Source organism: Bufo gargarizans, chromosome 2, assembly GCF_014858855.1.
Source record: "Bufo gargarizans isolate SCDJY-AF-19 chromosome 2, ASM1485885v1, whole genome shotgun sequence".
NCBI lineage: Eukaryota > Metazoa > Chordata > Amphibia > Anura > Bufonidae > Bufo > Bufo gargarizans.
Genome location: NC_058081.1, coordinates 404,436,828 through 404,508,916, shown reverse-complemented (window position 1 = coordinate 404,508,916; position 72,089 = coordinate 404,436,828).

Sequence of the window (72,089 nt, the reverse complement as noted above, 5' to 3'; positions counted from 1 at the left end):
TCCGAACTTAGTAATTCTCTAAATTAGTGGTTTCTGCTGTATCAGGCCTACTTTAAATCTATCCATAAAAGGGTATTTTAGATTCAAGGTGCTAAAAGGGTCATTCTCAATAACTTCACACAGATGCTACAGTGCATTTCCAAGTCTAATTCTGTCCGTAAACGTATACCTGTCACCCAGCGCCTAAATAATAGGCCTCAAATTTATATTTAGCTAAATCTGTGGTTATTGCTGTAGCTGGTCAAGTTATTTTGTGTCCGTCAAAGCACAGTTTTTGTTCTGGGTTGAAATACAATTCCCAACTTAGCAATTTCCTAAAATAGTGGTTTCTGCTGTATCAGGCCTACTTTAAATCTATCCCTAAAAGGGTATTTTAGATTCAAGGTGCTGATAGGGTCATTCTCAATAACTTCACACGCACGCTACAGTGCATTTCCAAGTCTAATTCTGCCCGTAAACATATACCTGTCACTCAGCGCCTAAATAATAGGCCTCAAATTTATATTCAGCTAAATCTGTGGTTATTGCTGTAAATGGTCAAGTTATTTTGTGTCCGTCAAAGCACAGTTTTTGTTCTGGGTTGAAATACAATTCCCAACTTAGAAATTCTCTAAATTAGTGGTTTCTGCTGTATCAGTCCTACTTTAAATCTATCCCTAAAAGGGTATTTTAGATTCAAGGTGCTAAAAGGGTCATTCTCAATAACTTCACACAGACGCTACAGTGCATTTCCAAGTCTAATTCTGTCCGTAAACGTATACCTGTCACCCAGCGCCTAAATAATAGGCCTCAAATTTATATTCAGTTAAATCTGTGGTTATTCCTGTAGCTGGTCAAGTTATTTTGTGTCCGTCAAAGCACAGTTTTTGTTTTGGGTTGAAATACAATTCCCAACTTAGTAATTCTCTAAATTAGTGGTTTCTGCTGTATCAGGCCTACTTTAAATCTGTCCATAAAAGGGATTCAAGGTGCTGATAGGGTCATTCTCAATAACTTTACAATCACGCTACTGTGCATATCCAAGTCTAATTCTGTCCGTAAACGTATACCTGTCACCCAGCGGCTAAATAATAGGCCTCAAATTTATATTCAGCTAAATCTGTGGTTATTGCTGTAGCTGGTCAAGTTATATTGTGTCCGTCAAAGCACAGTTTTTGTTCTGGGTTGAAATACAATTCCCAACTTAGCAATTCTCTAAATTAGTGGTTTCTGCTGTATCAGGCCTACTTTAAATCTATCCATAAAATGGTATATTAGATTCAAGCTGCTGATAGGGTCATTCTCAATAACTTCACACACACGCTACTGTGCATATCCAAGTCTAATTCTGTCCGTAAACGTATACCTGTCACCCAGCGCCTAAGTAATAGGCCTCAAATTTATATTCAGCTAAATCTGTCATAACTGCTGTGCCTGTATTACTGTAATACGGTACCTAAATATATAGCCAGATAGTGTTAGGTGTCTGTAAAAAAAGGCCTGAATTTGAATTCAATACATTGGGCCAAATAATATTTTTGTTATTGTGGTGAACGGTAACAATGAGGAAAACATCTAGTAAGGGACGTGGACGCGGACATGGTTGTGGTGGTGTTAGTGGACCCTCTAGTGCTGGGAGAGGACGTGGCCGTTCTGCCACAGCCACATGTCCAAGTGTACCAACTACCTCAGGTCCCAGTAGCCGCCAGAATTTACAGCGATATTTGGTGGGGCCCAATGCCGTTCTAAGGATGGTATGGCCTGAGCAGGTACAGGCATTAGTCAATTGGGTGGCCGACAGTGGATCCAGCACGTTCACATTATCTCCCACCCAGTCTTCTGCAGAAAGCGCACAGATGGCGTCTGAAAACCAAGCCCATCAGTCTGTCACATCACCCCCATGCATACCAGGGAAACTGTCTGAGCCTCAAGTTATGCAGCAGTCTCTTATGCTGTTTGAAGACTCTGCTGGCAGGGTTTCCCAAGGGCATCCACCTAGCCCTTCCCCAGCGGTGGAAGACATAGAATGCACTGACGCACAACCACTTATGTTTCCTGATGATGAGGACATGGGAATACTACCTCAGCACGTCTCTCATGATGACGAAATACAGGTGCCAACTGCTGCGTCTTTCTGCAGTGTGCAGACTGAACAGGAGGTCAGGGATCAAGACTGGGTGGAAGACTATGCAGGGGACGATGAGGTCCTAGACCCCACATGGAATGAAGGTCGTGCCACTGACTTTCACAGTTCGGAGGGAGAGGCAGTCGTGAGACCGAGCCAACAGCATAGCAAAAGAGGGAGCAGTGGGCAAAAGCAGAACACCCGCTGCCAAGAGACTCCGCCTGCTACTGACCGCCGCCATCTGGGACCAAGCACCCCAAAGGCAGCTTCAAGGAGTTCCCTGGCATGGCACTTTTTCAAACAATGTGCTGATGACAAGACCCGAGTGGTTTGCACGCTGTGCCATCAGAGCCTGAAGCGAGGCTTTAACGTTCTGAACCTTAGCACAACCTGCATGACCAGGCACCTGTATGCAAAGCATGAACTGCAGTGGAGTAAACACCTTAAAAACAAGGAACTCACTCAGGCTCCCCCTGCTACCTCTTCTGCTGCTGCCGCCTCGGCCTCTTCTGCTGCTGCCACCTCGGCCTCTGCCTCCGCCTCTGGAGGAACGTTGGCACCTGCCGCCCAGCAAACAGTGGATGTACCACCAACACCACCACCTCCGTCACCAAGCACCTCAACCATGTCACACGCCAGTGTTCAGCTCTCCATCTCACAAACATTTGAGAGAAAGCGTAAATTCCCACCTAGCCACCCTCGATCCCTGGCCCTGAATGCCAACATTTCTAAACTACTGGCCTATGAAATGCTGTCATTTAGGCTGGTGGACACAGACAGCTTCAAACAGCTCATGTCGCTTGCTGTCCCACAGTATGTTGTTCCCAGCCGGCACTACTTCTCCAAGAGAGTCGTGCCTTCCCTGCACAACCAAGTATCCAATAAAATCAAGTGTGCACTGTGCAACGCCATCTGTGGCAAGGTCCACCTAACCACAGATACGTGGACCAGTAAGCACGGTCAGGGACGCTATATCTCCCTAACTGCACACTGGGTAAATGTAGTGGCGGCTGGGCCCCAGGCGGAGAGCTGTTTAGCGCACGTCCTTCCGCCGCCAAGGATCGCAGGGCAACATTCTTTACCTCCTGTTGCCACCTCCTCCTACTCAGCTTCCTCTTCCTCTTCTTTCACCTGCTCATCCAGTCAGCCACACACCTTCACCACCAACTTCAGCACAGCCCGGGGTAATCGTCAGCAGGCCATTCTGAAACTCATATGTTTGGGGGACAGGCCCCACACCGCACAGGAGTTGTGGCGGGGTATAGAACAACAGACCGACGAGTGGTTGCTGCCGGTGAGCCTCAAGCCCGGCCTGGTGGTGTGCGATAATGGGCGAAATCTCGTTGCAGCTCTGGGAATAGCCGGTTTGACGCACATCACTTGCCTGGCGCATGTGCTGAATTTGGTGGTGCAGAAGTTCATTCACAACTACACCGACATGTCAGAGCTGCTGCATAAAGTGCGGGCTGTCTGGTCGCGCTTCCACCATTCACATGCTGCCGCTGCTCGCCTGTTTGCGCTACAGCGTAACTTCGGCCTTCCCGCTCACTGCCTCATATGCGACGTGCCCACCATGTGGAACTCCACCTTGCACATGCTGGACAGACTGTGCGAGCAGCAGCAGGCTATACTGGAGTTTCAGCTGCAGCACGCACGGGTCAGTCGCACTGCGGAACAGCACCACTTCACCACCAATGACTGGGCCTCCATGCGAGACCTGTGTGCCCTGTTGCGCTGTTTCGAGTACTCCACCAACATGGCCAATGGCGATGATGATGTTATCAGCGTTACAATACCACTTTTATGTCTCCTTGAGAAAACACTTAGGGTGATGATGGAAGAGGAGGTGGCCCAGGAGGAGGTGGAGGAGTAGGAAGAGGGGTCATTTTTAGCACTTTCAGGCCAGTCTCTTAGAAGTGACTCAGAGGGAGGTTTTTTGCAACACCAGAGGCCAGGTACAAATGTGGCCAGCCAGGGCCCACTACTGGATGACGAGGAGGAGGAGGAGGTGGAGGAGGATGAGGATGAAGCATGGTCACTGCGGGGTGGCTCCCAACGCAGCTCGGGCCCATCACTGGTGCGTGGCTGGGTGGGGGGAAACGCAGGACGATGACGATACGCCTCCCACAGAGGACAGCTTGTCCTTACCTCTGGGCAGCCTGGCACACATGAGCGACTACATGCTGCAGTGCCTGCGCAACGACAGCAGAGTTGCCCACATTTTAACGTTTGCAGACTACTGGGTTGCCACCCTGCTGGATCCACGGTACAAAGACAATGTGCCCACCTTACTTCCTGCATTGGAGCGTGATAGGAAGATGCGCGAGTACAAGCGCACGTTGGTAGACGCGCTACTGAGAGCATTCCAAAATGTCACAGGGGAACATGTGGAAGCCCAAGGCCAAGGCAGAGGAGGAGCAAGAGGTCGCCAAGGCAGCTGTGTCCTGGCCAGCTCCTCTGAGGGAAGGGTTAGCATGGCAGAGATGTGGAAAAGTTTCGTCAACATGCCACAACTAACTGCACCACCACCTGATACGCAACATGTTAGCAGGAGGCAACATTTCACTAACATGGTGGGACAGTACGTGTGCACACCCCTCCACGTACTGACTGATGGTTCGGCCCCATTCAACTTCTGGGTCTCAAAATTGTCCACGTGGCCAGAGCTAGCCTTTTATGCCTTGGAGGTGCTGGCCTGCCCGGCGGCCAGCGTTTTGTCTGAACGTGTATTCAGCACGGCAGGGGGCGTCATTACAGACAAACGCAGCCGCCTGTCTACAGCCAATGTGGACAAGCTGACCTTCATAAAAATGAACCAGGCATGGATCCCACAGGACCTGTCCATCCCTTGTGCAGATTAGACCTTAACTACCTCCCCTTAACCATATATTATTGTACTCCAGGGCACTTCCTTATTCATAGTAGTAACATAGTACATAAGGTCGAAAAAAGACATTTGTCCATCCAGTTCAGCCTGTTATCCCGCAAGTTGATCCAGAGGAAGACCCCTCTCTAGTAGCTATAGCCTGTAATATTATTAAGCTCCAGAAATACGTCCATGGCCCTCTTGAATTCCTTTATTGTACTCACCATCACCACCTCCTCAGGCAGAGAGTTCCATATTCTCACTGCTCTTACCATAAAGAATCCTTTTCTATGTTTGTGTACAAACCTTCTTTCCTCCAGACGCAGAGGATGTTCCCTATTTTTATTTTCATTTTACCATTATATTGCGGGGCAACACAAAGTTGAATGAACCTCTCCTCTGTCTGGGTGCCGGGGCCTAAATATCTGACAATGGACTGTTCCAGTGTTGGGTGACGTGAAGCCTGATTCTCTGCTATGACATGCAGATTGATTCTCTGCTGACATGAAGCCATATTCTCTGTTACGGGACCTCTTTCCTCTGCCTGGGTGCCTGGGCCTAAATGCATTCATACATTAGTGATTGAATTGAGTTGCTAATCTTCGTTAGGCGATTTTATTAGCGCACATGCGAATATCTACACTTGTCCCCAGAACAGAGAAGGCAAAGGCCTGTGCATTCATATAGTATAGCACCATATTCGCGAATACTTAGATCTTCGTAAAATTCGATTTACGAATATTTGTATTTTTTATTTTACTTTCCACCTTACAGATTACATTGATCTGTACTCTGTCAACTACTGTCATCACCCCCCACTGTATCTCGATTGATTCCCAAAAGTCCAAAAGCTCAGATCTTACTCACATTGCCTAGAAAGTGATTAAGGCGCAAATCTTCGTAAGGCGATTATATTAGCGCACATGCGAATATCGGCACTTGTCCCAGAACAGAGGCAAAGGGCTTTGCATTCTTACATTAGTGATTGAATTGAGTTGCGAATCTTCGTAAGGCGATTTTATTAGCACACATGCGAATATCGGCACTTCGTGAGGACACTAATCCCTCCCTCATTTTAGATTGTGGGCCAATGAGAAGGAGTCCAACAGGTTAGCAACATCCCTAGCAACCAATCAGAAAGTTGCCCACCCCATTACTATATAATATTTTGTCACGGCAGCCATTTTGTGCAGTTTCATGTGGTGGTGATTGAGAGAGGATCTTGGAACTGTGCAGTGCTTTGCTTTTTTAAAAGCAAATTGTAAATCGAATTAATCTGATAGTTTTAGATAGGGTAGGTTAGTGTAGCTGATAGGATAAAGATTAGGGTACAGAGTTAGGAGAAAAATAATCATTTATTTAGGTTAGTGAATAGATTAGTGTAGCCGATAGTTTCTAGTGCAGGGTGCAGTGTAGGGCCTAGTTAGAGAAAAATAATCATTTATTTAGGTTAGGTAATAGTGTAGCTGATAGGATAAAGATTAGGGTACAGAGTTAGGAGAAAAATAATCATTTATTTAGGTTAGTGAATAGATTAGCTGATAGTTTTTAGTGCAGGGTGCAGTGTAGGGCATAGTTATGAGAAATATAATAATTTATTTAGGTTAGTGAATAGATTAGTTAGCTGATAGTTTCTAGTGAAGGGTGTAGGTTAGTTATAGTGTAGGCTTTAGTTTTTTTTTGATTTTTTTTAGTTTAGTATAGTGTTTGTAATAAAAGAAAATAAGTTTATTAGTTTTTGTTTATTACTGTTTAGTTTGTGTCGTGTCAGTGTCTACGTCCTTTGTTAGTTAAAAAAAGAAAAGACAAAAAAAAGTTCATTAGTTTTAGTGTTTTTCTTTTACTGGTTATTCCGTGTTTTTTGTCCACGTCAGTGTCTACGTCCTTTGTTAGATAAAAAAACAAAAAGACAAAAAAAAGTTTATTAGTTTTAGTGTTTTTCTTTTTCTGGTTATTCCGTGTTTTTTGTCCGCGTCAGTGTCTACGTGCTTTGTTAGATAAAAAAAAAAAAAAAAAAGTTTATTAGTTTTAGTGTTTTTCTTTTTCTGGTTATTCTGTGTTTTTTGTCCGCGTCAGTGTCTACGTCCTTTGTGAGATAAAAAAAAGACAAAAAAAAGTTTATTAGTTTTAGTGTTTTTCTTTTTCTGGTTATTCCGTGTTTTTTGTCCGCATCAGTGTCTACGTCCTTTGTGAGATTAAAAAAAAAAAAAAAAGACAAAAAAAAGTTTATTAGTTTTTGTGTTTTTCTTTTTCTGGTTATTCCGTGTTTTTTGTCTGCGCCAGTTTCTACGTCCTTTGTTAGTTAAAAAAAAAAGTTTATTAGTTTTAGTTTTTTTCTTTTACTGGTTATTCTCTGTATTGTCAGTGTCTACGTCCTTTGTTAGTTTAAAATAAAATATATATTTTCGTTGATTTACTATATATAAATTTGGTTTTCTTTATTGTGTGACAGTCCCCATCCCAATAAACTTTTTCCCTAAATCAAATCATATAATTTATTTTTTGCATAAATAAAAAAAATAAAAAAATGAGGTCTTCACGATCGAGCAGCAGGGGTAGGAGAGTAGTTGGTCCCAGTGCTGGACAGCTGCCAGCACGGGGCCGCTCCTCTACCCACCGAGGTGCGGACACAGGTGTCAGGGGCGTCCGCCTTATTCGTGATTTTTTTGCCACTGGCAGCAGGAGAATTTCCTCTCAGGATGCCGAGGAAGTTGTGTCTCTTGTGGCACAAGCCAGTGCCACAGAGTCCTCTGCCCCGGCTCCGAGCAGCAGCTGCACTTCGTCTCCTGTAGGACCAACCCCCAGCCCCCAAGAATCGTCCCTGCTCCTGTTTGACAGCGACAGTGAGAGGGACACCTTGGGGGAGGTAATGCAGGAGGCTGATTTGCACTTCAGTCCTGAGGGTCAGGACCTTATGGAAGGGATGGAGGAGGAGATGGAGGGGGTACCACCTGTATGTACCCCAGTGACATCCCTTCCAACAGGTGCGGGCGGTTTCAGCCAGCGAAACCCCACACCTAGTCAGACCCAGGCGTCAGTGAGGGGACAGAGGAGCCAGGTCAGGGGCCCCACTTCTGCTGTTCCCCTCAATCCACCACTGGTTGGCCCTGTGTCTGACATATCGGGGGACGAAGAGGAGGGTGACAGAGAATGGGTGCCACCTCCCTTGTCAGGAATCAGCAGCACTGGTGAGGAGGAAGGTAGGCACCAGAGGCAAATGGTGCGACAGGTTGCCAGTGAGCCCAGCGTCAGGGGCTCCACTGGTAATGGCAGTAGGAGGAGGCAGCAGCAGCCAGATCCACCTGTCCGCATCGAGCCCGAGCAGGCGCAAGTCAGCACCGCCCCATCTGACAGGAGGGTGGTACGTAAGTAGCCTGTTTGGGCTTACTTCACCCTGGCAGTAGATGATGTAATCTGTGCCATGCCAGGGTGAGGAGAGGGAGGTCTGCGGCTTGGCTGGGTACCACTGCCCTCACCCAGCACTTACGAGTCAACCACTGGCAGGAGTGGGAACAGATGCGGGGTGGTCATAGCAGTGGCGCCACCAGCAGTGTGCAGGGGACATCAGCTCCTGCCACTGTTCTGCAGCCACCCCAACCACTTCCAACAAGGCGTTCCCACTCCCCCGCTCCCTCTCCTAGAGGTACTGGTACCGGCAGCCAGACCTCTGCCTCCACCGCACCCTCCTCTATGTCCTCCACTGCCGTCCGGCGCCAGCCCACGGTTGCTGACCTTTTCGAACGCACTGCGCCCTATGCCCCCGGGGACCGACAAGTGCGTTCACTCAATGGGCTCCTTGCAAGGGTTATCGCCCAACATCTGCTGCCCTTCAATCTTGTGGACAGCAATCCATTCCGGCAGATATTGGAGCAGGCACAACCCAGATGGCAAGTCCCCAGCCGCCATTTCTTTGCCAGGACTGGCGTCCCTGCCCTACACCTGCACATTGTGCAGAAGGTATCCCTGTCGCTGGATCATGCTGTCAGTGACAGGGTGCATCTGACAATGGATGCTTGGACCAGCAGGCATGGGCAGGGATGTTATATCAGTTTTACTGCCCATTGGGTTTCCCTCCGAGGCGCCGGGGAGGGAACGGCGGCATCTGAGTTTGTGGTGCCGCCCCGGGGTGTCCAGGGGAGAACTGCTGCTCTCCCCCCACAAGCCACTGTCTCCACCGCTGCTGAGCCCCCCAGCAAGCGTCCCTGTAGCTTCGCGAGTGTGGTGCACGTCCGCTGCCAGGCCATGCTCCAGCTTGTGAGATTAGGGGAACGGAGACACACTGGACCTGACGTTCTGGCCGCACTACAGGATCAGGTCCAGAAGTGGCTGACACCCCGAAGGCTCCAGGCAGGTATGGTTGTCTGTGACAACGGCAGCAACCTCCTCGCCGCCCTCCAAGCTGGAAGTCTGACACACGTGCCCTGCATGGCACATGTCCTCAACCTAGTTGTGCAGAAATTCCTCCTAACATACAAAGGGTTGAGTGACATTGTGCCAAGGGTACGGAGGATTGCCAGCCACTTTAGATGCTCCCCAACTGCTGCCGCGTCCCTGTCCAAACTACAGCAGGACAACAGCCTGCCACCTCACAGGCTGATTGTGGACAGTGTGACGCGGTGGAACTCCACCCTCCACATGCTGGAGAGGTTGTGGGAGCAGCGAAGGGCGGTGAGGGAATACCTGCTGGACCAAGGCACTCCAGGGCCAGCACAACCACTCCCATACATCACTAATGCAGAGTGGGGGCAGATACAGAAGGTCTGCCACGTGTTGGCCCCATTCGAGCAGGCGACCAAGATGGTCAGCGGGGAGCATGTCACCCTCAACAACGTGCTCCCCTTAGTGTTCCTGCTGGACAGGACACTAGATCGCCTGCTCGAGGCTGGGGAGAGTGCCTTGTTGGAGCAAGAGGAGGCAGCAATGCTCCAACAAGACCAGGCCCAAGACGAGGAGGAGGAGGAAGAATTTGTAGACGTCCAGCAGTCTGGGCCTGGTCAGGAGGGAGAGACGGTGTTGGGGGCACCGTTAGTCCGGGGGTGGGGCAGCTCCGACCGGGAGCAGCAGCAACAGCAGCAGGAGGACCAAGAAGTCATGGTCCTGGGCAGCCATGAACAGTCACAGCAGGCTGTCCTCTTCCCTATGGCTGTCCACATGCTGCAATGCCTCCGGAGGGACCCCCGGATCAAGAGAATCAAGGAGAGGGAAGATTATTGGTTGGCCACCCTTTTAGACCCTCGCTGCAAGGGGAAACTGGAGCAGTTCATCCCAGCCAGCCATAGACAGGCCCGTATGGATCAACTGCGGGCCTGTCTGATCAAGCGTCTGGAGCAGGCCAACCCTCGGCCTCACGCTCTAGTTTTCCCCGCCCATCTCACCCAGCAAGTGGCTGGCCCCAGCAGCACCAGCCGAGCAGATGACCTTATGGGTGAGATGCGGTCGTTCTACCAGTCTGCGCGACCCAGTAGCAGCAGCAGCAGCAGTCACCACCACCAGCTGGCCCGCATGGTGGCAGACTACATGGGGTCCGTTGGTGCTTCTGACAGCATGAGCACAGACGACCCCATGGAGTACTGGGTTGCCAGGCTGGACACCTGCCGCGAGCTCGCTCAGTATGCGCTGGAGTTACTATCTTGCCCCCCCTCCAGCGTACTGTCTGAGCGGACATTTAGCGCGGCAGGTGGGGTGGTCACGGACAAGCGGACCCGTCTGTCCACAGACTCAGTGGACAGACTTACATTCATTAAAATGAACGAGTCCTGGATCGGCAGTGACTTCTTGGCCCCCGCTGTCGGTTCAGGCCGTTGAAGGGTCCCTTGTCCATCCCTCTCCTTGTCTCTCCCTCCAAAACTACGTTGTTTTTTTATTTTTTTCAAAATATTTATTTATATATTTACTTATTTATATATTATAAATTTTTATTTATGAAGCAAAATCTTAATATAATCAAAATAATCATTCTAGAATGCCAAATTTTTTAATTATCATGCATGTCATTAAATTTCCTAAGCACACTGAATACCTGCTGCTGTCAGAGTTGCATTTTTTTTAAGTTATGGGCTTACCATGGCCTGTTGGTTTCCCATTCAGCAGTACACATTGCTGCTGCCAACTTTGAACGTGCTGCTGACTGACATGTCATATTTCATTTATGGGCTTCCCATGGCCTGTTGGTTTGCCATTCGGCATTACACATTGCTGCTGCCAACTTTGAACGTGCTGCTGACTGACATGTCATATTTAATTTATGGGCTTCCCATGGCCTGTTGGTTTGCCATTCGGCATTACACATTGCTGCTGCCAACTTTGAATGTGCTGCTGACTGACATGTCATATTCAATTTATGGGCTTCCCATGGCCTGTTGGTTTCCCATTCAGCAGTACTCATTGCTGCTGCCAACTTTGAACGTGCTGCTGACTGTCCTGATATGTTATTCGGAGCTATGTTTAGGCCTTTTACTAGACATTTTCCATCTTCCATCCTGTTGATGCTGCTATTGAATTTGCTGATCAGGCTGATTTTTGTTTAGTCCTTACACTACATCATTATATTTAAATGTTGATTATGCATTTCCTACTGAGTTGTGCCAAGTTATGTGTAGACCTTATGCTCAAACATTTCAAAATTCAATCTAGTTGATGCTGCATCTGTCTGTCCTGAACATGTATTTCTAATTACTCTTTATTCTCCAATTTTAACATTAAATTATGATGCTGCCTATCCTGCAGGGTTAGGCGAACTTGGTGTAGACCCTTTACTATGGTGTTTACATTTACCTGCTTTTGTCTGCCCTGTTCCTGCAGAGTTTAGTTTAGCTATGTGTGGCCTTTAGATAACAGATTTTTCTGTTTTAATGGTAGTTTCAGTAGTTATCCTTAATTGTTTGGCCCTTTGATTTGTATGCCTTCTACTGTTGCGTTACTATTTTACTGCTACTGTCTCGCCTAATGCTGCCAAGTAATGTGTCTGAAATATACTAAATTATAAAAATCTAACTGTGGAATTTTTTTTTTTCAAGATCATGCAAAGGAGAACCAGCATGGACCACTTATTAGCCCTTGTAATATGACAAGTATTGAGTATTATTATTTTCATAAAATGGTGTTCATGTTTAATATTTGCGAATGTGCACTATTCATCGTATATTGTCAAGAATTTGATTGGAATATAGATAGAATAAAAATGTTTTCAATTAATACATTCATGTGGTTTTACGCTTCATTCACCAAAATAATTTGTTTTGTTTTATTTTATTTTAAAAATTTTAATTTTGCTTTAATTGGGTTGTTGGCGTCCATGTTGTGGTTCTTACTTTAGGAAGGTGGGGACCGCATGTGGCCTTCCATTTTCAAAAGGTTTTGTGCACTTTACATTGTACAAGACTGATTGATAAACCTAATGAAAGTTTTTGTTTTATTTATTATTTTAATACGGACTTAGGTTCTAACATGGTGTTGTCGGTTGTCCTGGAAAGGATGCCTGGCTTCCGTGTTGACCTCTCTACATGGTTGGGTGTTACTGGCGTTATACTCATCCGTGTGGTAATCCAGTTTTGGTAATGGAGCGTTATTGCCACATGTATATATAGATATATACATTTAAATGTAATCTTACTTCTTGACAATTATATAATGATTATTTTCACATGCTAGTGTAATATAATAATAGACTTTAATCTTTCAAAATTACCTGCTGACAGAATAATAATCTTGAAGCCATGTCACCATTTTGTGAGTGATTCTACTCATTGCATCACATGTTGATGTCTTTTTTGAGGAAGCTATGCTCCAACATGTCCAGTTTAACAAACGGACACTATATCAGAATCATGCTATTTATTTCTTTGCTGACTCATCAATTGTTTTTTTTTTTTTTTTTTCAGACACATTTGATGTTTCAAATTTTTTTAAATAATGGAACTAATATAACTGAAGACAATTTTACTATGCAATATTGTATTATTGAGGTTGAAATTTGGATCACAGTATGGATAATTTGATACTTTTTTTAATATAAAGATACTTTTTCAAAAGTATAAATTTATTTTTTGTTAAAATTTGGTTGATACTCTATATATATATTTATTATACATTTTGAATGTAGATTTGTATTTTGTAATCTAAAGTTTTGTTCAATAATACATTTGAAAGGTAATAGTGTGTTCACACAAAGGTTAATTAATGTGCGTTAAACAATAATTTTCTATTATAAATTACGGTCTTTTTTTTTTTCAACGTAAAGAAAACTTTAATTTAGTGCTCTAAAGTTTTCAGAGCAGCCATTTACAATGAACCAAAATAAGTAAATTTCCTAACGGCAAATTACTACCTTAAATACTGGAGTGCGATAAACAAAATTCTCATTTTTACAAACATACAACATATTGTTTCATGTAAAACTGAATCTGTAAGAATGTCTCATCTGCTTAACCACGTCCGACTAGCCCCAATCTTCGCCCTCCTCCGCTGCCGCCCGCACTGCAGGTTGTGAAATGCCAGCATTGCTGTAACCGTTGTCCTCCTGGAAGTCACCTCTGATCCTGCTATCCACTGAAGCAAATTTGCTTGGCTGTGAACTAAAGGTTGGCATGCCATGGGCACTGAACACCATCTCTTCAAGCCAAGCAGGTACTGTCACGAACTATGGATCCGATTGCTCCGGATCCCAGAGCTGTGACCTAGTGGTCTGTGACGGAGTCTGCGCACACACAGAGACCTCACGTGACCGGGGTATATCTTAAAGGACAGGATGAGCTGGGCCTGGTATAGCCTTTATGACCTTTTATAGCCGGCATCACAGAGTAGTGGTAATAAAAGTGTCCATCTATATCATAGGTGACCCAGGCTTCAGGCTTCAGGAAGATGAGAGTTCACAGTTTTTTTACATATGCCAGAAGCATATAAGATGGCTACCCAGAGGAATTATGTATGTATGCCGGCACAAGGTACCTCCTGGTGAGCATCGGTTAAAACTTTCACTAGTCCACGGACAATTTTTTGCTCGTTATCACCAATCTTATTAAAAAAAGAAATGGCTTTTCCAGTGTTGCCGCAGCGTCCGGTTCGGCCGATCCTGTGAACATATTCGTCAACATCGCCAGGGATGTCAAAATTTATCACATGAAGGACGTTCTCGATATCTAATCCTCTGGCAGCAACAGACGGGGCAACAATCACAGGACACTGTCCAGAGCGGAAGTCGCCCAGAGCTTTCTCCCGCTCTCTTTGCTCTCTGTCCCCGTGAATTCTTGTGCATTTTTGGGGATTTTTTCTTGACAAAGAAATGTTGCAATTAAATCCGCCATCTTTTTGGTTTTCACAAAAACCATCGTGCGCTCATGGCCTATGAGTTGTAAAAGTTCCAGCAGTTTAGCCTGTGACGAACTGCGACCGCCGCGGCCACAATACGTCACGAAACCGTAATAGATTCTAGGTCTTGGTTATACGCAGAGGGTAAATTCACAATGCACTCAGAAACAGGTTGTACCTTTCCTCAGAAATAGCATACACTGTTCTTTCTAGAACTCCTGTCTGGCTTTCTATCCCAAGGCCCGGATGCCAAAATGGTGGCTTAAATCCTTGGTAAAATATATCTTCCTCAGGTATTAGATTCTTGCTTTATTTTCTAATGCATCTGCCCATCAGGGTTACTTATCTTTCCCTGGGATTTCCTTACTTGTCTGTTGAAGGACTGTGGGTTTCTCCCAGGAGGTTCTGTCCTGCTACTGGGGTGACTTCAGAGCATTCCTTGACTTGACAACAATTTTCTTACATCTTCCATAAAACCCATGTACAGCATACGATCAGCTTCATACAGAACAAGGTATTTCACTTGGCTCAACCTAATCTTCTCCTTGTTAATAACGTCCAGTAACCTCCCAGGTGTCGCACAAAGGATGTTGCAGCCTTGAAATATCTGGCGCAGTGAATTAGACGTTTGTGTTTCTCCATAGATTACAACTGGACGAACGACAGTTCCGTATGCAAATTTCCGAGCATCTAGGTAAATCTGATTGATCAGCTCTCTGGTAGGAGCAACAATTATGGCTTCTGGTTCCTGAAGATCTTTAAACTGACTCTGTTGGAATATTTATGCTGTCTCCGATTGACAGTCTATGCCTTCTTATAAAAATACCCCTCAATTATATTTAAAATCAATTTAGTACTTGATTTCTCTCAGCCGACAAATGTTTGTTTAAACCCAAATCTGGTTTATCTTTTATCTATATAAAGATATATATATTATCAACCATACTGGTCTAGAACTGAATTCAGTTCCTTGGAGATAATACCGTGTTTTCACTAGTATATTTTCAATATCCCTGTATTGGATTAATTTTCAGGATGATGCTGCAGGTACACCCCAATATTATTCCAAAACAGATACTATACACAAAGTATGGTTAATTGAATAAATATATATATATATATATATATATATATATATATATTATATTAATTAATTATCCTATAAAATATAGGTAAGGTTATACTATACCAAAATATCAGCTAGCAGAAATCAGTTTCAATGGTTCTAAGATGGCTGCCTCCAATGACTGAAAAGGTGGTGATGTTCAGAGAGAGAGCTAGGGAGCGCTAGAGATCGATCCTTTCTGTCAGCCCATACCATCTTTTTATCCTATCTTAGAAAGGGCTTGGCCAAGTTTTATCATTAACTAGTGACCTCACTTTATAATCAATATAACCTCCCTCTAGTATTTTACCCTAACACTAGATGGCACTAGTATTCCATACAAAAATCGAACCACTCACTTCTTTCTCTTATCTAATATACTAGCAATAAATGTTATCTAAGGTTTCAGACAAAACCTTGAGAAGATCTTGAATAGACAATGGCTTTTATACTTCGTCAACCACCTTGTTTATCCTTAAATCTTTTGACCAGACCTAATTAAATCAAGATAAACAGGGCTATCTCAATTCATTGTTTTTGAAAGCGACAGGGTTTGTTCATGATCACCTGTGTCCACATTTCTCCATTCAAGAAAACCTCAAGGAAAGAAATAATTAATTTGTGTGTTACACTGAGAGAGATTCTAAAAATGACAGAGGAATATGTACCTCGTTTCTACTCTTAATACTGAATATAGCTATAAGGACCATACTCTTATATATATATATACTATATATTCAGCACACCTATTAAAGTTGATAATATAAAATCAATCTACTCATACATTGATTCATATAAAACCACAAAGAAAGATTAGAGTCTTTCTATTCACTAAAAATCATCAGAACTCAAATACATTGTCTTATCTAGGCAATTACATTTCATTAGACCTTGGGACATCTCCTTCTCACAAAAACAGACTTATGTAAACACTTTGGTACATATCGTAAACCATAGGTTAGCAATTTCAGAGTAAAAAAAAATTCACTCTGCCTTTTAAAATAAGACCAAAATGGTTGTCCCTTAGACTCATGTCCATGCTCTTATAATTATGGACTTTATTCATACCCAATAGTTCTGACAACTCGCTGCAACCCCACTTTTCATCATACGAGCCAAGATGGGCAACGGTCTTTTTTTTTTTTGATAAATGATTTATTGTACAATGTTATATTGGCCTTTTCAATAAAATATAATAATGAACTGTTATAATTTTTTGATCTAGATAGTTTATTTTATTAGGACAACATTGTATATGTAAGCGATGAATACACATGCTGTACTTGGGGGTTCAATCTGTTTTTTTATACTTTTATAATCGGTCTTCCACATCCCCATCTGTTAAAAAAATTTGTCTGCTGAAATATAATAACTTGACACTCTCTAGTACTGCTTAGTTATGTCAAACTTTGTGTAGTAATTAGAATACTACTTTAACTTACCTACTGCATGCTGATCTTGGCTTGATACTTCAGAATTCTGTGTAGTCATTATACTCCACCGTTAGCATTGACTTCTTCTATTGTCCTGATCATTGAGAGTTATGTGTAGGCCGTATAATCCACTGTTAATATCTAGCTACTGTGGATTCTGCTGCTGTCTGTTCTGATCATGGCGAGTTAGCATTCAGCCTTTTGAGAATACACATTACCCGCTGCAGCATGTCCTGCTGAGTTAGGATGAGATTATACTCGACCGTTAATATCTACCAGCTGCAGATGCTGTCTGTCATGATCATACAGAGTTATGTCAAGCTAGTTGTTTGTCCTTTGTAGCTATGTGAAGTCCTGATACAACACCATCAGCTGTCCTGATAAAGTTGATTTTTCAATTTACAAATCAACCTACAATGTTAACTTTACCAACGGCTGCTGTCCAGATGAAGCTGACTTGTATGCCTCAGAATATAACGTTAGCTATAACTGCTGCTGCTGTCCTGATCAAGTTGATTTGTTATGTATATACCTCATAATAAAACACTATAAATACCTGCTGCTCCTGCTGCTGTACATTTAAAGGTGACTTGTAGCCCTCAGAATACTATAGCTCTACCTGCTGCTGCTGCTGCTGTCTTGATCAAGTTGATTTGTTATGTATATGCCTCATAATACAACACTACCTGCTGCTGCTGTCATGAAAAAACGTATTTATGTGTAGGCCTTATACTACACTATTAAGATGTACCTACTGCTGTTGTCTGTCCGAACCCTGCTGACTTTCAACGTGTAATAAAGGCTCCTTTACTGATAAGTCTGCAGTTAAAATTATACAAAAACATAACCTTATAGAAAAAAAAAGTATGGAATCAATATAACTTAAGAAAACTTTTTTAATAACAAAAAAATTAGAATAAAATTAAGGGAACTTTTGCAGTTCTTCCTGCAGGCTTGCGAGCTCCTTCAGGTCCTCCCCATATTGGCATTCAAATTCCTGCAGCATTCTTTGGGATTTTTGAATGAGGGCTCTTAATTGCCTGATTTTCCCATGCCTCTTTTGCATTAGAGCAATTTTAGCAGAAATGTTCTTGATTACTGTTATGAAAACACAAGAGATAAATATATCAATTAACAATAAGTCATTTATTGAATTTTGTGTAGTATGTAGTTAAGTGCAGATAATTTGAGTGTCATTTTTAAAGTATACCATAATAAATGTAGTTATATATTAGATTATTTAGTGACATTTTAGTAGTTTTTTTTATTATTTTTTTAATATATTTTATTAATTTATAATGCAAAAATTCATATCCATATTACAATTATAATATTATAAAATCCTTCAGTCCGTAAATTTGTGATTTGCAACATGATTAAGAATAATTTCATACAAGTATCCATGCTTATGGAGACAACAAGAATACAAATGGAGATCTCACTTGCTGGGGGAAAAGCGGGATACGTCCGTCATCCACAGCCTAATGAGGCGAAACAAACACACAAAACATCCCACTTGACATATTGTTGTCTATACAGGGGAAAAAGGTCAGGGGCCCGCAGCCCGGGCGGCCACCAGGAAGCGAGCGCGCGCCCCGCGCTCTCTCCCCCGATCATGGGCAAGAAATTGACAGGATTGACAACCATGTAACCATTCATCCGATACTCACATTAACCGTACGTAGCGGGCCTACTGCAATCTTTGATCGCAAGCATTTCATAAAACAAGTTTGGGGGTCCAGCAGTCTTCTATCGCAGTGGAAAAGGAACCTCTTACATATTTTGCTGCCTCATCCCCATGTAGTTAAATTAAGAATTTAATGCCCGACTTAACCGTACCTCACATATGTCCACATTAGTGTCTCACATATAAATCGACTCAACTCGAGTATCACTCGGTGATCACCGGCATTTAGGGAAAATGTAAACATGAGCACTACCTAAAACCGGCTCTGTCCCACTGAGAGAACACCTCTTGGTACCCATACAACATGTGTCATATCACTGCCTGCAGTCGAGCCACATGTCTGACAGAGAGAGCCGCGTCCTAGGGCACACCCAGTCACCGGGCTGCCCAATATCCCGGGCCCCGGGTCCCCGCCCGTAGCCGGCACGGTACTATGGTTCAATTAAAAATTTTAGCCATTGTTTAATGCCGGAAGGTCCCGCCATCCCCCAGCATTCCTAGAGATACTCCAGTACCCAAATGCAGCTTCACCTCCTTTACTATTTATGATTCATATAGAAAAGGCCGGACTAATAGGATCATCCCCAGCCCACCCCGCCAAGCCCCCCCCCCACCTTGCAGGAAAAAAAATAAAAAATAAAAAAAATATATATATATAACCCAGATTAATTATTTAGGCTTGTCCCAATCTGCCCACAATTTGCCCCACTTTAGATAGGATCCTCTTTGTTTATACAAAATCCTCTCATAACTTTTCACTTTCTCAACCAAGCTTAACCAGTGGTTGCAATCTGGAGCAGAAGAACAAAACCATAATCTAGAGATGAGAAGCCTGGCCAAAAACATTACCTTGATCAATAGTTGGCGTTTTATAGGCTGGTAATTAACCTCTGATAAATCTCCCAGGACCCATATCCTGGGGGACAGAGGGACAACAATATTAAGTTTACGAGCCAAGTTAATTTGGACCGATCTCCAATAGCTGCTCACCATTGGGCAGTCCCAAAACAAATGTAAATGATCTGCCTCGGAATCGCCACAGCGTGGGCAGTCAGAGGAGGCTCTAAGTCCTCTCCTATATAACCACATAGGTGTCAGATATATTTTGTGCAAAATATTGAATTGTACAACAGTGTGATTAAAATTGTGTGAAACGCTGCTCGGGGGGAAGCGTGATGACGTGAACACGTCACGTTTCACTCTCTCCTGCTGGCCTCCTCCCCTCCATGCTCCGTCTGATCAGAGCGCTGACTGAGCGCTGACCGCCGCAGCGTGTTGCCATGCCCCAGTGCCGTTAGTGTCTCCTTAGGCTGTCCTGTCCTGGAGTGCCGGGGGTCCTGCGATCTATTTACCGACCTGGCTGCTGGCTGCCACCGCTCCCTTCTGGCCCCTGGTTCCGGTTCCTGCTGTTGGTCTGTTCTTCTGTGCTCCTGGGTCCTGTCCCGTCCGGATCTTCCGTCTCCCTCCTTGGCTGCCCTCTCTCCTCTGCGGTGTGGCGTGTGTCCGGATCGGTGCGCTCCGCTCAGCTGCTCACCAGCTTCCTGGTTCGCTTGCTGCTGGCTCCCTCTGCTGGTGATCGTTGGGATTTTTTTTTATTTTTTTTTTCCATTTTGAAAACTGTTTTGCCTGCAGTCTCTTCCTTCCCGAAGCGGCCACTTGTCATCTGGATCTTTTGCCATCCTGAGGACCCTTGCCCCCCTCGTCGGGCCACGTGAGAAACCCATTAACGTGACGTTATTGTTATTTGACTAAGTTTTCCGGCTGCACAGAGCCGGAATTTGGTGTTTCCCCTCCCTGTGCGGTGGTGGAGAGGGAGGGATAAAGGGGTGAATAGAGGGATAAGAGAAGAAAGGAAAGGGCCAATAAAGAGAAGTAAAAAGGGAGGAATAGGAGCAGAGGGAAAGAAGTAAAGGGGATATAAAGAATAGTGTAAATTAAAGCAAAGAAAGAAAAAAAAGAAAAAAGATTAAAAAGAGGTTTAAAGGGAAAAAAAAAGGAAAAAAAGAGGTGGAGGGGAGAGACGGGAAGGAAAAAGAGAAAAAGGAGGAAAAAAGAATGGCCCCAAAACGACGGTCGATTGACTCCTCTGTAACAAAGCTGGGCTCCAAGACCCCAGAGAATAAAATCGATAAGTTCTTGAAGTCGCCCTTCCTAAATGAAAAGAACTTAGCCAAAACAAAATCCTCTGCTAATCTGAAAAAATCTGCCAAGACCCCCCAAACTGACGAATTTTCTGAGGACGGTTTAGTGGAGGTAGATCAGGAAGCAGGGGGGGAGGACCTATCTGCTCAGATGCGAACCGAACATGACCCTTTCGTTCTGGATAAAATTCTCTCGGCCGTGGAGCACAATGGCACCTTAGTGCAAGAGATGTCCATCCAATTAGGGTCTGTGCAGAGCGATATTTCTGTAATAAGAGAGAACCTGGTAAAGATCCGCGAGCGAGTCCTTAATGTGGAAAAAATAGTGGACTCTTTGCAAACCCATATTAACATGTTAAAATCTAAAACTTTGTCTCTTGCTTCAGAAAATCAAGCACTACATAATAAGCTAGAGGACTTTGAAAATAGGTCAAGGCGAAACAATGTCCGCATAATTGGTTTCCCAGAGGGAGTGGAAGGCCGACACTTAGAGGAACAACTTAAAGATGTGGTCTTGCATAACCTAGGCAGTGACTATTTTTCTTCCATGCTTCAGATAGAAAGAGCCCATCGTATCCCAGGAGGGAAACCTATCCCAGGGAGGCCGCCGCGCGCAATCTTAATGAAATTATTATCATCCATGGATAGAGACATGATACTGAAAAGAGCAAGAGAATGTACTCCTGTTGAGCATCAGGGCACTAGGCTGCTCTTTTTTCCTGACTTTGCTCGGCAGACTCAGGAAAAAAGAAGAAATTTCATAGAGATAAAGAAACGCCTGGCATCAAAGGGGATTAAATATTCCCTACAGTATCCAGCGAAACTAAGAGTGATCCATAATGGGACTTCTCTTTTTTTTGAAACACCACAGCAGGCGCTGGATTGGATGGAGCAAAGGGATATTTGAAATCGTGCACTATTATGATTGAAATGTTGGAGGGGGGATGGAGCGGGGGAGGGGGAGATTGGCTTGAGGTTAGAGGTTCGCTGATTGGGCGGATCAATAGAGAGGGGGGATGGGGGGGAAAGGGGAGGGGGGGAAGGGAACCCACCTTGCAGGTAGGGGTGTTTTTTTTTTTTTTTTTTTTTTTTTTCCTTTTGTTTGTCCCGTGTCTGTTTCCGTAGCAGTGAAGGATGGCCACTAGAATTGTAACTTGGAATGTTAGAGGGCTCGGGGAAAGGGTCAAAAGGCAAGCTATTATGGATGCATTAAAAAGATACCTTCCAGCAATTATTTGCATAGCAGAAACTCATCTTACTAAAGAAACTGTGTCCCGCTTGACAACGGGATGGTATTCTCAATCTTACCATTCCACCTTTAGCAGCTCCTCTAGGGGCGTTTCAGTTCTGATTCATAATTCTGTGGATTTTATCCTTATAGAATCTTACATAGATGATCAGGGCAGATTCATCTTTCTGCATGGTAAGCTGCATGGGCATAGTTATATTCTTGCCTTTTTCTATATACCTCCGCCTTTTTCAATGCACCCACTGACTCAGTTGATGCTTTTCTCTGAAAGGAGGCCAGAATGCCGGTTAGTCCTGATGGGGGACTTCAATGCGGTCATGGACCCCAACAGAGATAGATTCACATTAGACGTAGATCGAGGGAGGAATTTATGTAATTCACCGTTGCCACAGTTTTGCTCGGAGGTTGGAGTGGTGGATATATGGGAACATCTTGGTGGAGGAAAGAGAGCATACTCTTGTGTTAGCCGGGGTGGTAGAGCAATGTCTAGGATTGATTTAGCATTTACTAATGAGAGCAACTTGCGTAATATCCGGAAGATACGATATGGGGTAAGAACAGTCTCGGACCACTCGCCCGTACTGGTTGAGGTTTGCACTGGGGAGAACAAGGATAACAGGGGGCTAGGATTTAAGCTGAACCCATACTGGCTTACTATTATGGATAACCCTCAGTCTATTAAACTATTGATATCCTCCTTTTGGGAGGTGAACTTCCCCTCTGCTGACATCAATATAGTATGGGACGCCCTGAAAGCATATCTGAGGGGGGTGTTTATAAGTGAGATTGCTGCAGCAAAGAGAACATTTAAGAAAAAAGAGGAGGAACTGGTCAAGGCCGCTGCAGACACAACTGAACGATTTACCAGCCAACCTTCCGAGCATAACAGGGAAGAGATGCAGAAGGCCAGTTGTTCTTTGGAGAAATATATAATAGAGAAAGCAAACCATAGAGTATTCTTTAAGGGCTTAAAATATTTTTCGGAGTCCGGACGCCCTGGTAAGCTTTTAGCCAGGATAATTACACAACAAGATAAGAAAAATCAATCTATTGTCTCGATTCGTAACACAGAGGGGGTAATTATAACAGACCCAGAAGGAATTAGGGATGCTTTTTTAAAATATTTCTCTCATGTATATAGCTCCTCTCTTGGCTTGTCATCCGATCTGGCGACGCAGTTCTTGGAGAGGATTCCACTTTCTACTTTAAGTGAAGCCCAAATAGAGTATCTGGAAGAGGAGTTGTCTCTTTCGGAGCTCCAGGAGGCCTTGGGGTCTATCTCGGGGAGCTCGTCGCCAGGGATGGATGGCCTTCCATATGAGGATTACCGTAAATACAGCGATGTGATTCTTCCCCAGCTACTAGAGGTTTTTTCCCAAGCAATACAGGGAGGGGGTCTACCTTGCTCTATGATGGAAGCTCTTATTGTTCTAATTCCCAAAAAGGATAAAGACCCGCTAGAAATGAGTTCCTATAGACCAATTTCTTTACTAAATACTGACGCTAAGCTACTATCAAAAGTTTTGGCTAGGAGGCTTTCGCGGGTCATATCCACCATTATCCACCCAGATCAAAATGGCTTTATGCCGAAGAGAGGCACCCATCATAATTTGCATAGGTTATTTATGAATATTCAGTCCCCGGGGTGCGGCTCCCGCTCCATCCTGTCGTTGGATGCTACTAAAGCCTTCGACAGGGTGGAGTGGATTTTTCTCTGGGAGGTGATGAAAAAAATGGGATTTGGTCCGAGATTTATGTCGATGGTGCAGTTATTATATGGCTCTCCAGTTGCCAGGATTAGGATTAATGATACGATCACTGAGAGTTTTTCCCTAGGAAGAGGCACCCGTCAAGGATGTCCTCTTTCCCCCCTCTTGTTTAACATTTATATTGAACCCTTAGCAGTTAGTATTAGGAAAGACTTGCAGGTGCCCGGCTTCGGTGTAATGGGGAAGCATGATCGTGTATCCCTCTATGCAGACGACATCCTGGTTTTTGTCCATCAAACAGAAACCACTCTTCCTCGAATAATGGATTTGGTGGGTTCTTTTTCTGCTCCGTCTGGTTTGCAGATTAATTGGGAGAAGACTGTTCTCCTCCCTATAGATGAGTTGCGAGGCGACTGGGACAACCAGCTAACAATCTCTGATTCAATAAAATACCTGGGGATCTCAGTCTCTGCCAAACCTCAGGAATACTTACAACTCAATTTGATTCCCCTGCTGAAAAAGCTGAGGGCCAAAATTAAGATATGGCAAAAAATCCTGCCCGCAAGAGCGGATAGAATCTCTCTAATAAAAATGGTAGTGCTGCCCCAGGTTCTGTATGTCCTGCGCAACTCGCCTGTATGGATCACGGACAAGTATTTTAGATTGATAGAGCGGATGCTTAATGATCTACTATGGGGGAGGAAGCGCGTGAGACTGAAGGCACTCTATTTTTCCATGCCCTATAATCAGGGAGGTCTTAACCTCCCTTATTTTAAGGGCTATTTTGTGGCCTCTCAACTTTGTTTTTTTAATGATTGGGAAAGTAGCCATTTCTGCAACAGAGTGGTGAAAGACTCAGGTTTTTCGGACTTTTGTACCGTACTGGAGTCCGATTACTTATCAAATCCACAGACTGGGTATACACTTTTTTGCAGAATGGCTATAAAGACGTGGCTGGTTATAAGGAGCTGGTGTGGAGTCAAGGCATCACTTATTTGTACTCCACTATGGCATAATTCAAAGCTCTTGGAGTTAAGGGATTTGGGTTGTTGCCAGTACTGGAGGACTAAGAATGTTCAGTACTTATATCAGGTGGTCAGTGGCGGACAAATCCTGTCCCTGACGGAGCTAAGGCAAAGAATAAACTTGGGTGAGGTGGCTTGGTATGCATACTTTCAATTGAGGTCAGCACTTTCTAGTACTTTGAATAGTCACCTTTTTTCTATAGATACTCCTCAATTTCTACATGACTTACTCTATAAAAAAGCTGTCACGAGAATTAAAATATCACATTGTTATAGACACTTAATGAAAGAATTTTTTTTGGGTGTTCTTTCTCCAGGACAAAGATCCTGGTCTTCTGTACTTCTAGAGATGGGTCCCCCAGATTGGGAGAATATAGGGGAAAGTCTAAGATTCGTTTCACATTTTAGTAGTTTTAAATTAAATTTGTTGTGTTATATAATATTAGTTAATGTAGATTAAAGAGTTATTGTGCATGTCTGTTGTTTGATATTACTGTGGTTTTTGTTGTCCCATTATTATTGTTACTTTTATGATCTTCATCACCTGCTATATAATTGTAGGGTGCAGTGTTTCATGACTTTCAAAATTGCTCCGTACTATTTTTGTGCCAAATATAAAATATTTGCCCTGGGGACAAAATGGCTCATTAACCGTGGTCTAATAGCTGATCTACTAGTCAAGAGCAGCTAGCCAATTATATAAAATAAGGTCTTTTCAGGTATTTGTCAAACACCTGCTTTCTAGATCTCTCCTATTGGACGTATTTCAAAGACATAAGCATTGCTGCTACGTAGCTGAAGGAGGGGGGGGTAAGTAGGTGTCATGTGGAGGTGACAAATGCTAAAAAAAGACTGTACGACAGCACCTTTTGCCTTAGAGGTGAAGCAGGGGACACCAGTGTTTTGTTCCCCTGCAAGCGCTGATATTGGCTGTTACAACTCTACAGCCAATTAAATAAATTAACATATGTGGTGGTGTTCAGGTGAATTATATGCTAAAAGTGGAACTAAATGTGGGGTGCATTTAGTCCTGTAACCACTTATTTAATAAAAAAAAGTGTGTAAATTCATTATTTTTTTTTTGTCAATTTGAACATTTTTTTCTAGAAGACAATCGTTGGCTCATTATGTAAAATTGCGGATTGATCTAATTGCTTAGCATATTCATTGAGGGGTGTAGTTTGCCTAATTGAATAACTTTGTTTTGTTTTCAACTCTAGGGTCACATAAGGGTGTCTTCTCTTAACATGCGACAGAGCTCCCAATTACCATTAATTTAAATCCTTTAGCCTAAAGCCATATTGTGCTCCTTGCAGTCTGAAGCCTGCTGTGCGACCAAAGTTAAGGGTTTTGTGCACAACTGTTTGTAAATATACATATTGTTTGTAATACGTTTAAGATTTTTTTATGATTTAAACACTACAATGTTTTCAAATAAAATAGTTCATAATTTATAATTTGTTCAAATTATTTTAATTTTTTTAACATTTTAATAGATTACCGTTGGACAATTAAATCGTTAACAGACTTTATAGGATAAATTTGGATTAAATAGAGGGTGTGTGGTTTCTGAAATGGGGTTATTTATTGGTCGCTGACACTATGTAGGCCTCAAAAAGTGACTGCATAACCAAACTGTTATTGAATTATATTTCTGTTAATAAATTATATAAACATGATATATGCATATGGCGATTGTAAATTTATACATTTATTTAATCTCTATTAATCTATATTGTAGCATCAATTGAAATTTTTATTTTGATTATATAATTTTATTTCTAATATTTTTTTAGATTAGTTACTTCGTTAACAAAGATGCCATTAAAATTTTGACTAAATTTTACCGCTGTCATGAAGTACAATGTGTATTGATAAGATAGAACTATGCCCGTGAACAGTAAACTCGTTTTAAAGTTATTAGCACAAACATAGATACCGTTTAATATTTAAGAAAAATGTTTAATTAGCGTTAAAGTAGAAATGGGCATGGGATACTGAGGGTTAATGTTTCTAAATATGTGATGTATACATAATTACAATGTGTGCACATATTTACCCTCTTGGTGCGGGGTGGTAACCAACGCCTCATCCTCTTCTTCATCCTGGGCCAGATGTTTTTGGCCCTTGAGAGGGTCCGGGCTCGTCTGACACCTCCACAACAATCCCCACATCAGGTGGGTTGGTGGCACCTCGAGGACTGTGGGAGGGGCCCGCCTGCTCATCCTCCTCTGTGGAGACCTCCACTATATCCAAATCCGCCGTGGTTAGACGGCGGCGGACCGTTGGCGCTGGAAGCCCTGAAATCACACAACATTTGGATTTAGGCTCAATTTAAACGTCCGTAATGTCTTTTTCATATCCACCCACACAAAAAAAAAAAAGGACACCGGCAATGTGCGTGACGCATTTTGAAGACCGCACGTCAATGTCAATAATATAATATGACTATTCTTGGCCTCAATTGAGGACAATAATACAAGGATTATTAATAAATATCATCAGAAATACAGCAAAAAGTATTTGTTAGAAGGTGAAAATATTATATTTAATGTTCACGTTATAAGATCGGATTGTATTGCGATTGTGTGTGGGATCTGATCAATCGGACATTGGCCAGCTGAGCTGATATGTACCTGTCTAGGGTACTTATTACAACAATGATGAATATCTAATCAGACATCATAAAAGACGAAGTTATATTTAGTGCAAAAAAATATTTGTTCTTTTTTTTTTTTTAAGAACTAAAATGTGGACCCAGAAGTGCGGGTCCGCTTTTCTGGAGACGGGACGCACATCGTGCGGCCCCCTTAGAGATGAATGGGTCCTCAAGTCAGCTCAGAAAAATAAATTATGAAATTGAGCACTTGTGAATCGGGTCTTGGCTGTCATTCACGTAGCGGATGTCACGCACGGCATCTTCTCGTGTGAAACAGCCCTAATACAGATTGATGATTGCTGTTTATCTAGATATACACACACACACACACACACACACATATATTTATTATTGTGTGTGTGTGTGTGTGTGTGTGTGCAAAGTACAAAATCAGCCGGTTACATTATACATCACTACCGCACTGTGTGGATAAATAATATATATATATATATATATACACTCACAGCGAGATAGAGATATATGAGGTAAAGGGATGATTTGCTATGTTTCACAACAGGTAAAAATAAGTAATAATTTGTAACGGGTGATAAAAAATAAAAATAAAGTACCAGGGCAGACTCTCTCACTGAGCTCTTTGACCCAGTCCGGGTGCCTCCTTTTCAGGTCTGACCATTTTTTTACAATTTGCATTTCGTCGTGGGTCCGCCCAAATTTTTTTTGTAAGGCCTTGACGACCCCCACAACAATCGCCCTCTTCTCGGCCTGCTTCCGGGTCCGGTCATAACCCTTCTTCAACATGCGCTGCAGGATAAAGATGCAAACATGTATTACAAAATTTAGGAAATACAAGGATTATTAATAAATATCATCCAAAACACAGCAAAAAGTATTTGTTAGTAGGTGGAAATATTATATTTAATGTTCACGTTATAAGATCGGATTGTATTGCGATTGTATGTGGGTGGGGTCTGAGCAATCGGATATTGGCCAGCTGAGCTGAAATGTACCTGTCTAGTGAAGCGACGGTACGATATGGGGTGCACCCTGGGTAACGCTAAATGAACCAGCAAATAATGGCAGGAAGAAATTTTAAATTTTTCTCCAGACCAATAAGACATGGGGCCAGATTTATCATTAGCTCAAGTCAGAATAATGGAGTGAAAAAGTCGCAAGAAAATGAGCAAACGCTAAAACTGCGCACAAATTTGCGAGTTTCTCCTGCTCTGCACTATGCTCGCCAGTTTTATGAAAGTGGACGTGTTTTCTTATGTAGATGAATCTCTAGACACATTTACTATTGGGACTATTTAAAAAGTTGCAAAAAAAAAAAATGCGCTAGTTCACTCCAGTGAGGACCATGCTTAAGGCCCCTTTCACACGGGCGAGTTTTCCGTGCGGGTTATAAGGGAAAATAATAGCATTCTGAATACAGAATGCATAGTAAACCAGCGCTAGAGGGGTTAAAAAAAATAATAATAATAATTTAACTTACCTTAGTCCACTTGCTCGCGAAGCTGGCATCTCCTTGTGTCTCCGCTGCTGATGAACAGGACCTGGGCTGAGCTACTCCATTAAATAGAGCTTAAGGACCTTCGATGACGTCACTCTGGTCATCACATGATCTTTTACCATGGTGAATCACCATGGTAAAAGATCATGTGACGTACCATGTGATGACCGGAGTGACGTCATCGAAGGTCCTTAACCTGTATTTAATGGAGCAGCTCACCCCAGGTCCTGTTCATCAGCAGCGGAGACAGAAGGAGATGCCGGGCTTCGCGAGCAAGTGGACTAAGGTGAGTTAAATTTTTTTTTATTTTTTTTTAACCCCTCTAGCGCTGGTTTACTAACCATGTTATAAGGGAAAATAATACAATCTTCAGAACATCAATCCCAAGCCCGAACTTCTATGAAGAAGTTCGGGTTTGGGTACCAAACATGCGCGATTTTTCTCACGCGAGTGCAACGCATGACAATGTTTTGCACTTGCGCAGAAAAAATCGCGCATTTTCCCGCAACGCACCCGGCTCTTATCCGGGCAAAAAAAATGACGCCCGTGTGAAAGAGGCCTAAGGACGTGCGACTTTTGTAAAGCTGCTTACTGACGGATAAACTGCTACCGTAAAAAGGTATGATCATAAATCTGAATTGGCTAATACTGACTTTAGACATTTGTGAAAGTGGAGTGAGCTGTCGGAGTAATGATAAATCTGGCACTATGTGTTTGTGTGTGGTATGCAGTGTGGTATGCAGTGTGTGGTATGCAGTGTGTGGCAGGAAAATGTATATGCAATGTGCATGATATTTCTTTGCTGTCCATACATACATACTTCTTACAAAGTGCTGTGATGTCAAAACAATACTTATTACAACAATGATGATTATCTAATCAGACATGATTAAAAATAAAGTTATATTTAGTGCGCAGATATATGCGCATAACTGCGCATGCGCGAATATGTAAACATACTATTGCTTAATAATTACTATACTATACAGATATGGTGCGAACATGCATTCAAAATGTTATAACATGAAGTGTTGTACTTACGGTTAGCAGGAGTTCATCCTCTTCGTCATGGAATCTTGTGCCCACCATTTTCTCTTGTCAGGAGTTGAAGATTCACTCTTAAAATGGAGTTGACGTACTCGCGATAAACCACGCCTATGATGCGCGCGGAGGTGCGCGCGCACATTCTCAACACACTGACTTAGGTGGTGTATGTAGCGAGTAAACGAATAGAGAGAATAAGCAAATATATCGAATAGGCAAATTATCTAACAGGCAGCGGTTGGGCGAATATTTGAAAAATGCTATTGATTGACCCTGACGTACTCGCGATAAACCACGCCTATAATGCGCGCGCACGTGCGCGCGAACAATGTCATCACACTTCATATTTTAGGTGGTTATGTAGCGAATAAACGAATATAGCGAATAGGCGAATTATCTAACAGCCAGCTAATAGGCGAATTTTTGAAAAATGCTATTAACCCTAGTTAGTTAAAATATACAATCGGAACTGAGTTTTCACTAACGTACGGAAAACTTAGATCCGATGGTATATTTTGACAACACAGTGAAGTGATGCTTGTCGGGTTAGAGTGTTAAATGTATCGCATAATATGTATTATGCGATGCGAAAATTCGAATTATCGCATATGCGAAATAATAACGAATTTGAATATTTGCGAATATTTTACGAATATTCTTTCGAATATTCGCGAAATTTTGCGAATTCGAATATGGGACATGCCGCTCAACACTAGGTCCCATAGCAGAGAATCAGGCTTCGTGTCATAGCAGAGAATCAGGCTTCACGTCACCCAAAACTGGAACAGGCCTTTGTCAGATATTTAGGCCTTGGCATCCAGACAGAGGAGAGAGGTCCCATAGCAGAGAATCAGGCTTCATCTCATAGCAGAGAATCAGGCTTCACGTCACCCACCACTGGAACAGGCCATTTTCAGATATTTAGGCCCCGGCACCCAGACAGAGGAGAGAGGTCCCATAGCAGAGATTAAGGCTTCATGTCATAGCAGAGAATCAGGCTTCACGTCACCCACCACTGGAACAGGCCATTGTCAGATATTTAGGCCCCGGCACCCAGACAGAGGAGAGAGGTCCCATAGCAGAGATTCAGGCTTCATGTCATAGCAGAGAATCAGGCTTCACGTCACCCAACACTGGAACAGGCCATTGTCAGATATTTTTAGGGCCCGGCATGCAGACAGAGGAGAGAGGTCCCATAGCAGAGAATCTGGCATGGGCGTGTCTGTTTCCTGCAGCTGAGGTGGAAAGGTGTGCGTGCAGCAGTTCCTGGAGACTTCCACCTCGTTAAGGCCCCAGGGAGATATTTCATCACCTTAATCCCCTGGGAGGGACCAGGCTTGTGGGGAGGTTTTCCACCTTTCTCCCCAGCCCAGGCCCTGCCTCTCCCTAGGGAGCTGGTAAGGGCCTGGGCTATGCGCTCAGGCAAGGCCCAGGATCCTGCTTCCCGGGGTAGGCCGGCGGGAGGTAGGGGAGGCGAGTTACCGGCCTCTGCTCCATCTTCCGCTCCAGGGGTCAGAAGATCAAGCAGGGGTCATGTGGAAGTGTCCCCTGTGGCCCCCAGGGGCGAAGCCGTGAAGATCGCCGGCAAGTCCAGGAGAATGGAATCTCCTAAAGGTACGCCGGGTGCTCCTGGAGGTGGGTCGGGAACGGTGGAGGCCGACTGGGGCTGCATGAGGCCCAGGGAGCCTGTCGCCATATATAGCTCCCATATAGCAGCCTATCTCCAGGAGTACGAGGAGGCTAAAAAAGCCTTAAAGAGGCTCAGAGGCGAGATAAAGTGTGAAAGACGAAAAGCGGACAAAGCCTCTAAGGTGAAGAGGCCAGAAATATCGGCTAAGATTAGAGTCCTAAAAGACGAAATATGCATATTGAAGGACAGGAGGGCCGCTATCCTCAAGAATAGTGGTCCTTTTGAGGAAAAACTTAAAATGAGAAAAGGTTTAAAGGAGAACTGGAGGAGGAAAAAGCAATGGACCCCTCAGATAATGAGGAGGAAAGGTCTGTGGTGAGCCTGGGGGGTCAGTCTGCAGGGCCTGCGGACTCAGGGATCCGGCCTGAGCAGGTCTGTCTCCCCCCCACAAGCTCAGAGGAGGAGGAGGATAGTGAGAGCAGTGGGGTAGGGGGGCAATTAATGGAGCAAATTCGTCACTTAGAATCCCCCCGGGCTCACCTTGAAAACTTTGTTTTTGGGAATGAGCTCCTGGAGGACGAGCCTGCAAGAAAAAAGAAAAGGAAAAAGGCAAAGAAACAAGAAAAGAACAAAGAAATGAAATTGGTCTATGTTTCTCACCCACTGCCCTCTGGACTGACTGCAAAGTCAGTCCAGGAGGCTAACCCCACTACCTCCCCTAGCCTGGTTTCTGAAGTGAGACCAGAGCGTGGGAGTGGGGAAAGGGGGAAAGTATAGCTATTAAAAAGATGGCACAGGACACCGTCCTTGTTTGCAGTAACAGGGGCGGTTTGATGTTTGTGGGTGGAGCGGCTGAAAAGCCAAACAGTGAGGAGTCAGTGACGAGGGGAGATGGCGTGGCTACATCCGGTGTGGCTCCGCCCATCGTCACATCAGCTATAGCACTGGAAAAGTGCTCGGTTGAATTGCGGCGGTGTGGTGGGGTTACCTCCTCCTCCCCTGTGTCTGCCCGCAAATTGGAGGATGGTCCCGCCGGTTCTGCGGCTCCCGCTGTGGCTCCCGTTGCCCCCTCTGCACCTGAGGTCCCCGGTAACCCTCCCCCTGCTGTGTGTGGGCGGTGGAGAGGGTTGGGGATGAGGGGGTGGAGCGGGATGTTGGGGGTGCATCGGGGGAGATCGTGCCGCTGGGGGGCGTGGCCGGGTCGACGCCAAGAGCGGCGACGTGGCTGGAGCAAGCATGGAGCACTGGCTCATAGGAACTGTTAAGGACGTGATAAAAAGCACTGGAAACACTAAATTAAGTGAAAAAAAGCTAGCTAAGCTAACAATGAAACACCAGAGGTACAAAGTTCTCAGGGCTGTGGACGCCGCTGCATCCTCTCTGTCCTCCTCTGAAGAGGGGGGGAGGGGGGTGATAGTGGCGGAGGCCATGGTCCACCACAATGCAAATAATGCCAATGAAGCCAAGGAAGTGGTGACAAGGGCTACTGAGGCTGAGGCAAAGAATGTGAATATTAATAATAATAAGAATGTTATGGTCCCAGCTGGCCCAGCTGAGTGTTTGGGGGTGGGAGAGGAGATGGAGGTGGCTACTGAAAAAGTGGTTACCCCAAAAAATGGTTACAGAGGGAATATTAGGTCAGGGGTCACTCCGGATCCTGATGGGGGGGGTGAATGCGGGGGGTTGTCCTGCTGCTGGAAAAGTGGCGGGGTCCCCCCGTGTGGCCTCCTCAGAGGGGTCCGGCGTGACAGGTAGGGGGGGAGCCGGTTCTGCTGCCCCTCCTGCATCCATGGCGCCTGGCAGAAGTTATGCCAGTGTGGCTGCGGCTGTAGGGGGGAGGGGCTGACTTCTTTGGCTTCCTCGCTCTCAGGGTCTGGTAACGGTGACTTGCAGCGGCGACTGCTGGAGGCCCTCAAAAAGGGGGAGAGTTCCTTTTCTGTAGAGGGAGAGAAGGTGGAATGTTCATTCTGGTTCAACAGACATGGCGTTCGGACCTTCCGAGAACAGAACGGGGGCGAGACCGCCTGGTCTTCACCCACAACCGGCCCTGGAGCCAGACGGAATGTGGTCTGTCTCAAGTGGAGTAGCGATGAAGCTTGCCCTACTAGAAAGAGGGTAGTGGAGCTCCTGCTTGGGATGGGATTCAAGGCTACTGACATTTTTGCCTTGATCCATCCTTTTGGCTCCAAGGAGTTTGACATCAGCTTTGTCCGGCCGGAGGGGCTTGAGCTCTTCTGGTCCGGATATGAGCTGGTGAAGAACATGCCGGACTGGCGTGGTTTCGTTGCAAAAGCGATAACCTGCCAGAGTGAGGTCAAGAGAGTGACCGTGCTGACCCGTAACTAGTCTCTCTCTTGTATTGACATCATGACCTGGCTGGGAAGGTACGGAGAGGTCCAGGGAATACCAGCTAAAAACCTGGACGAGTTTGGCATTTGGTCGGGTGCCTGGACGTTTAATATCAAGCTTAGGCGTCTGGGTAGTACAGTTTCCCACATTCCATCATCTCACCTTTATCGGCCGAGACAGGATCTTGGTTTTCTACAGGGGGCAGCCTAAGCTCTGTCACAAGTGCGGCAGCCCCACACACTTCAGCGCCAGCTGCCAAGTGCAGAAGTGCGCGTTGTGTGGGGGGACAGGTCATCTTGCTGCATCTTGTGAGGAGATAAGATGCAACCTGTGTGGGGAGCTCGGGCACCCCTTCAGTCGCTGTCCTCTCTCTGAGGCCAATGCGGCCCGAGCTCATGCAGGAGCGGGCCGGGAGGTCCCTTCGGCTGAGGCGGGTGCTGGCAAAGGCAGTGGAGTTAAGGGGTCAGTGAGGAACCGGAACAACCCGTCCCGGCAGAGGCGGAGAGAGAGGCGTCAGGTGGAGAGGGAGGGGGAGGAACCCCGTCCTGGGGTGATGCCCGCTCCTTCCCAAACGACTGCCTCTCCTGAATCCGAGACCCTAGGGGGCAGCGAGAAGGAGGAGGAGATTGAGAGACTGGATCGGGCCGAAGAGACTCTGTCCTCGCACTACGAAAGTTCTGCAGAGGGTAGTGGGGCAGAGTCCCAAAGTAGACGGAAACGGCGTACTAAAAAAAGATCTAGCCCGACCAAAGTTGCCAGGGAAGTGTGTGGAGAGCTCCCTCTGGAGCTCTCCAACCGGTACCTCATCTTGGATGAGACCTCTGCCTCCTCTGCTGAGGAGGAGGTTGAAGGTGAGGGACCGGGAGCGAAGGAGGGAGGGCCTTCAGGGGGCCCCGCGCCCCCCTCTGGTGGGGATGCAAGGTCCTCAGGAGGGGTGGCAAAACCAGGCCCTGAGACTGAGAAAGCCAGGAGTGGTGCGCAGAGGGAGGTGGTGGTGGCAGAGATGGATACCACTATCTCCCTCAAGAGAGGTCGTGCTGCTCTAGAAGGCAGCCCCGGGAGGGGGGAGAAGGATGGGAAGAAGGCCGTCTAATTTAACTACTCTTTATGGCAGTACCCGCTCTGCTGACTCTGGCGACCATTAATGTCGCCAGCATTAAGTCGGATGCGGCTCGTTTCACAGCCTTCGATTTTCTCAGCCGTGTTGAAGCTGACATTTTGTTTTTGCAAGAGACCAGGCTGCCAGATTTGGCAGCGATTTATAAAGCCAGGAGGGAGTGGAGACCAGGGCCCTCCTACTGGTCTCTTGCGGCTGAGCCGTATAGCAAAGTGGCGGTCCTTTTTACCGCACCGGTAGAATGCCGACGAGTAATTGAATTAGAAATGTGGAGGTGTTTGATCTTGGATGTCCTCATGAAGGGACAGGAACTGCGCCTGATTAATATCTACGGGCCCCAGTCCAGGTTGGACAGGAAATGTCTCTTTATGAGAATTAAGCCTTTCCTTTTTACAAGCCGGCAGGTGGTTTTTGGTGGGGACTTTAATTCTGTCACAAGGCCCCAAGACAGGGGAGGCACCAGAAACCGGCTGACTTATGATAGTATTTTTCTGAATAGAGTAGCTAGTGAGGCTCGTCTGGAGGATGTCCACATTAGGCATTCCCCAGGCAACGGGGGTTTCACTTTCTATAGAGGTAGTCAGGTAAGGTCTAGAATAGATAGGTTTTATTTGAAGGAGGAGGCTACCTTTTCACCCTTAAGGGTTGTGGAGGTGGAATTCTCCGATCACTGTTTGATTATGTTTTCTCTGAATATTTCAGAATACCCCCAAATGGGAAGAGGTTATTGGAAGCTGAATTTGGGTGTCTTGGAGGAAGCAGAGGTGAGACAATCCTTTGAGGACTTCCTTCAGAGTCAGGTACCTTTACTGGATCTCTGTGATACTAAGTCAGAGTGGTGGGAGATATTCAAAGATCGGGCTGCAAAGTTCTTCCGCCGGCTCTCGAGCCTCGGGTCCCTGGACAGGTACCGCCTGTATCAGGGTCTGAGGAGGAAACTCGAGCATCTGGTCTCGACTGGTGGTAGCCGCGAGGATATCTCCAGGGTGAAATCTTTGCTCAAGAGGTGCCAGTATGATAGGCACACATCTTTAGTTTTTGAGAGGGACTTTGGGAGGTACCGCTCGCCCGACCCCTACAGAAATTGTAAGATGTCAGTGAAGAGTAAGTTAATAACAGGACTGGTCGATAGTACGGGATCTCTGAGCAGGTCCAGATCAGGGATCCTGGAAGTTGTTAGATCCTTTTACTCGTGCCTCTTGGGGAGGAGGGATCTGGATCGGGACAAGATGTCGGCTTTCCTGGCTGGGGTCACCCCTGAGTCAGGAGCTCAACTCTCTTTTGACGGTTTGGTAGAAGAGATCAGGAAGGAGGAAGTTATCCTGGCGGTGGAAGGGTTAGCTCTGAAGAAGTCGCCAGGCCCGGATGGCTTAACATCTGAGTTTTATAAGACCTTTAAGGACTCCTTATGTCCCCTCTTGACTGAGGTATTCAATGAGTGTTTATCCTCGGGCACTCTGCCTCGGTCAATGAGGAGGTCAGCTCTGATCCTTCTATCAAAGGGTAAAGATCCGAGCCGTATTGAGAACTGGCGTCCCATAGCACTTCTTAATACGGACAGAAAGATTCTGGCCAAGATACTTTTTAATAGGCTGGTAAAATTTGCACCCCAACTCCTTCCGGTGGCGCAGCATTGCTCGGTTCCAGGCCGCAGCACTTTTAGTGCTATACTCGGTGTCCGAGAGGCAGTGGAGCAGAGTAGAGCAGGCTACTGGAGGGGGTACATGCTGTCCTTAGATCAAGCAAAGACGTTTGATCGGGTGAACCATGAGTACCTCTGGTCGGTCCTTCTGAAGTATGGCCTGCCGGGGGGGGTTTGTCGATTGGTTAAAGATCTTGTATGCAGGGGCAGAGAGTTTCCCGCTTGTGAACGGTTGGTCTGGATGCTCTTTTGAGGTTGGGTCTGGCGTCCGCCAGGGTTGTCCTTTAAGCCCGCTTTTATACGTGTTCGCGATTGATCCCTTTCTTAAGCGGATCGATCGTGGACCGTTGGCGGGAGTCGGGATGGATCGGACAGTGCCGGAAGCCACTCTGAGGGTAGTAGCATACGCTGACGATGTCACCATTTTCGTATCCTCGAGAGGGGAGGCGGAGTACGTGATGTCTGAAGTGGATCGCTACTCGGAGGCATCCGGGTCCATTATCAATCGGGATAAGTGTGAGATTCTCTGGCTGGGAGGGGGTGATCCAGTTTTTGATCTCCCGGACACCCTCCCAGGGCCCAAGTCGTCAGCCAAAGTCCTAGGCATCCATTTTGGCCATGGGGACTATCCCACTCAAAATTGGGACGACAGGCTTAAGATCGCCGCTCAGAAGGTCGACCAGTGGAAGGGTTGGTCTTTGACCCTCAGGGAAAGGGTAAACCTGATCAAGGCCTACTTACTCCCTTTGCTTATCTATTTGGGTAGCGTGTGTATCTTGCCAGAGCCTCTCTGGACTCGGGTTTATAGTCTGTTCTTCCAGCTCATATGGGGGAATAGACTGAACCTGATCAAGAGAAAAGTGACTTACCGCACGAGGAGACTAGGGGGGTTATCTATGGTCAACCCCATGGTGTTTCTTGTAAACACCTTTGTTAAAGCGAATCTGGCGAACCTCTGGATGGAGAGGGCTTCTCCGTGGGTAGTCTCCTGCCGGGGGTGGTTTCGGCCTTTCTTCCAGGAATGGGAGACAGGAGAGCAAGTGAAGGACTTGCGTACGCCTCATGGATATCTTCCGACTTACGTCACCCGGATTCTGAAGGTGATCCGCCGGTGGGGTTTGGAGGTGAGGGAGATCAGGACTCTGTCAAGGAGGTCCCTTGACGAGAGGGTCTTGTTGTCCCACTTCCAGAAGCCCCTGGCCCTCAGGGATTGCCCAAGCCGGGATCTAGACAAGGGGTTACAGTTGCTAAATTCTGCAAGGATCCCCTTGAAGTTTTGGGACTTGGCTTGGCGCTGCTTTCACGGGAGGCTGTATGTGAGAGACAACTTGAAATACAGGAACTCTGATGAAAGGGGTTGTCCCCGGGAGGAGTGTGGCTCCATACTGGAAAGTATGGATCACTTTCTGATTCAGTGTCCCTTTAATACAGAGGTTTACCAACGGGTGGGAGCTTCCATTGGCTGGCCTAGGCTAGCCAGCCTCTCCTATGCGGAGTGGGCTTATGGAGTGCTCAGAGACATTGGTAGAAGGGACCTGTGCACATGTTTTTTAGTCAGTATAGTGGTTAGGTTCTACACGTGGAATGCACGGTGCTTAGTTTCAACGCAGCAGAAAGTCCTCCCAGTGGACGTGGTATGTAGGAACATTCTGGGTGACCTGGTGAAGGTGCGTTCTTTGGAGTATGAGAGTATGAGAGACTGGGTACCAGTAGGGCCTCTCTCCTCTGGAGAGGCTTTGCTTTTAGCGTACCCTAGCCTAGTCATACGTTTCCTGGTGGTGGGCTGATGCTTTCACCGTAGATTTTTGTTTTGTGGGATGTTGAGCTTTGAAGAAAGGCTTACAGAGACCGAGCTTGGGCCTTCGGGTAGTTCTGTATATTAAAATATTTTGCAGTGTGTGTTAAATAGTTATGTTGTTTATGTTGTTTATTAGGATAGAATGAGTTGGGGCTAGTTAGGTTGGGTGGGTGAAGGAAGTGGTCTTTTATTTGTGCTTTTAAGTGTTTTATGTATGTATTGAAGTCGGAGGCCTGCATCTAGCCCTGGACTATGCGGACATGGGTGGACATGGGGCGAGGGGCTAGATGTGGGTGGTGGAGGTAGGGCTGGCCTCGTACTATGCAGACACGAGAGAGACGTGAGGCGGAGGTCAGCCTTGGGTGAAGGGTGATGGAGTAGGTAGTGGGGGTCAGGGCTAGATTAGCGAGGTGAGGTTTGTTTTGCTTTATGTGTTATATTAATAAAAAGGTAATATAAAAAAATAAAAAATAAATTGTTTGTTTTGTACTATTATTATTATTGTTATTATTGTTTTATTTGTCTTATTTGCATTTTTGTTTTATTGACGAGTATTCAAGTTTTTCTTTTTTGGGTTTTACAGCTGAACCGGCTAAGTAAGTTTCATTTCTTTTTTAGCATTTTTATATAGTTTGTATATAGTTTTTATAGGGTATTGGTATGAATGCGAGTATGAGTGAGGCTGGGCCAGCTGAGAAGCTGTTCTGTTTTGTTTTTTTCTTGTCTGTTAAGTTTTGTATTTTTCTAATAAAAACGAGTTCCCATAGCAGAGATTCAGGCTTAATGTCATAGCAGAGAATCAGGCTTCATGTCATAGCAGAGAATCAGGCTTCACGTCACAAACCACTGGAACAGGCCATTGTCAGATATTTAGGCCCCGGCACCCAGACAGAGGAGAGAGGTCCCATTGCAGAGATTCAGGCTTCATGTCATAGCAGTGAATCAGGCTTCACGTCACCCAAAACTGGAACAGGCCATTGTCAGATATTTAGGCCCCGGCACCCAGACAGAGGAGAGAGGTCCCATAGCAGAGAATCAGGCTTCATGTCATAGCAGAGAATCAGGCTTCAAGTCATAGCAGAGAATAAGGCTTCATGTCATAGCAAAGAATCAGGCTTCATGTCATAGCAGAGAATCAGGCTTCACGTCACCCACCACTGGAACAGGCCATTGTCAGATAATTAGGCCCCGACACCCAGACATGGGAGAGAGGTCCCATAGCAGAGAATCAGGCTTTATGTCATAACAGAGAATCAGGCTTCACGTCACCCGCCACTGGAAGACGCCATTGTCAGATATTTAGGCCCCGGCACCCAGACAGAGGAGAGAGGTCTCATAGCAGAGAATCAGGCTTCATGCCATAGCAGTGATTCAGGCTTCACGTCACCCAAAACTGGAACAGGCCATTGTCAGATATTTAGGCCCCGACACCCAGACAGAGGAGAGAGGTCCCATAGCAGAGATTCAGGCTTCATCTCATAGCAGAGAATCAGGCTTTATGTCACCCACCACTGGAACAGGCCATTGTCAGATATTTAGGCCCCTGCACCCAGAAAGAGGAGAGAGGTCCCATAGCAGAGAATCAGGCTTCATCTCATAGCAGAGAATCAGGCTTTATGTCACCCACCACTGGAACAGGCCAATGTCAGATAATTAGGCCCCTGCACCCAGACAGAGGAGAGAGGTCCCATAGCAGAGAATCAGGCTTCATGTCATAGCAGAGAATCAGGCTTCACGTCACCCACCACTGAAACAGGCCATTGTCAGATATTAGGCCCCGGCACCCAGATAGAGGAGAGAGGTCCCATAACAGAGATTCAGGCTTCATGTGATAGCAGAGAATCAGGCTTCACGTCACCCAACACTGGAACAGGCCATTGTCAGATATTTTTAGGCCCCAAAACCCAGACAGAGGAGAGATGCCCCATAGCAGAGAATCAGGCTTCATGTCATAGCAGAGATTCAGGCTTCAAGTCATAGCAGAGAATCAGGTTTAATGTCATAGCAGAGAAGCAGTCTTCATGTCATAGCAGAGAATCAGGCTTCACGTCACCCACCACTGGAACAGGCCATTGTCAGATATTTAGGCCCCGACACCCAGACAGAGGAGAGAGGTTCCATAGCAGAGAATCAGGCTTCATGTCATAGCAGAGAATCAGGCTTCAATTCACATAACACTGGAACAGGCCATTGTCAGATATTTTTAGACCCCGGCACCCAGACAGAGGAGAGAGGTCCCATAGCAGAGATTCAGGCTTAGTGTCATAGCAGAGAATCAGGCTTTACGTCACCCAACACTGGAACAGGCCATTGTCAGATATTTTTAAGTCCCAGCACCCACACAGAGGAGAGAGGTCCCATAGCAGAGAATCAGGCTTCATGTCATAGCAGAGAAGCAGGCGTCATGTCATAGCAGAGAATCAGGCTTCATGTCATAGCAGAGAATCAGGCTTCACATCACCCACCAATAGGAACAGGCCATTGTCAGATATTTAGGCCCCGGCACCCAGACAGAGGAGAGAGGTCCCATAGCAGAGGATCAGGCTTCATGTCATAGCAGAGAATCAGGTTTCATGTCATAGCAGAGAATCAGTCTTCATGTCATAGCAGAAAATCAGGCTTCACGTCACCCAACACTGGAACAGGCTATTTTCAGATATTTAGGCCCCGGCACCCAGACAGAGGAGAGAGGTCCCATAGCAGATGATCAGGCTTCATGTCACAGCAGAAAATCAGGTTTCATGTCATAGCAGAGAATCAGTCTTCATGTCATAGCAGAGAATCAGTCTTCATGTCATAGCAGAGAATCAGGCTTCATGTCATAGAAGAGAATCAGGCTTCACGTCACCCAACACTGGAACAGGCCATTGTCAGATATTTAGGCCCTGACACCCAGACAGTGGAGAGAGGTCCCATAGCAGAGAATCAGGCTTCGAGTCATAGCAGAGAATCAGGCTTTACGTCATCCAACACTGGAACAGGCCATTGTCAGATATTTTTAGGCCCCAGCACCCAGACAGAGGAGAGAGGTCCTATAGCAGAGAAGCAGGCTTCATGTCATAGCAGAGAATCAGGCTTCATGTCATAGCAGAGAATCAGGCTTCACATCACCCACCACATGAACAGGCCATTGTCAGATATTTAGGCCCCGGCACCCAGACAGAGGAGAGAGGTCTCATAGCAGAGGATCAGGCTTCATGTCATAGCAGAGAATCAGGTTTCATGTCATAGCAGAGAATCAGTCTTCATGTCATAGCAGAGAATCGGGCTTCATGTCACCCAACACTGGAACAGGCCATTGTCAGATATTTAGGCCCCGACACCCAGACAGAGGAGAGAGGTCCCATAGCAGAAATTCAGGCTTCATGTCATAGCAGAGAATCGGGCTTCATGTCACCCAACACTGGAACAGGCCATTGTCAGATATTTTTAGACCCTGGCACCCAGACAAAGGAGAGAGGTCCCATAGCTGAGAATCAGGCTTCATGTCATAGCAGAGAATCAGGCTTCAGGTCATAGCAGAGAATCAGGCTTTATGTCATAGCCGAGAATCAGGCTTCGTTTTATAGCAGAGAATCAGGTTTCATGTCATAGCAGAGAATCAGGCTTCACATCACCTACCACTGGAACAGGCCATTGTCAGATAAGTAGGCCCTGGCACCAAGACAGAGGAGAGAGGACCCATAGCAAAGAATCAGGCTTCATGTCATAGCAGAGAATCAGGCTTCATGTCATAGCAGAGAATCAGGCTTCACGTCACCCACCACTGGAACAGGCCATTGTCAGATATTTAGGCCCCGACACCCAGATAGAAGAGAGAGGTCCCATAGCAGAGGATCAGGCTTCATCTCATAGCAGAGAATCAGGCTTCACGTCACCCACCACTGGAACAGGCCATTGTCAGATTTTTAGGCCCCGGCACCCAGACAGAGAGAGGTCCCATAGCAGAGAATCAGACTTCATGTCATTGCAGAGAATCAGGCTTCACGTCACCCACCACTGGAACAGGCTATTGTCAGATATTTAGGTCCCGGCGCCCAGACAGAGGAGAGTGGTCCCATAGCAGAGATTCAGGCTTCATGTCATAGCAGAGAATCAGGCTTCAAGTCATAGCAGAGAATTAGGCTTCATGTCATAGCAGAGAATCAGGCTTCATGTCATAGCAGAGAATCAGGCTTCACGTCATAGCTGAGAATCAGGCTTCACGTCACCAAAAACTGGAACAGACTATTTTTAGATATTTAGACCCCGGCACCCAGACAGAGGAGAGAGGTCCCATAGCAGAGATACAGGCTTCATGTCATAGCAGAGAATCAGGCTTCAAGTCATAGCAGAGAATTAGGCTTCATGTCATAGCAGAGAATCAGGCTTCATGTCATAGCAAAGAATCAGGTTTCTTGTCATAGCAGAGAATCAGTCTTCATGTCATAGCAGAGAATCAGGCTTCACGTCGCCCAACACTGGAACAGGCAATTGTCAGATATTTAGGCCCCGACACCCAGACAGAGGAGAGAGGTCCCATAGCAGAGATGCAGGCTTCATGTCATAGCAGAGAATCAGGCTTCACGTCACATAACACTGGAACAGGCCATTGTCAGATATTTTTAGACCCCGGCACCCAGACAGAGGAGAGAGGTCCCATAGCTGAGAATCAGGCTTCATGTCATAGCAGAGAATCAGGCTTCAGGTCATAGCAGAGAATCAGGCTTCAGGTCATAGCAGAGAATCAGGCTTCATGTCATAGCCGAGAATCAGGCTTCGTTTTATAGCAGAGAATCAGGCTTCATGTCATAGCAGAGAATCAGGCTTCACGCCACCCACCACTGGAACAGGCCATTGTCAGATATTTAGGCCCCGACACCCAGATAGAAGAGAGAGGTCCCATAGCAGAGGATCAGGCTTCATCTCATAGCAGAGAATCAGGCTTCACGTCACCCAAAATTGGAACAGGCTATTTTCAGATATTTAGACCCCGGCACCCGGACAGAGGAGAGAGGTCCCATAGCAGAGAATCAGACTTCATGTCATTGCAGAGAATCAGGCTTCACATCACCCAAAACTGGAACAGGCCATTGTCAGGAATTTAGGCCCCGACACCCAGACAGAGGAGAGAGGTCCCATAGCAGAGAATCAGGCTTCATCTCATAGCAGAGAATCAGGCTTCACGTCACCCACCACTGGAACAGGCTATTGTCAGATATTTAGGCCCCGGCACCCAGACAGAGGAGAGAGGTCCCATAGCAGAGATTCAGGCTTCATGTCATAGCAGAGAATCAGGCTTCAAGTCATAGCAGAGAATTAGGCTTCATGTCATAGCAGAGAATCAGGCTTCATGTCATAGCAGAGAATCAGGCTTCATGTCATAGCAGAGAATCAGGCTTCACGTCACCCAACACTGAAACAGGCCATTGTCAGATATTTAGGCCCCGGCACCCAGACATTGGAGAGAGGTCCCATAGCAGAGAATCAGGCTTCATGTCATAGCAGAGAATCAGGCTTCACGTCACCCACCACTGGAACAGGCCATTTTCAGATATTTAGGCCCCGGCACCCAGACAGAGGAGAGAGGTCCCATAGTAGAGAATCAGGCTTCATGTCATAGCAGAGAATCAGGCTTCATGTCATAGCAGAGATTTAGGCTTCATGTCATAGCAGAGAATCAAGCTTCATGTCAGAGCAGAGAATCAGGCTTCAAGTCATAGCAGAGAATCAGGCTTCATGTCATAGCATAGAATCAGGCTTCATGTCATAGCAGAGAATCAGGCTTCACATCACCCAACATTGAAACAGGCCACTGTCAGATATTTTTAGGCCCCGGCACCCAGACAGAGGAGAGAGGTCCCATAGCAGAGATTCAGGCTTCATGTCATAGCAGAGAATCATGCTTCATGTCACCCAACACTGGAACAGGCCACTGTCAGATAGTTTTAGGCCCCGGCACCCAGACAGTGGAGAGAGGTCCCATAGCAGAGATTCAGGCTTCATGTCATAGCAGAGAATCAGGCTTCATGTCACCCAACACTGAAACAGGCCACTGTCAGATATTTTTAGGCCCCGGCATCCAGACAGAGGAGAGTTTTCTTCAACTTTGGGTTGCCCCGCAATATAATGGCAAAATGAAAATAAAAAGAGGATTGAATGAGGAAGTGCCCTGGAGTACAATAATACAGTGGGATGCGAAAGTTTTGGCAACCTTGTTAATCGTCATGATTTTCCTGTATAAATCATTGGTTGTTACTATAAAAAATGTCAGTAAAATATATCATATATGAGACACACACAGTGATATTTGAGAAGTGAAATGAAGTTTATTGGATTTACAGAAAGTGTGCTATAATTCTTTAAATAAAATTAGGCAGGTGCATAAATTTGGGCACCACAAAAGAGAAATGAAATCAATATTTAGTAGATCCTCCTTTTGTGGAAATTACAGCATCTAAACTCTTTCTGTAGGTTCCAATGAGAGTCTGGATTCTGGTTGAAGGTATTTTGGACCATTCCTCTTTACAAAACATCTTTAGTTCATTCAGGTTTAATGGCTTCCGAGCATGGACAGTTCTCTTTAAGTCACATCACAGATATTCAATTATATTCAGGTCTGGGGACTGAGATGGCCATTCCATAACGTTGCATTTGTTCCTCTGCATAAATGCCTTAGTGGATTTTGAGCAGTGTTCAGGGTCGTTGTCTTGTTGAAAGATCCATCCCCGACGCAGATTCAGCTTTGTCACTGATTCCTGGACATTGGTCTCCAGAATCTGCTGATACTGAGTGGAATCCATGCATCCCTCAACTTTTACAAGATTCCCAGTCTCTGCACTGGCCACACAGCTCCACATCATGATGGAACCACCATATTTTACTGTAGATAGCAGGTGTTTTTCTTGGAATGCTGTGTTATTTTTCCTTCATGCATAACGCTCCTTGTTATGGCCAAATAACGAAATCAGTCCATAGCACCTTATTCCAAAATGAAGCTGGCTTGTCCAAATGTGCTTTAGCCCACCTCAAGCGGCACTTTTTGTGCTGTGGGCGGAGAAAAGGATTCCTCTGCATCACTCTCGCATACAGAATCTCCTCGTGTAAAGTGTGCCAAATGGTTGAACGATGCACAGTGACTCCATTTGCAGCAAGATGATGTTGTAGAACTTTAATGCTGGTCTGTAGGCTGACTCTGACTGTTCTCACCATTTGTCGCTTCTGTCTATCCGAGATTTTTCTTGGTCTGCCACTTTGAGCCTTGTTGAACTGAGCCTGTGGTCTCCCATTTCCTCAATATGTTCCTAACTGTGGAAACAGACTGAAATCTCTGAGACAGCTTTCTGTATCCTTCCCCTAAACCATGATGGTGAACAATCTTTGTCTTCAGGTCATTTGAGAGTTGTTTTGAGACCCCATGTTGCTACTCTTTAGAGAAAATTAAGAGGAGGGAAACCTACAATTGACACCCTAAAATACTCTTTCTCATAATTGGATTTGCATGTAAGTCAGGGGTCACTGAGCTTACGAAGCCAATTTGAGTTCCAATAATTTGTTCTGAAGGTTTTGGAATCAATAAAATGACAACAGTGCCCAAATTTATGCACCTGCATAATTTTGTTTAAACAATTATAGCACACTTTCTGTAAATCCAATAAACTTAATTTCACTTCTCGAATATCACTGTGTGTGTCTCCTATATTTTATATTTCACTGACATTTTTTATCGTAACAACCAACGATTTATACAGGAAAATCTTGATGATTAACAAGGTTGCCCAAACTTTTGCATCCCACTGTATATGGTTAAGGGTAGGTAGTTATAAATGTCTAATCTGCACAAGGGATGGACAGGTCCTGTGGGGTCCATGCCTGGTTCATTTTTATAAACGTCAGCTTGTCCACATTGGCTGTAGACAGGCGGCTGCGTGTATCTGTAATGACGCCCCCTGCCGTGCTAAATAGACGTTCAGACAAAACGCTGGCCGCCGCCGGACAGGCCAGCACCTCCAAGGCATAAAAGGCTAGCTCTGGCCATGTGGACAATTTGGAGACCCAGAAGTTAAATGGGGCCGAACCATCAGTCAGTACGTGGAGGGGTGTGCACACGTACTGTTCCACCATGTTAGTGAAATGTTGCCTCCTGCTAACACGTTCCGTATCAGGTGGTGGTGCAGTTAGCTGTGGCGTGTTGACAAAACTTTTCCACATCTCTCCCATGCTAACCCTGCCCTCAGAGGAGCTGGCCGTGACACAACTGCGTTGGCGACCTCTTGCTCCTCCTTTGCCTTCGCCTTGGGCTTCCACTTGTTCCCCTGTGACATTTGGGAATGCTCTCAGTAGCGCGTCTACCAACGTGCGCTTGTACTCGCGCATCTTCCTATCACGCTCCAGTGCAGGAAGTAAGGTGGGCACATTGTCTTTGTAGAGTGGATCCAGTAGGGTGGCAACCCAGTAGTCCGCACACGTTAAAATGTGGGCAACTCTGCTGTCGTTGCGCAGGCACTGCAGCATGTAGTCGCTCATGTGTGCCAGGCTGCCCAGAGGTAAGGACAAGCTGTCCTCTGTGGGAGGCGTATCGTCATTGTCCTGCGTTTCCCCCCAGCCACGCACCAGTGATGGGCCCGAGCTGCGTTGGGTGCCACCCCGCTTTGAACATGCTTCATCCTCATCCACCTCCTCCTCATCCTCGTCCTCCAGTAGTGGGCCTTGGCTGGCCACATTTGTACCTGGCCTCTGCTGTTGCAAAAAACCTTTCTCTGAGTCACTTTGAAGAGACTGGCCTGAAAGTGCTAAAAATGACCCCTCTTCCTCCTCCTCCTCCTCCTCCTCCTCCTGGGCCACCTCCTCTTCCATCATCGCCCTAAGTGTTTTCTCAAGGAGAAGTGGTATTGTAACGCTGATAACGGCGTCATTGCCACTGGCCATGTTGGTGGAGTACTCGAAACAGCGCAACAGGGCACACAGGTCTCGCATGGAGGCCCAGTCATTGGTGGAGAAGTGGTGCTGTTCCGCAGTGCGACTGACCCATGCATGCTGCAGCTGAAACTCCACTATGGCCTGCTGCTGCTCGCACAGTCTGTCCAGCATGTGCAAGGTGGAGTTCCACCTGGTGGGCACGTCGCATATGAGGCGGTGAGCGGGAAGGCCGAAGTTACACTGTAGCGCAGACAGGCGAGCAGCGCCAGGATGTGAACGCCGGAAGCGCGAACAGACGGCCCGCACTTTATGCAGCAGCTCTGACATGTCGGGATAGTTGTGAATGAACTTCTGCACCACCAAATTCAGCACATGCGCCAGGCAAGGGATGTGCGTCAAACCGGCTATTCCCAGAGCTGCAACGAGATTTCGCCCATTATCGCACACCACCAGGCCGGGCTTGAGGCAGCAACCACTCGTCGGTCTATTTTTCTATACCACGCCACAACTCCTGTGCGGTGTGGGGCCTGTCCCCCAAACATATGAGTTTCAGAATGGCCTGCTGTTGTTTACCTCGGGCTGTGCTGAAGTTGGTGGTGAAGGTGTGTGGCTGACTGGATGAGCAAGTGGAAGAAGAGGAGGAGGAAGCTGAGTAGGAGGAGGAGGCAACAGGAGGCAAAGAATGTTGCCCTGCGATCCTTGGCAGCGGAAGGACGTGCGACAAACAGCTCTCCGCCTGGGGCCCAGCCGCCACTACATTTACCCAGTGTGCAGTTAGGGAGATATAGCGTCCCTGTCCGTGCTTACTGGTCCACGTATTTGTGGTTAGGTGGACCTTGCCACAGATGGTGTTGCGCAGTGCACACTTGATTTTATCGGATACTTGGTTGTGCAGGGAAGGCACGGCTCTCTTGGAGAAGTAGTGCCGGCTGGGAACAACATACTGTGTGACAGAATGCGACATGAGCTGTTTGAAGCTGTCTGTGTCCACCAGCCTAAATGACAGCATTTCATAGTCCAGTAGTTTAGAAATACTGGCATTCAGGGCCAGGGATCGAGGGTGGCTAGGTGGGAATTTACTCTTTCTCTCAAATGTTTGTAAGATGGAGAGCTGAACGCTGCCGTGTGACATGGTTGAGATGCTTGGTGACGGAGGTGGTGGTGTTGGTGGTACATCCCCTGTTTGCTGGGCGGCAGGTGCCAACGTTCCTCCAGAGGCGGAGGAAGAGGCCGAGGCAGCAGCAGCAGAAGAGGTAGCAGGGGGAGCCTGAGTGACTTCCTTGTTTTTAAGGTGTTTACTCCACTGCAGTTCATGCTTTGCATGCATGTGCCTGGTCATGAAGGTTGTGCTAAGGTTCAGAATGTTAATGCCTCGCTTCAGGCTCTGATGGCACAGCATGCAAACCACTCAGGTCTTGTCATCAGCACATTGTTTGAAGAAGTGCCATGCCAGGGAACTCCTTGAAGCTGCCTTTGGGGTGCTCGGTCCCAGATGGCAGCGGTCAGCAGCAGACAGAGTCTCTTGGCGGCGGGTGTTCTGCTTTTGCCCACTGCTCCCTCTTTTGCTACGCTGTTGGCTCGGTCTCACCACTGCCTCTTCCTCCGAACTGTGATAGTCAGTGGCACGACCTTCATTCCATGTGGGGTCTAGGACCTCATCGTCCCCTGCATCGTCTTCCACCCAGTCTTCCTCCCTGACCTCCTGTTCAGTCTGCACACTGCAGAAAGAAGCAGCAGTTGGCACCTGTGTTTCGTCATCATCAGAGATGTGCTGAGGTGGTATTCCCATGTCATCATCATCAGGAAACATAAGTGGTTGTGCGTCAGTGCATTCTATGTCTTCCACCTCTGGGGAAGGGCTAGGTGGATGCCCTTGGGAAACCATGCCAGCAGAGTCTTCAAACAGCATAAGAGACTGCTGCATAACTTGAGGCTCAGACAGTTTCCCTGATATGTATGGGGGTGATGTGACAGACTGATGGGCTTGGTTTTCAGGCGCCATCTGAAGACTGGGTGGGAGATAATGTGAACATGCTGGATCCACTGTCGGCCACCCAATTGACTATTGCCTGTACCTGCTCAGGCCTTACCATCCTTAGGACGGCATTGGGCCCCACCAAATATCGCTGTAAATTCTGATGGCTACTGGGACCTGAGATAGTTGGTTCACTACGACATGTGGCTGTGGCAGAACGGCCACGTCCTCTCCCAGCACCAGAGGGTCCACTAACACCACCACGACCATGTCTGCGTCCACGTCCCTTACTAGATGTTTTCCTCATTGTTACTGTTCACCACATTATGAAAAAAATTATTTGGCCCAATGTATTGAATTCAAATTCAGGCCTTTTTTTATAGACACCTAACACTATCTGGCTATCTATTTAGGTACCGTATTACACTAATACAGGCACAGCAGTAACGACAGATTTGGCTGAATATAAATTGTAGGCCTAGTATTTAGGCCCTGGATGACAGGTATACGTTTGCGGACAGAATTAGACTTGGAAATGCACGGTAACGTGTGAAGTTATTGAGAATGACCCTATCCGCACCTTCAATCTAATATACCCTTTTATGGATAGATTTAAAGTTGGCCTCATACAGCAGAAACAACTAATTTAGGGAATTGCTAAGTTGGGAATTGTATTTCAACCCAGAACAAAAACTGTTCTTTAACGGACACCAAATAACTTGACCAGCCACAGCAATAATGACAGATTTAGCTGAATATAAATAGTAGGCCTAGTATTTAGGCCCTGGATGACAGGTATACGTTTACGGACAAAATTAGACTTGGAAATGCACGGTAGCGTGTGAAGTTATTGAGAATGACCCTATCCGCACCTTCAATCTAATATACCCTTTTATGGTTGAGTTAAAGTTGGCCTGATACAGCAGAAACCACTAATTTAGGGAATTGCTAAGTTGGGAATTGTATTTCAACCTAGAACAAAAACTGTGCTTTAACGGACACCAAATAACTTGACCAGCAGCAGCAATAATGACAGATTTAGCTGAATATAAATTGTAGGCCTAGTATTTAGGTGCTGGATGACAGGTATACGTTTACAGACAGAATTAGACTTGGAAATGCACGGTAGCGTGTAAAGTTATTGAGAATGACCCTATCCGCACCTTCAATCTAATATACCCTTTATGGATAGATTTAAAGTAGGCCTGATACAGCAGAAACCACTGATTTAGGGAATTGCTAAGTTGGGAATTGTATTTCAACCCAGAATAAAAACTGTGCTTTGGCGGACACTAAATTAATTGACCAGCCTCAGTAATAAACACAGATTTAGCTGAATATAAATTTTAGGCCTATTATTTTGGCGCTGGATGACAGGTATACGTTTACGGACAGAATTAGACTTGGAAATGCACGGTAGCGTGTGAAGTTATTGAGGATGACCCTATCCGCACCTTCAATTTAATATACCCTTTTATGGATAGATTTAAAGTTGGCCTGATACAGCAGAAACCACTGATTTAGGGAATTGCTAAGTTGGGAATTGTATTTCAACCCAGAACAAAAATATATCCTTTGCCAGACAGCAGACAGTATTACAATTGGCTAGCCACAACTGAAACACCAGATTTAAGGTACTGCTATTTTGGCAATTGTATTTCACCCCTCAATAAAATAGCAAGCACAGCCAAGCCCCTGATGTAGGATATAGCAAAAAAATAACCACACTATTGATGGTTACATGGACTTGGTGGCAGCTTGTGCTTGCGCACCACAAGACACAAAATGGCCGCCGATCGCCCCAGAAAAAAGTGACATAAAAACGCTCTGGGCGGCCTAAAAATAGTTAGCAATTAAGTAGCAGCAGTTCAATGATCCACAGCTGTAGATCGATCACTGAATTAAGTGTTTTTGATGAGTTAATCACTGCCTAATCTCGCCCCAACTGCAGCTGCAACCTCTCCCTACACTGATCAGAGCAGAGTGACGTGCGGCGCTACGTGACTCCAGCTTAAATAGAGGCTGGGTCACATGCTGCACTGGCCAATCACAGCCATGCCAATAGTAGGCATGGCTGTGATGGCCTCTTGGGGCAAGTAGTATGAAGCTTGTTGATTGGCTGCTTTGCAGCCTTTCAAAAAGCGCCAAGAGAGCGACGGACACCGAACCCGAACCCGGACTTTTACGAAAATGTTCGGGTCCGTGTCACGGACACCCCAAAATTCGGTACGAACCCAAACTATACAGTAATATATACTTAGCATAAATTAATTAAAATGTATGTCAAAGAAAATTATCAATTAAACTCCAGAAAACCATAACCACCAGTCCACTCAGCATTAGCTGGGTGACAAACTCCCAGTAATAAACATTGCGACAGACAAAATTAAGGGAGGGCGGGTGGTCCGCTGATCCAGGTCTTCTTTCTTCTTACAGGCACAGACTCCAGCGGAGCACTCCAGTATTAAAGGAACATTTTCACACCATTTACCTCCTGGACCAATCAAGATCAGAGTATCTTCCACTGAAAAAAACAAAACACAGTTGACCACTGAAACACAAGAAGGAGGAAACACACAAAAAAGGGGGAGACGTAACACCAGTCATATATAATGTCATGTCTCCATACAGCTTCTCATAAATGTGTGCTAATTAATTCATATAATAGGGTTTGTCCTGTATTAAAACATGGTCAATTAGTGCCATCTTCTGACCACTTCCATATTGTTCTCTGTGTATGTTCAGCCTCTTTGTTACTCCTCCCCTTTGTGACCTCACTTATCTACAAGAAGGGGAGTAGTTTCTAGAAGTTCCATGTTCCTTCACATGCTCTGCTGTACAAGATTATCTAAACTTCTACTATAGGCTGCATAGCCTGTAAGGCATTATTTCTTGCTGTTCTTTCATACCTATGTGATTATTACTAGCTATAGACATACATTATGTGTATTTCTGTGTAGGCAGCTAGTTAGCAGTTCAGATGTAAAGTAAGGGCCTAGTCAGCTAACCTTGCAGACATGTTGTATGCTGTTCTATGATATGTATATTTGCAGTTCATGTACTTATTGCATTCTTTATGTTACTGGTTCACAGTTTCACACTAACTTACTTTGGCTCATTAAAGCTACAGATCATTACCTGGTCTCAATTTACTGAGTAGTAGGAGGGTATTTATCTGCCTGCCAAGTCCATACACACCCCAGGGGTACACGTGGTAACGAGGACAGGACAGTGAAAGGACTGCGACCTGGCGATTGGAAAATAAGATACAGACTTCAGAGGCTGCTATCCCACCACGCAGCTACCTGCATATGAGAACACAGCAGTCTCCTCACAGTCAAGATCCTGAACAGCAGCACCATGTAACAAAGCCAAACGTCTTACAAGACAAGGTCTAAAGCCAGTCGCTCTGCAAGATCGTCAGTAGTCAGCAATGCCACCGCCTTTGCACGCGCAGAAGCGGAGGCAGCAAAAGCACGCGCTGCCTTTGCAGAGCAAGAGATGCAATTAAAGCTACGTCAAGCGACATTTGAAGCTGAGAAGGCAAGTCAGCAAGCGGCACTGGAGAAGCTCTCAGTGCAGAAGGAAGTTGCCACAGCCATTACCAAAGCAGAGGCCCTGGAAGCACTCTTTTACCCAGACGACGAAAGATGCAGCGGTCAAGCCAACCTAGATCTCATCTATCAAGATTCCCTGCAGCACACTTCAGAGTATGTCCATCGACATTCCAGAATGATCAACACTCTCCAGCCGACAGAAGATCTTTAACAAGACCTCATTGACGGATTTCATCGAACTCGCCTCACAGCAACCCCGGAAGTCCAGGATAAGTCTCTAACCCGCAGGCCAGAGGACAATCCAGGAAATTGGTTCAGCAGAGGCAATAGAAAACTGCTTTCCTTAAAAGGATAGAAGATTTCCCTAGAATAGCTCCCAAAGGCTTCCAGAAACTTAGGGAACTTAGTGACTTATTAATGGAACTACAAGTAGCCAAATCTGAAGGTGATCTGTCGGGACTCACATTCTTTGACACTGCCAGGGGCGTTAACCTCATAGTACAAAAGTTAACCCCCGGCTTACAAAATGAGTGGGTCAAATGTGGTTCTATCTATAAGAAAAAACACCATGTTTCATTTCCTACATTTTCTGTGTTTGTAGACTTCATACGTGACCAGGCTAAGATAAGAAATGATCCTAGTTTTGATTTTACATTGGCATGTACTTCTGTTCCAGGTCTTCCTTCACGTAGAGCTTCAGTGGCGGTTCACAAGACTGAACTGTTCCCTTCAGACTCTCTCTGCATGTCTGCTGGTTCCTTCCATGCTACAAACAAAGTTAAAAACCCTGGTAAGCAGTGTCCTATACACCAAAAACCACATTCTCTCCTGACATGTAGGGGCTTTAGAGAAAAACCCATCGAGGAGCGTAAAGCCTTCCTTAGAGAAAATAACATCTGCTACAAGTGCTGTTCTTCAACCTCTCATTTAGCCAAAGACTGCAAGGTTAGTGAAAAGTTTAAATAATGTGATAGCACAGACCATAGTACAGCATTACATCCTGGACCATCTCCATGGACTTTACAACATGCTTACAATACCGTTCAGCGTGGTGGAGAGGAGGGTAACACTGCTATCACTACCCTGGAGGTCACTCCACAGTGCACTGAGATCTGCAAAGGATCCATAAGTGGAAGATCCTGTTCCAAAATATGTCTAGTCCGAGTCTACCCAACAGGACAAAGAGACAAAGCAGTCAAAATGTATGCCATTCTAGATGACCAAAGCAATAGGTCTCTAGCCACCTCAACCTATTTTGACATATTCAACATTAAAAGCCCCAGCTTCCCATACTCACTAAGGACTTGTGCGGGATTTGTGGAGACGGCGGGGAGAAGAGCATCCGGTTTCCAAGTTGAAGCGATGAACGGCGAGATCAGCTTGCCCTTACCAACTCTAATAGAGTGCAATCAAATCCCTGATCACAGGTTTGAAATTCCTACTCCAGATGTTGCAATGCATCATGCACACCTAAAGCATATGGCCCACCTGATCCCAGAACTTGACCCACAGGCTAAGATAATATTGCTACTCGGGAGAGACATTCTATGAGTCCATAAAGTGAGACAGCACATAAATGGTCCTGGCAACGCTCGTTATGCTCAAAGGCTGGATCTAGGATGGGTCTTAATAGGAGAAGTCTGCCTTGGGAGTGTGCACAAGCCAGCGTCAGTTCATAATATGTTTACAAGCACACTAGCCAGTGAACGCCCCTCACTTTTCCAACCATGTGTCAACAACTTCCTCATAAAGGAGCTACCGTGTGCTTCCCATCTACCTTGTTCCTTTACAGATGTCTCTAGTGACAGCAACCAAGACCACTTAGGATGCACTGTCTTCCAAAGGACAAAAGATGACAATCAGGTGGCACTATCCATGGAACAAGATTTCGTGAAGGACAGCACTAACAGTTGGGTTGCGCCTCTTCCCTTCAGAACTCTGAAGCCACGCCTACCTAACAACAAGGTACAAGTACTTAAACGTTTCTCTTTTCTTAGACATAACTTCCAAAGAAGGCCAGAAATGAGAGAACACTTCTTTTCTTTCATGCAGAGAATATTTGAGAACAATCATGCAGAGATCGCACCACAACCTGAACACACTATACCCAGACTTGAACTTTGTGCTGCAGTCTTGGCCGTCGAGATGGCCGAGCTAATCACGTCTGAGATAGATATTGACCTTAAAAAGGTTGAATTCTACACAGACAGCAAGGTGGTCTTGGGTTACATCTATAATGAATACAGACGATTCTATGTTTATGTCAATAACCGGGTGCTTCGGATTATTAAATCCACCTGTCCAGAACAATGGCATTATGTGCCTACCGACAATAATCCTGCAGAACATGCTACAAGAGCTGTTGTTCACCAGAACAACATATGCGAACTAGTGGACGAAGACTCGGACATTGAGATCCGTCCCAAAGTGTCTGCACTTCACACAGTGACATCATCATTCGACTCCCTTGGTTCTCATCGCTTCGAAAGATTCTCTACTTGGAAATCGCTTGTACGAGCCATTACTTGTCTAGCCCACATAGCTTGTGCCTTTAAAGAGACCAATTGTAATGATGTTAGGCAGTGTAAAGGCTGGCACCACTGCCAAGAGGGTTACACTGTGACAGAATTCCAGCAGTCAAAGAAAATCATTATTCATACCATACAACATGAAGTCTTTACCAAAGAGATTGACTGCATCACCAACCATAAGTCTATCCCTAAAAGTAGCTCTTTAAAAAAGCTTGACCCATTCCTGGACGAGGGCGGTCTACTGAGAGTCGGAGGTCGTCTTAAACAAGCAAATCTCGAGCTCAAGGAAAGAAACCCTCTGATAATTCCTGGGAATCATCACGTTACTACTTTGATTGTACAATACTATCACATCCAAGTGAAGCACCAAGGAAGACTGTTTACGGAAGGAGCTCTACATACTGCTGGATTGTGGATAGTTGGGGCGAAGAGACGTGTGAGTAGCATTATTTTTAGATGCGTCATGTGTCGTAAACTTCGTGGTATGTTACAGACACAGAAGATGGCAAATCTACCTGTTGATAGACTCAGTATGGATCCTCCTTTCACCAACGTTGGATTTGATGTATTTGGACCCTGGTCTGTCACAACACGTCAAACTAGAGGAGGCCAAGCAAACAGCAAACGCTGGGCAGTCTTATTCACGTGTATGACCATCAGAGCTGTTCACATTGAAGTCATCGAATCGATGGATACCTCAAGCTTTATCAACGCTCTTAGATGTTTTATTGCAATCAGGGGTCCTGTAAAGCACATTCGCTCTGACAGAGGCTCCAATTTTGTTGGAGCAGCTAAAGAACTACAGATCTCCTCCAATATTGATGGCAAGAGTGTGGAGAGATACCTGAGAGACCAGGATTGCACTTGGACTTTTAGCCCACCTCACTCATCTCATATGGGTGGAGCTTGGGAGAGGATGATTGGTATAGCCCGCAGAATCCTGGATTCCATTTTCTTACAAGAAGGAACTGCTAGACTCACTCACAAGAGCCTTGTAACCTTCATGGCTGAAGTCACAGCCATCATCAATGCTAGACCTTTAACTCCAGTTCTGAGCGATCCAGAGGAACCATTCCTTCTCACTCCTGCAACCCTCCTTACCCAGAAGATTGGGAAAGTGAGTACTCCTCCTGGTGAGTTCAGCACCAAAGATCTTTATAAACGTCAATGGCGACAAGTACAGTGCCTTGCCAATACATTTTGGGACAGGTGGAAGAAACAGTACATATCCACTTTACAACCACGGAACAAATGGCAAACTGTCAGGCCCAACCTGAAACTTGGGGAAGTTGTTCTTCTAAAGGACTGTCAGTTGCAAAGAAATGAGTGGCCCCTAGGACTTGTCACAAAGACATTTCCAAGCGAGGATGGGAATGTCCGTAAAGTGGAAGTAAAGGTCTGCAGATCACAAGAGACCAAGCTGTTCCTTAGACCAGTGTGTGAACTCATTCTCCTGTTATCTCCTGATGACTGATAGTGGTATTAATCAATACCAGATGGGGAGTGTCATGTCTCCATACAGCTTCTCATAAATGTGTGCTAATTAATTCATATAATAGGGTTTGTCCTGTATTAAAACATGGTCAATTAGTGCCATCTTCTGACCACTTCCATATTGTTCTCTGTGTATGTTCAGCCTCTTTGTTACTCCTCCCCTTTGTGACCTCACTTATCTACAAGAAGGGGAGTAGTTTCTAGAAGTTGCCATGTTCCTTCACATGCTCTGCTGTACAAGATTATCTAAACTTCTACTATAGGCTGCATAGCCTGTAAGGCATTATTTCTTGCTGTTCTTTCATACCTATGTGATTATTACTAGCTATAGACATGCATTATGTGTATTTCTGTGTAGGCAGCTAGTTAGCAGTTCAGATGTAAAGTAAGGGCCTAGTCAGCTAACCTTGCAGACATGTTGTATGCTGTTCTATGATATGTATCAGACATGTTGTATGCTATTCTATGATATGTATATTTGCAGTTCATGTACTTATTGCATTCTTTATGTTACTGGTTCACAGTTTCACACCAACTTACTTCGGCTCATTAAAGCTACAGATCATTACCTGGTCTCAATTTACTGAGTAGTAGGAGGGTGTTTAACTGCCTGCCAAGTCCATACACACCCCAGGGGTACACGTGGTAACGAGGACAGGACATATAACACATACCCATATTGAAGGAACCATTCCACTTTCAATTAACAATGACAGTGACCGGGTCAACATGTGTCCCCCAAGCTCTCTGCTATGCGAGGCCCTTGACATTCTTGTTGATGAAGCACTATTTTTTTTTCAGTTTGTCTTTTAAATCTTGTGGTTTTCCCCTTCTGTGTTGTATTTTATGTGTGTTAATGTCCAATGTCCTGTTTGCGAAATAAACATTTTTTTTCTCCCCTGTTCAAAAAAATATAAATAAAAATTGGCTTGTGATTTGTTAGCCAAAAGCAGGAGTGGGTACAAAACACAGAAGACATGAAAATATTCCATTCACGTGTCATCTCTGTTTTGGATCCACTCCAATACTGATGGATTACTGACCAAATGCTGACCGAGTGAAGGTGGTTGCTCAACAGACAGGATCCGTTTTTTCGAGATTATTGTTCTGACGGATCAGAGGAAGGGTAAAATAATCGGTGACGTCAACACAAACTTACTGCTGACACCTTCTCCACTCTGTCGGCATTTAATTTAACAGGTTCTGTAGACATCTATGTGGAATCGGCTGACGACGGTGTAAAAGTAATGCACTTCTTCTTGGCGCCAACATTGACCTGTAAGGCTGAGTTCATACTTGAGTTATTTGGTCAGTTTTGGCCCTGTGACTGCCCAAATAAATGAACTGTGCAGTGAGCTGAACATTGACTTATAGGATAGCTGCCTTACATCTGGTGGCATTAGAGGCAGAGCTTGTTAAGAGCTCCTTTGCATCCCTTCCCTCCTGTGATTCTAAGAGTGACACCGGTCATATGCATGTCATATTGACTCACAGTATTATTTCACTACCAGAGAAAACTCCCTATGTGTGTTACTGCAAGATACAGTGTTCAACACCACTTTCGCCGCAAATAAATTTGGATCGAACCAAATTTTTTCTGAAAATTAGGCAAACTAGCTCATCTATAGATATCTTCAAAGCACATAGAATAAGGACAATAGTACATGAAAAAAAAGCACCAAAAGTTTTCACTATTAGTTCTTTGTAGATGACACTTGATGTCCCAAGCACACAAGCTTGCCTTTGAAGCAGGGCTGAGAGGGATTTGGCTCATGCTATCTCAGTAGGTCTTAAAACTTTAAGAATCAAAATAACAATGAATTGTCTACTGGAGTATTTTATAAACAGAAAAGTATCAGACTGAATAAATACCAATGGTTGCTGGCTTTTTCACAGTAAACAAAAATTATTTTTAATATTCTTTTCCTTAGTATCTCAATATGTGTGCATTATCCAGCAAGGCAGTAAATTATATTTGTATATCTTAAGCAAGTCTCTTTTCATGGATTTCTGTAAGCCCCAGTAATTACTATTATTTCTTTTTTGAATGCCAAATACATTTTTTCATAGCTTAGTTTAAATAATGTTTGCCTTTTGTCTTCAAAACTCGCCAAGCATATTTTGTCTCTCTCTAAAACACAGAGTTCAATTATCATTTGTGTAAATGCTTATCTTTATGAAAGCTGCTTTACGTTGCTTGGTTTGATTGGAATTGGGGAAGCTTTAATGTCCTGATATGCTTTTAGCAGTTACAGCAGCAGTAAATATCTATTCTATAAATAAGAACATGTATGGAAAATGCACATATTCAAATTCATTTCCAAAATGTGTAAATTAAGAGTACTTATAAACGCACCATTACATGTGTGTGGCCAAGCTGATGTAAATGCAGCTCAAACCACACGTGTAATAATTCCCTTAAAGAAATTAGTACAGGGACCATTTATGCAATTGGTTGTATTAATAAAAAAAATAAAAAAATACTATTACAAATTACATACAGAATATAAAACAAATGGGTTTCTGCACTATTATAGCATATAGATGTTGTTACTTTGTTTGACATACTAATTTGTAGAAGTAAATAATTTTCTTCATAGAGAGTAATGGTCCTTATATATAAATTGATGTTATTGTCAATTCTTGATTGCCTGATTGTTAGTAGAAATTTAGCCACATTTACATGCAGCAATCATCGAATCTGTATGGGGAAAAGTGCCACTGTTGTTGTTGCGATTAGGGTTGTGCGAACCCGAACTTTACATTTCTTAGCGCTTTTTGAAAGGCTGCAGAGCATCCATTCAACAAGCGTTTAACTGTCTGACCTTAGAAGTCATCACAGCCATGCCTACTAATGGCATGGCTGTGATTGGCCAGTGCAGCATGTGACCCAGGCTCTATATAAGTTGGAGTCATGTAGTGCTGCACGTCACTCTGCTGTTACTAGTGTAGGGATAGGATGAAGCTGCTGCTGGTGATTTAGGAGGGAGAATAGGAAATAATCTGTGATCAGAACTCGAATATAACTCAGTGATCTACATACATTTAGTTGTGTGGGTGCAGTGCACAATCTTTTTACCCTGCCCTGAGCCCAGTGACCGAAAAAAATAACTTTTATCCGTCTGTTAGTTAGGTGGGCGGCGGCGGCCATTTTATGCAAGCTCAGTGCACCAGCATTGCATCTGTGCTTTTGTGACATTCAAATCCAAGCTTGAAATACTGCACTAATAATTTGTTTTTGTTTTTTTTAAATCAACCTTTTTTTGGCAATATACAACATCTGGTGCATTTGCAGGATTAGTCAGTGTGCAATTTAAGCTAGAAATACAGCCCAAATTTTCTGGGTTTTTAAAAACACCCTTTTTTGGCAAAATACACAATTTTACAGCCCTTGCAGCATCAGCACATGTGAAATTCAAGGGTTATATACAGCTTTAATATTCTGTTAGTAAAAAACAAACAAAACCTTTTGGCAATATCCAACATCTGGATTAGACAGTGTGCAATTTAAGCTAGAAATACAGCCATCATTTTCTGGGTTTTTAAAAACACACATTTTTTGCCAAAATACACAATTTTACATCCCTTGCAGCATCAGCATGTGTGAAATTCAAGGGTTATTTACAGCTTTCATATTCAGTTAGTAAAAAACACACTTTTTTTGTCAATATCCAAAATCTGGATTAGTGAGTGTGAAATTTAAGCTAGAAATACAGCCATAATTTTCTGGGTTTTTAAAAACACACTTGTTTGCCAAAATAAACTATTTTACAGATCTGCACGAGTGAAATTCAAGCCTAATATACACAGCTTTCATATTCTGTTACTAAAAAAACACACTTTTTTGCAAAAATGCACAATTTTAGAGCCCTTGCAGCATTAGCACGTGTGAAATTCAACGGTTATATACTGCTGTCATATTCAGGTATTAACCGCCTCCGGACCGCCTAATGCAGGATTGCGGTCCGGAGGCGGCTGTCTCTGGCAGAGTCACGCATCTACGCGTCATATCATGAGACGCAAGACTTCCTGTGAACGCGCGCACACATGTGCGCACGTTCTCAGGATCGGCAGGTAAGCGAGTGGATCTACAGCCTGCCAGTGGCGATCGTTCGCTGGCAGGCTGTAGATGCAATTTTTTTAACCCCTAACAGGTATATTAGATGCTGTTTTGATAACAGCGTCTAATATACCTGCTACCTGGTCCTCTGGTGGTCCCTTTTGCTTGGATCGACCACCAGAGGACACAGGTAGCTCTGTAATAAGTAGCACCAAGCACCACACTACACTACACCCCCCCTGTCACTTATTAACCCCTTATTAACCCCTGATTACCCCATATAGACTCCCTGATCACCCCCCTGTCATTGATCACCCCCCTGTAAGGCTCCATTCAGACATCCGTATGTGTTTTACGGATCCACGGATCCATGGATCGGATCCGCAAAACACATACAGACGTCTGAATGGAGCCTTACAGGGGGGCGATCAATGACAGGGGGATGATCACCCCATATAGACTCCCTGATCACCCCCTGTCATTGATCACCCCCCTGTCATTGATCACCCCCCTGTAAGGCTCCATTCAGACGTCCGTATGTGTTTTGCGGATCCATGGATCGGATCCGCAAAAAACACATATGGACGTCTGAATGGAGCCTTACAGGGGGGTGATCAGGGAGTCTATATGGGATGATCACCCCCCTGTAAGGCTCCATTCAGAGGTCCGTATGTGTTTTACGGATCCATGGATTGGATCCACAAAACACATATGAACGTCTGAATGGAGCCTTACAGCCAAAGACAGGGGGTGATCACCCCATATACACTCCCTGATCACCCCCCTTTCATTGATCACCCCCCTGTAAGGCTCCATTCAGACATCCGTATGTGTTTTGCGGATCCGATCCATGGATCCGTAAAACACATACGGACCTCTGAATGGAGCCTTACAGGGGGGTGATCGATGACAGGGGGGTGATCAAGGATTCTATATGGGGTGATCACCCCCCTGTCATTGATCACCTCACTGTAAGGCTCCATTCAGACGTCCGTATGTGTTTTGCGGATCCGTGGTTCTGCAAAACACGGACACCGCGAATCTGCAAAACACATACGGATGTCTGAATGGAGTCTTACAGGGGGGTGATCAATGACAGGGTGGTGATCACCCCATATAGACTCCCTGATCAACCCCTGTCATTGATCACCCCCTGTAAGGCTCCATTTAGACATTTTTTGGCACAAGTTAGCGGAAATGAATTTATTTATTTTTTGTTTTTGTTTTTTCTTACAAAGTCTCATATTCCACTAACTTGTGTCAAAAAAATAAAATCTCACATGAACTCACCATATCCCTCATGGAATCCAAATGCGTAAAAATTTTTAGACATTTATATTCCAGACTTCTTCTCACGCTTTAGGGCCCCTAAAATGCCAGGGCAGTAAAAATACCCCACATGTGACCCAATTTCGGAAAGAAGACACCCCAAGGTATTCGCTGAGGGGCATATTGAGTCCATGAAAGATTGAACTTTTTGTCCCAAGTTAGCGGAAAGGGAGACTTTGTGAGAAAATAAAACAACAAAATTTTTTCGCTAACTTGTGCCCAAAAAAAAAAAAAAATCTTCTATGTACTCGCCATGCCTCTCATTGAATACCTTGGGGTGTCTTCTTTCCAAAATGGGGTCATATGTGGGGTATTTATACTGCCCTGGCATTTTAGGGGCCCTAAAGCATGAGAAGAAGTCTGGGATCCAAATGTCTAAAAATGCCCTCCTAAAGGGAATTTGGGCCCCTTTGCGCATCTAGGCTGCAAAAAAGTGTCACACATGTGGTATTGCCGTACTCAGGAGAAATAGGACAATGTGTTTTGGGGTGTCTTTTTACATATACCCATGCTGGGTGAGAGAAATATCTCTCTATAATGAAAACATTGCATAAAAAATGGGAAAAGTTGACTTTTAGAGAGATATTTCTCTCACCCAGCATGGGTATATGAAAAAATACACCCCAAAACACATTGCCCTACTTCTTCCGAATACGGCAATACCACATGTGTGACACTTTTCTGCAGCCTAGGTGGGCAAAGGGGCCCACATTCCAAAGAGCACCTTTCGGATTTCACAGGGCATTTTTTTTACACATTTTGATTACAAACTACTTCTCACACATTAGGGCCCCTTGTGACTTGTGACAAAAAATAAAAAAATTCTAGGAACTCGCCATGCCCCTCACGGAATACCCTGGGGTGTCTTTTTTCCAAAATGGGGTCACTTGTGGGGTAGTTATACTGACTTGGCATTTTAGGGGCCCTAATGCATGAGAAGTAGTTAAAATGTGTAAAAAACACCCTGTGAAATCCTAAAGGTGCTCTTTGGAATGTGAGCCCCTTTGCCCACCTAGGCTGCAAAAAAGTGTCACACATGTGGTATCGCCGTACTCAGGAAAAGTTGGGCAATGTGTTTTGGGGTGTCATTTTACATATACCCATGGTGGGTGAGAGAAATATCTCGGCAAAAGACAACTTTTCCAATTTTTTTATACAAAGTTGGCATTTGACCGAGATATTTATCTCACCCAGCATGGGTATATGTAAACTGACACCCCAAAACACATTGCCAAACTTCTCCTGAGTACGACGATACCACATGTGTGACACTTTTTTGCAGCCTAGGTGGGCAGAGGGGCCCACATTCCAAAGAGCACCTTTAGGATTTCACAGGGCATTTTTTACACATTTTGATTTCAAACTACTTCTCACACATTAGGGCCCCTAAAATGCCAGGGCAGTATAACTACCCCACAATTGACCCCATTTTGGAAAAAAGACACCCCAAGGTATTTTGTGATGGGCATAGTGCGTTCATGGAAGTTTTTATTTTTTGTCACAAGTTAGTGGAATATGAGACTTTGTAAGGAAAAATAATACATAAAAAAATCAACATTTTCCACTAACTTGTGACAAAAAATAAAAACTTCCATGAACTCACTATGCCCATCAGCGAATACCTTAGGGTGTCTACTTTCCGAAATGAGGTCATTTGTGGGGGTTTTCTACTGTCTGGGCAGTGTAGAACCTCAGGAAACATGACAGGTGCTCAGAAAGTCAGAGCTGCTTCAAAAAGCGGAAATTCACATTTTTGTACCATAGTTTGTAAACGCTATAACATTTACCCAAACCATTTTTTTTTCCCAAACATTTTTTTTTTATCCAAGACACGTAGAACAATAAATTTAGAGAAAAATTTATATATAGATGTCGTTTAAAAAAAATATATATTTACAACTAAAAGTGAAAAATGTGGCAAAAGTTTTGGTAAATTTTGATTAATAATAAAAAATGTAAAAGTGTCAGCAGCAATGAAATACCACCAAATGAAAGCTCTATTAGTGAGAAGAAAAGGAGGTAAAATTCATTTGGGTGGTAAGTTGCATGACCGAGCGGTGAAAGTAGTGCAGTGCAGAATTGTAAACAGTGGTCTGGTCATTAAGGGTGTTAAGCTAGGGGGGCTGAGGTGGTTAAACAAACACCCAGTTTTGGCAAAAAACGTAAATTGCGTCCTAGATACACCCTTTAGATACTGTTGTTCTATTCAGTTATTTGAAATACAGCCATTTTGGGCAAACAAATTTAATTGTGGCCTAGTCTGGATGAGTCGGTGTGAGATACACCATTTAGATACTTTGGTTATATTCTTTTATTAACCGCCTCTGGACCGCCTAACGCAGGATCGCGGTCCGGAGGCGGCTGTCTCAGGCAGAGTCACGCATTGGCGCATCATCTCGTGAGACGCGAGATGACGCTCACAGCCGGCCCGCGCATGTGCATCGCGGGCCGGCAAAAGTTAGAGGAGTATTACATCATCAGCCTGCCAGCCAATGATCGTTGATGGCAGGCTGATGATTTTCAAAAAAACGAATCACAAGCCATATAAATATAAGGTGTTAAATGGCTTCTCTGCTCCTCTGCTGGTCCGTTTGGTCGGTTGGTTCCAGCAGAGGAGCAGACATCACAGTGAGTACACACCAAACACCACACATAGCCCCAGATCACCCCCTATCACCTCAATTAACCCCTTGATCACCCCTTGATCGCCCCTGTCAATCACCTAGTGAAAGGGAAAAAAGTGATCAGTGTAAACTGTCACTTTTGTTTTTGACTGGTATTGACTGTTAGGTTTTAGGATAGTTTAGTCCCCTTGGTTAGGTAGTTAGCGATCGTTTAGCGCCCAGCCCACCGGACCGCAGTCACTGATTCGCTGATTAGCGTATCGCTAATCAGCATTTGCACTTTTATAGTATCTGTAAGTGATCAAAACTGATCACAGTCAGATCTATAATAGTATTAGTGTCACCTTAGTTCGCCCTCCACCCAAAACGCAGTGTTTGCCCGATCAGGCCTGATCGGTCGCCCACACGTGCGTTTATCCTCGCCCGCCCCGCCGCAGTGACAAAAAAAATATTTTTTTTTGATCACTGCACAATCACTTCACAAGCGCTGCGGCGATAAAAAAAAATCAGTTTTGATATTGTTTATCAATCGCAGTGGCTTCCGGTACTTCACTAGCCTCCCATTTGTAAGACAGGCTTGCTTTTTTTCTTGGGTAGTCTCAGGGAATAACCCCTACATTTTGTAGTCCAAATGTCAAATAAGGGGTATTCTTCTGAAGAGGCCTACAGGCTTCTGACCCAGTCGGATGAGGAATGGGAACCCTCATCTGACGAATCCAGCAGGTCAGAATATGAACCTGTAGAAAGCAGTGGCAGTCTGACCTAAAGTTCGGACGAGGAGGTTGAGGTCCCTGATACCACCAGGCGTACCCAACCCCATGTTGCTACACCACAGGTTGCGCAGGATCCGCTTCAAGGGCAGCAGAGTTGGGCTGGCGCTGTCAGATTACGTGGTGAGGCATACACCAGCAGCGCAGCCCACCTAGTACCAGGACCTAGTACCAGCACTGCCGTACAACATGGTGAAGTGGTGAGCACCAGAAGGGCAGTTAAAGCTGGTACGGTGGCACGTGCATTAGTTCCCCCTGTCGCAGCCACCGCACAGACAGGCCCGTAGAGCCCCTAGAGTCCCTGAGGTTCTGGCAAACCCTGATTGGCAGTCCCCAACTTCAGCCGCTCCATTAGTTCCCCCTTTCACCACCCAGTCTGGAGTTCGGGTTGAGACAGCTCAGATCGGTTCGGCACTGGGATCTTTTTACCTGTTCTTGACTGCGGAGCTCTTGGACATAGTCGCGGCAGAAACAAATCGGTATGCCACTCAATTTATAGCCGCCAACCCGGGAAGCTTTTATGCCCAGCCTTTCTGGTGGAAACCCATCCAAGTTTCCAAACTAAACATTTTTCTGGGCCTTCTCCTCAACATGGGTCTAACTAAAAAGCATGAATTGCGGTCATATTGGTCCACAAACCCAATTCATCACATGCCCATGTTCTCTGCTGCCATGTCCAGGGCACACTTTGAGGCTATTCTGTGTTTCCTGCACTTTAGCGACAACACCACCTCCCATCCGAGAGGTCACCCAGCTTTTTACTGGCTCCACAAAATTCGACCCCTCATAGACCACTTCAACAACAAATTTGCAGATTTGTATACCCCTGAGCAAAACATCTGCGTAGACGAGTCCCTTATACATTTTACCGGGCACCTTGGCTTCAAACAATACATCCCAAGCAAGCGCGCACGGTATGGGGTCAAATTGTATAAGCTCTATGAAAGGGCCACAGGCTATACCCACAAATTTCGAATCTATGAGGGCAAAGATCAGACCCTGGAGCTGGTCAGTTGCCCTGACTTCCTGGGGAGCAGTGGGAAGACAGTCTGGGACTTGGTGTCACCCTTATTTGGCAAGGGGTACCATCTTTATGTGGACAATTTCTACACAAGTGTGCCCCTCTTCAGGCATTTGTTCCTAGAACAGATTGGCTGCTGTGGCACCGCGTGACCTAGTCGCCGGGGCTTCCCCCAACGGCTCGTTACCACCCGTCTTGCAAGGGGGAGAGTGCTGCCTTGTGTAATGAAGAACTGCTTGCGGTGAAATGGAGAGACAAGCGTGACATTTAAATGCTCTCCTCCATTCGCGCAGACACGACAATACAAATTGAACGAGCAACCAGTGTCATTGAAAAGCCCCTCTGTGTCCACAACTATAATTCGCGCATGGGAGGGTTGGACTTCAATGACCAGATATTGGCTCCTTATATAGTTTCCTGACGCACCAGACGCTGGTATAAGAAGGTGTCTGTATATTTGATTCAATTGGCTGTATATAATAGTTTTGTTCTCTACAGTAAGGCTGGGAGAACAGCATCCTTCCTCAAATTTCAGGAAGAGGTCATCGAGAACCTCCTGTATCCAGGAGGTTCCGTGGCCCCATCCATCAGTGTAGTGAGCCGTCTACACGAGCGACATTTCCCCAGTGTCGTTGCTGGTACCTTAAACCGACCGCCACCCCGAAATTTTTTTTGTGTCTGTAGCAGGCGTGGAATAAGGCGTGACACCCGCTATTTCTGTCCTGACTGTCCTGAACACCCTGCCCTATGCTTAGGGGAGTGTTTTCGGAAGAACCACACACAGGTACACTTAGCATAGGGATTGCATCTCATAGGACAGGCACACAGGGCTATTTGGGCCTATTCACACAGAGTTGCTGCAAACCTCTCCTTTCACCTGGAACAAAGTGCATAATGTACTTCGCCACATCTCTGGGCGATTTGCGCTTTGCACATTGTCCCATGGGGAAGGAGAGGTTTGTCCTATAAAGGTAAAAAAAAAAAAAAAAGATCACCAGTAAGCAAAAAAGTTAACCTTCTGTTCAAAAAGTTTAATAAAGTTTATATGTTCCGTTCAAATGTTATTATAAAGTTAATAAATTTATTGCGTTGCGGCCTGTTTTTTTCTTTTGTATTTTTTACCTTCCAGGTGGATCAACCAATCGACTAGCTGCAGCACTGATGTGCATTCTGACAGAAGCATTGTGCAGCTGTCAGATTACACAAAAGTCGGTGTATGCGGCGCTGCAAGACGAGATTTCTCCTCTGCAGTAAAAGATACGTTTGCCCAGGCATATGAGCTGAGGGGGTGGCAGTGTTCATATGCTTTGGCAAACATTTTGTATATAAAAAAATTTAAAAATCCTGGCAATGATTTATTCATCCACATCGATTGATGTGAATGGAGAAATCGGGTTTGCCAGGGCATACAAGCTAAGTGGGTATGGATGTTGGGCGGAGCTCCTATGTCCTGGCAGACGCCTTTCCCCTCCTTTTTTTTTTTGGGCAGATTTTTTCATCCACATTGATCGATGCGAATGAAGAAATCTGTGCCGTTCATTTTTTCTTTCAGCCCAGAGGCTGAATGGAAAAAAAAAAAATCTCATTACCCGTATGCTCAATATAAGGAGAATAGCAGAAACTCCTAATGCTGGCCATACATGTAATGATTGCGGAGACCCTCAAATGCCAGGGCAGTACAAACACCCCACAAATGACCACATTTTGGAAAGAAGACACCCCAAGGTATTCGCTGATGGGCATATTGAGTCCATGAAAGATTAAAAATGTTGTCCCAAGTTAGCTGAAAGGGAGACTTTGTGAGAAAAAACTAAATAAAATATATTTCCGCTAACTTGTGCCAATTTTTTTTATGAACTCGCCATGCCCCTCATTGAATACCTTGGGGTGTCTTCTTTCCAAAATGGGGTCACATGTTGGGTATTTATACTGCCCTGGCATTTTAGGGCCCCTAAATCGTGAGAAGAAGTCTGGGATCCAAATGTCTAAAAATGCCCTCCTAAAAGGAATCTGGTTCCCTTTGCGCATCTAGGCTGCAAAAAAGTGTCAAACGTGTGGTATCACCGTACTCAGGAGAAGTTGGGCAATGTGTTTTGGGGTGTCAGTTTACATATACCCATGCTGGGTGAGATAAATAACTCGGTCAAATGCCAAATTTGTATAAAAAAATGGGAAAAGTCTTTTGCCGAGATATTTCTCTTACCCAGCATGGGTATATGTAAAATGACACCCCAAAACACATTGCGCAACCTCTCCTGAGTATGGCGATACCACATGTGTGACACTTTTTTTCAGCCAAGGTGGGCAGAGGGGCCCACATTCCAAAGAGCACCTTTCGGATTTCACAGGGCATTTTTTACACATTTTGATTTCAAACTACTTCTCACGCATTAGGGCCCCTAAAATGCCAGGGCAGTATAACTACCCCACAAGTGACCCCATCTCGGAAAGAAGACACCCCCAAGGTATTCCGTGAGGGGCATGGCAAGTTCCTAGATTTTTTTATTATTTGTCACTAGTTAGCGGAAAATTATGATTTTTTAATTTTTATTTTTCCTTACAAAGTCTCATATTCCACTAACTTGTGACAATATAATTTACTAATGGAGTTTTGCCTCTGACCTTGGAGATAAATTGGATTACCTCCCAATTGTCTTCAGAACAGAAGACATTGTGTAAAACTGTGTATTTCCCTGCCTGTGATAATTGCATCAACCCATTGTGTAAGGTAATTGTATCACAGGCAGAGGGGAGGTTTTGTGTGGGAGTGTCTGGGTGTATTGTACGTGGTTAATGGTTGTTTTACAAAACCCTGTGGGTGGTACTAATGTGTAAGAATGGGTATAAGAACAATAAACACACAGCTGTGGCTGTCCACTGTTTTACCCTCAACACAGAGCTTAGTCTCGTTCTTGGGGGGATTCACTGTATGCTGTTAGAGATTGATTGCTAGGAGTGTAAGCCGCTTTGGTGCGTTTCCTATTCGTCTGCTAGCAGCTATTTGTGAGGTTCCTTTCGGGAGTTTGGTGTGCTATGCTGTATTCCTTTCGGAAGTTTGGAGCATTCCCTTGTATGCTGTAACAATTGTTGGCAAGCGACGGTATGGTTCTCACAGGACAGAAGGACAGCTACAAAGTAACATAATTCCCTGGAATTACAATTTGAGGGCAACACATGTCCCAGTACTGCGACCCTGACAGCAGCAGGATGGAACCAGCAGTGGCATACAATGAGGAAGACCTGGATGGTCGGGATGCATTAAGGAAAGGCATCTGGTACCAGGCCCTGGATAATGTACAATACCAGCAAAGCAAGAGTCTCCCCCCTCCCCCGTGAAGAGCAGCGATTGCAGAAGCAAGTGGCCCTGCAGATGCCCTTCCTGACAGAGCAGCCCCTGGAGCCATGGGTGAAGGAACTAGAGCACTGGGTATGGCAGGAGCTATGGCTGGAGGATGCCTACCAGGCGCTCTGGTGATATATGGCACAGTATATACCCTGGACAGCTGAGCATGACAAGCCAGAGGGAGAGGAGTTTGATGGTCCTGGCTTGTTATGGGAGTCCTTTGCAGAGCCTGACTTCGGGAGCCCTGCACAGTCCAGACTTCAGGGCATTTTTACGAGAGGGAGGCTAGGCAGGATTGGGATGACCCCCATGAGGTAGAGAAAACCTGGCTCACCTAGCAATCCTGGAGTGGGAACTGAAGCAGGACTACCAAAATCTTTTCCACTCCATTGGGAAGGCTCAGCAGGACAGCAAGATGACAGACCTGGATCCAGACCCATTCAGCTGGGCAGATATTGTAGAGTGTGGCTGGTGGAGATGGGACCAAGGTCTCGCCACCAATCCTGCAGGGAATTGGGAGCCCAGTCTCTATTCCCCAGTGGCCATGTGATTTACAGGGAATTGGGAGCCCAGTCTCCTTTTCCCAGCAACAGGACACTGTATTGGGGGCGGAGACATTCGGTCTCCCTCCCCAGAAGCTGGAAGTATGTATGGGAGAGGAGCTTGTTACCCCCTCTCCCTATTGGCAGTGTGAATTGCAGGGAATTGGGAGCCCAGTCTCCATTCCCCAGCGGCCGTGTGATTTACAGGGAATTGGGAGCCCAGTCTCCATTCCCCAGTGGCCGTGTGATTTACAGGGAATTAGGAGCCCAGTCTACATTCCCCAGCAGCAGTTTACGCACCAGGGGGAGACAGTAAGCTCCACAACAGTGCAGATGGGACCGAGGTCTCTGCACTCACAGCACAGGGGGTAGGGACAGTCGGTCCTGTCCCCCAACAACAGGGCTGTTTAGCCAAAGGGGAGACAGTCGGTCTCCCCCCACAGCAGCATGGTGGTCTATCTAAAGGGGAGACAGTCGGTCTCTCCTTACAACAGCAGAGCTGTGTATCTAAAGGGGAGACAGTCGGTCTCCCCCTCCAACGACCAGACTCCAACCAGGCTACTTCCGTGGTAGCGCTGGCACCAGGGCAGAGTACTGCTGATCTCTGCTCACTCAGCAACCCACCAAGGCCGTCTACCATTCTCCCACACAGCCATAGTGAGGTACCTGGACATGGACAGGTTTCTCCCTTGCTCAGGTGTAGTAACTATGTATTGTGGGTGGGTTGTACTGCTGTTTCTGTTTTGTGGGTGGGCTGCTGGACTAACAAGGGCATTGACTGGCAGAAAGTCAGATACTCTGTTAGTCTGTTTGGAAAAGGAGAGAGATGTGACAAGACCAATCTTGCCACATTGCATTGGAGAAACCTGGTTGCCCGCCTGCTTCCTTTAGACTATGGCCCCATGTTGAAACGCTTTATTTTCCCCTGCAAAGACTATGTGAAAAAATTTGGCTCCTTGGCAATTGAACTGTATGTATGTGATCTGAGCGCCATTCAGTAATAATGTACGCTCAGATCCAAGCTATCTGGGGATATGTTAAATGTCTATGTTTACTGTATTGGTTGTGACATTGTATATTTGAATAGTGATTTCTGTCCTATTGTCCCCATGTGTGTATTGGCGATTTCCCTTTGTCCTGAGAGATAATTTAATTACTCCTCGGTTGTCTCCAGGACAGAAGACATTGTTTAAAACTGTGTATTATCCTGCCTGTGATAATTACATTAACCCATTGTGTAAGGTAATTGTATCACAGGCAGAGAGGAGGATTTTGTATGGGGAGTGTCTGAGTTTATTGTACGTGGTTACTGGTTGTTTTACAAAACTCTGTGGGTGGTGCTAATGTGTATAAGAACAATAAACACACAGCTGTCCACTGCTTTACCCTCAACACAGAGCTTGGTCTCGTTCTTGGGGGGATTCACTGTATGCTGTTAGAGACTGATTGCTAGGATTGTAGGCTGCTTGGGCGCGTTTCCTATTCGTCTGCTAGCAGCTATTTGTGAGGTTCCATTCGGGGGTTTGGCGTGCTATGCTGTATTCCGTTCAGGAGTTTGGGGCATTCCCTTATATGCCGTTCGGGAGTTTGGTGTTCTGTAAGTAGCTGTG